The 72,089-nt window shown below is 33.8% G+C and overlaps 2 protein-coding genes across 6 annotated transcripts; both read left to right on the plus strand.

Annotated features, from left to right (window-relative positions):
- The first annotated feature begins 4,618 nt into the window (after nt 1-4,618).
- LOC134277889 (shematrin-like protein 2) lies at nt 4,619-5,038 on the plus strand. Its single transcript, XM_062760184.1, has one exon. The coding sequence runs from the start codon at nt 4,619-4,621 to the stop codon at nt 5,036-5,038; it is 420 nt and encodes a 139-aa protein (XP_062616168.1).
- Nucleotides 5,039-10,810: 5,772 nt separating this feature from the next.
- On the plus strand, nt 10,811-42,777 carry LOC134277932 (ras-related protein Rab-24-like). Of its 5 annotated transcripts, none has more exons than XM_062760243.1 (8): nt 10,811-10,993; nt 38,561-38,629; nt 38,763-38,909; nt 39,171-39,270; nt 40,328-40,378; nt 40,502-40,579; nt 42,278-42,356; nt 42,713-42,755. In XM_062760243.1, the coding sequence occupies exons 1-8, from the start codon at nt 10,865-10,867 to the stop codon at nt 42,714-42,716; spliced, it is 657 nt and encodes a 218-aa protein (XP_062616227.1). In that variant the 5' UTR covers nt 10,811-10,864; the 3' UTR covers nt 42,717-42,755. The 5 variants fall into 5 exon arrangements, with proteins under 5 accessions (XP_062616227.1, XP_062616245.1, XP_062616218.1 ...); XM_062760261.1 differs by lacking the exon at nt 10,811-10,993 and adding an exon at nt 14,606-14,735; XM_062760234.1 differs by lacking the exon at nt 10,811-10,993 and adding an exon at nt 16,512-16,677 and having other exon boundaries at nt 42,713-42,777.
- Nucleotides 42,778-72,089: the final 29,312 nt, after the last annotated feature.

Consider the following 72,089-nt stretch of genomic DNA (forward strand, 5'->3'; position numbering starts at 1 on the left):
TTAAAGTCCCATTGTGTAAAGACTTATTAATGAACATCCGTCCAAATATAAATAACGAAATGTTACCAAATATATATATTTCAATTGTTACTAATTAAAAATGATTATTTCAGAGAAAAAAATGTACTACTTTTAAGAAGTGTTAACATAGTTATTAAAAAGTGGTATTTTATACAGTTCTAGTTCCCTGTTTAAAGGACTTGTACACATATTTCTTTCAAATTGTATCTAATGTATTGGACCCAACTACTGGAGAATTTAAAATCCTTATCATGTACCATATAAACAAAATTAATGTCATTGAATATATACTTTACGTTATTTATCATGAGAAAAATATATAGGTATGGTGGTCCATATACGTCATGAATATAATCACATATCTACTGGCCTTTAAAAGTAATTAACTTGTTAATGTAATTTACAGATTTTATGTTCATTTTAGTTTGTGTTCAGTTTATGTATAATCACTGTTTTTAAAAAAGTTCATATCATCAATTATTGAAAAATACACATCTATTTTTTAGGTATTATATTTTTATTTAATGCATTGTGTGAGTGCATGTATTGACTACTATGACTCAATCATAATTAATTTTTAATGCACCTTTGAGGTTCATTAATTGCATATGATCTAGAAACTGTGATAAATATTGTAAAATATAGTTAATATTTCAGATTTTTATGTTTGTGTGTTATGTATATTTTTTTTAATTTTTCCCTCTCTGTTTACACAACAGTAGAATATATGTTACAGCTATGATTTTTAAGATAATTCTTTGTTCTTATCAAAGTTGACATATTTTTTCACATTGTGCAGTTCTCCAGTCTGTTTTTAAATTGTTGAAAAAAAAATCAGGTTTAAAAGTTTATGCTACAAAAGGATAATGTTGCAATACTATTAATATGCAGATCTAAATATTTATGTGAAGATGGAGACAATTTACTTATTTTTCTCTTTTTCTCCCTTTTATCTTATGAATAATTTTTATTTGTACTGGTCAGAGATAAAAATATTATATATACATTTAAAAAAGATTATGTGCATATATCCATGTTGATTTACTGTATTTCACATGATCTGACCCCTGTTTGTTCTGCATTGTTACACAGTATCAATTTATTAAAATAAAGTTTTTTTCCCAATAACAATTAAAAAACTTTGTTCTTATATCTCTTATTCTGTAACCATAGTTTACATAGGGTGTAAAACGTGCTGCATATTTAAGAATTAGACCATGACCAATTTTTAGAAATCCATTTGCAAAGATTAAATCACAATACAAACCAAAAACTATAATCTATACAGGATTGCTACATGTATGAAAGGGTTATAATAGGGCCAGGGATGAGCAAACTGACCGGCATTATTGAAGATACATTTACATCTATCGCTATGAAAAGCAACATCCTTCAAAAAGGGAAGGTGCAGATGTGGAACTTCAATGAACGAGGATTTTGTGGTCTTTACTAGCCCCTCCCCTTTTTTTTTCCCTCTTTTGGACAGTTTATTTGGTTAACGGAGGAAATATCAGTCATGTTACATGTATTCTATAATTTTAAATAGATGTAAGCAAGAAGTTAATGAAACCTTTTGGGTTTTTGTCATGATGTTTTCATAATATTCAAACTTGTGAAGAATGCTAATTGGATTTTTATTAAACAATATAAAAGTTCATGCATTTAATATCACTGCAAAAGTCTGGTATTAACCTTTAATACTACATGTAATCACTGTATTAATGATTGTAACACCATGGGAAATTAAAGATATGTGTCTAAATTATAAATGGATGTCCTCTTGCTGTATTCGAACCATCAAGTTTTCTCCAAGATTCTACCAGATTTACAAGTAATTACAAAAGGATTATTAATTCCATGCTCAATGAATTTTGGAAACATATAAGATAAATAAACTATAAAAGTTTAATCGTAAATTTCTCATCCAAGCTCAAACTTACGCTTCTGGAGACCCAAGATGGAAAATGTTTTGTTAAGGATATCCGATCCTCAGCCAGGAAGGATAACTCCAAAAATTAATATTTAATTTGAAGTGCATCAAAATGAAGCTTGAAAATGAAATTTTTTCATGCAACAATTTTCATCTTATTCATCTTTAAAAGATTCAAGGTTTTTGGAGTCTTAGAAAAGGTCTTATAAAAGTTGACAATTGTACCCTATAAAAGGAAAAAAAAATAATACAGTTTTAGAGAAATAAGATTTTCTTGAATCCAGCGTTAGATACCAATGCTTATCAGCATGATATGAAATAAGCAGTGATTTGAAGTGTCTTGCAATGATAGCAAAAGCCTTTACACTATGTATTATAGAATACATGATGGAAATTTAAGACAAAAAATACCAAATAAGTATAAAAATCATGACAATTTCTCTGAATGCCTGGATACCTACAGTGTATCCTTTTTTAACCTTAAATATATTTGTTGATCAATTTGCAATTATAAAATGCATTGCTGAGATTCCAATTCGCTTTTTCTGCAAAAATATTGGAGATTTGACAATTTTCCCTATATAATATGATTAACTTTGATCTTTAATTTTAAAGAAATACTGTGGATAAATTTACATAACTCTGTGGATTCAGAGATACTTTTATGAGTATTTTTGATTACTTAACTGCTAATTTTATAAACCTGAGGATCGGACTACCTTAATCTAAGGTTTTGGTGCAAACAATATCTCCAATAGATAAAATTTGATATTGGGTATAAAAGTTTATTCATCAAGATCAGCAGACAATAAACTCTTTTCTCTTATGAAAATTACACATTCTGAGAGAAATATGTATATACAAAATTACATGTATGTTTCTACAAAATGAATTTATGTTTGTAAATTTGCAACCACATGTTATTGATAACTGTGACTTAATTAAATCTTTGATATACAATGGCATATGTGTGGCAAAGGTTTTTTAATTAGAACAATAGCCAACTAGAAAAAAATGTTTAAACAAATAGTTTTATTAAGGAAGGTCCACACTTTTACGGATCCGGTTTTAATTTTACACACCAATATAAAATTCTAATTATCAATTATCTGTTGAAAAAATCTTTTTGGATGATTGAAAATAATTTAGCAAGTATGTATTTGTTTATTATGATGTCATTGAGCAATTTATGGAAATTTTAACACTTTGCACTCTGTCCATAGGAATTATTTATCATTTATTACATACCCAGACACAAAATTCTTTATTGCTTTATGGGCCTAATGCTTTTTAACTTTTTTAAACAAACTAACTTGAGATCTATTTTGAATTCTTTTAAAGCCTATATCATCTTTATGAATTTTACTTTTCTAAAAATTTTGCAAAGAATGATTGAAAATTGATATTTCAAATATGGGGGTATACGTGTTCAAAATTTATCTGGTTAAGCATAATAAACTATGTGTTTTTGTTAACCTGAGATATAATTCTTAATATTTTTAAAGAAAAAATGGCACATAAACAGTTTCGATTTTGAGAAATATTATTAAAAATAAAGAATTTTTGAGATTTTTTTCTGAAAGACGTGGGCAAATTCAACATTAATTTGTTAATGTTTTCCGATAAAGATTTCAAATATTCTTTTGGCAAATGAATATTTTTGATTTTCCTAAGTTAAAACATAAATTTAATGTGATTTGGTGCCTAGCTAAATGAAATATGATGTCTCACTTTTTTAGGATCAAATTTGGCTGTGGAAGTTTTAGAGGTTTGTACTCTGAGACGTGTTGTATGAAAGCTAACCTGCAAATATATGTCTTTTATGGGTGTTTTAGTTAGTTTATGATTTATTTAAGGTATTCAAATTAAAAAATTATTGGTTTGACAGAAAATTTTGAAAGTACGGACCTACCTTAAGAAAGTTTCGTAGAAAATGGTAAAATCATCTACTTTAAAAACTCAGTGCGTGTAAATTACAAAGATTAAATTCAATAGAAAAAGATATCAGTCATGTTAACTTAAAAAAAGGAAATGGTCGGGTGGATTGCATACTCTGCTGTACATGCACGTTACATAAGAAACACGACCCCGGGGCACGTTCAACCTGGCGTCTCCTTGTCCATTGAGAAATCTTAGCGAAATTTAACATCATATTGCATGGATGAATGCAAATTATTTGCAGTGTTTATGCATATCTCAGCAATAGGCTCCAGAGTTCTTAAAACAGAGTTGTTTAATTACACTTTTGACCTAGGTGACAAAAGGTCAGGATTTCCTTGTTGGAATTACGTATTGGCTGTTAGTATATAAACCGGTAGGGTAAGTGGCTATCTCTGCAGAACGCCTTTAATTGCAAAGGTAAGTACATCTGGTTGGACAAATAAGTTTTTCTTGCATAGTACACATTTTAGCATAGAAAAGCTCTAAATCCCCATTTCTATTTACATTACTAAAAAAAATTAAAAATTAAAAAAAAACATCTAAATAAAAAAAAAATCAAGAAATTTGAGTTGTTTCCAAGAGTTTAATTGTTATGTTTAGAAACGCCGATCATTAAAATATAAATAAAGGTCGTCATCTTCTTCTAGCAGATAGTTAAGCCCCAATCCCACTACCAAAGTTAACCTATATACTGGATATTATGTTCACTTAAAATAATGATTTCAGATGAGATCCATGTATTCCGTCATCGCTCTGGTTCTGGCTATGGGTGTGGCCACCACCCTGGCCGGAGGATACGGATCCTCAGGATACTCCTCCTATGGTGGCGGATATGGAATGTACGGAGGAGGATATGGATCCGGATACGGAAGTTACGGAGGTGGATATGGCTCCGGATACGGAAGTTACGGAGGTGGATACGGAGGATACGGAAAGTCCGGAAAGCACCACACTAGCACTGCTGTGTACATCCCATACGCTGTTCCCGTCCCAGTTGAACAGCCAGTTGCTCCCGCCCCTGCCATTAACCCTCTTTTGTTAGCTGGTATTAATAACAACGACCAAAACGATGGAATCCTTGGCAGTGGAGTCGGTCTTCTCGGTATGCATTCCCTTTTCTTTAAGTCTGAACAATTTCTTTTCTAAAATAAATTAAGAAATGAAATTCAAATTAATATCCCTTTAAAAAAGAATTGTTTCACTAGCTTGAGCAGATGTTATATTCGTTTTAATTTTACATGTACCTCTATATTGTTTTAAGCTTTTAAATGAAAATAATTTTTTTTTCAGCCTTGTTGTTCCTCATTCCTCTGTTGTTCAACAACAACAACACTACCGGTTAAATAACTGAAGGATAACTTAAGGGATAACAAAAATACGTAAGTTGCCTTTTTAAAAAAAAGTTCTATGCCTTTTCTCTTTGTAAGCAGTTTGGAGAGTCAATTTGTATAAATAGTTTCTCGTTTACTTCAGCAGCGAGTAATTACATGTATTTACATCAAATGAAAATACTATTATCTTTTCAAAATTCTGAATATTGTTTGTAATATTTCACATTTTATTTCCTATTTATACCTTTAATGTATTTTTCCAGGAACTTCATTGGCTGTACATAACTTATACCTAAAAGAGCACACCCTGTCTGGTCACTTACCCCTGTCAATCACTGTCCCTTCCTGTCACGTGATGAGGATTGCCCACGCCCTACGTGATCTCGAACGTTTGATCTACGAAAAGATCATGGAGTTGTACATATAATCAATAAATTATGATTATGACAAAACACGACTCAGTTGCTTATATATTAAAAAATGATGTATGTTTTGCAAGTTTTTAGTGGATTCTTGATGTCTTAAAAATTTTGCAATAAGGACATGTGACAGTTAAATGCAAGACTGGGGTTTTCATTCTAGTCACAACAAAATGGAACAGAATTAAAAAAAAATCTTTCACAAAAAAATTTGGTTGGGATTTTTTATCAGCTCCATTTATTTCTCTTGTAAAAGTATTGAATGCCACTTGGTGCAATATGAATGTTTCTTATATTTCAACTATCGATTTAAAGGTGCTTGGGCACAGATGTAAAGGTACTTGGGCACAGATTTGAAGTCAATATTTTCTCTATAGTATTACGACTTATATATTTTAATAGCATTTCACACAAAAATTAATTAAGGTCTTCCGTTTCCAACGGAAGACCTTCTACTGATTCTGTTGGTAAAGATTATTATTCTTTTTTTTTCTTCTACTTCCTAGACGCCAACTTTGAAGCCTCATATTTCACTCATTTCTCAATTGATTTCGCTCAAATTTTCAGAGGTTCTAGAGGTTACTAAACTCTATCAGAATGTTGTCTAAAATTTCAAAAAATCACTTCCGGTTTTGAGTTATTTCCCTTTAAACGAAAATTTATAGGCTTTCGTTTCCAGACAAAGGCTCAGAGACGGCTAAAGCTGGAGCAGAAATTGAACTGATTTTAGATAATAGAAGGATTGAAGTTGTGCAGATCAGTTTTTGTTTTTCGATTTCTTTATTCAAAATGGCGCCATACAGGGGTCAAAAATTAGAACGCCTAAAAGAGCGAAAATTTACACATATTTTGCTTTTTATCTTCTAAACTAAAAATATTTTGTTAAAATATATAGAACAAAATTTGTGCAGAATTAAAAGATCTTTCAAATGATATCTCGAAAAAAGGGCTGATCCCTAAATTAAGGGATCTAGAGGGACCAAAAGTTTTTTCCAAATATCTCGTAAAGTATTGAGAATTTGTAATACGTCTAAGAAGCAAAGTTGTTCAAAATGTCAAGCTTAATCTATTGAAGTCGTCAAAATTTGTCCGGAGACGTCACTTCCGGTCAAACCGGAAGTCGTAAAAAAATGCATATATTTGCCGTTCTTGACAAGTTTTTGGGTAACATATGTCACAGAAAGCATAAAACTTAATTTTCCGTCCGTCAACTTCACTTCCAAACCGGAAGTAGCCAAAAATAGCTTATTTTTAAGGTTTTGATGCAAAATTGAAATTATAAAGTGACTGGAGACGACTTAGCTCATTGCTTTCTTTTGTTGACGTCACTTCCGGTCAAAACAGGACGGAAGACCTACTCGTTGCTTTGCATCGAGCTTTGCTCTAGTTAAAAATCTTATTTCATTTAAAAGTCATTTAAACTTTAATTTTTTTGGCGGGTTTGATTGACACACCCTTGCACTTTCACAAATTTTAACCTTGTTCTTAATCCTTAGGAAAAGTGGCAATCTTGATGTGTATTAATGAGAAATATTTAAATTTTTATCCAGAAAAATAATTTTATTCCGAGTAGAGATGTTAGAAAGCAAAACTCCTTCACAAGTATCGTCATTCCGAACTAAGAGTTGCGTACAGAGTTTAGCAAATCGAGCACACTCGTGTTATGTACACAGTTTTTGTAAACAGAGCACGAGTTCTGTTAATGTTGATGTTTACAATTCACCGGGTGCGTTCAATAGTCACAGTCTGCTTACCACAACTGCACGGACACGAACTGACAATATATTGTGTGTTTGTTTTGCTTTCGAACATGTCTATTCTGAATTTTCTGGATTGTAGTATTAATATTTTTCATTTATACACAACGAGATTGCCACTTTTCCTAGGGATTAAGAATAAAATTAATTTGTGAATGTGCAAGGATGTGTCAATCAAACCCGCCAAAAAATTGAAATTTTAATTTCTTTTACATGAAATAAGATTTTTAATTAATTTTTGTGTGAAATGCTATTAAAATGTGTAAGTCGTAATATTATAGAGAAAATAAATAACTTCAAATCTGTGTCCAAGTACCTTTAAAGTTAATATTTTCTCAGGTTTTCTGTATAATATTATATAAATAGAGCCCTTTGATGAGGTCGATATGCTTTTCTGTGAAGTCGATATATCTATGGATTGACCGAATTAAAGGGCTACATTTGTTATATTATTTTTTTACATAGGTTGACAAAACACAATTAGAAAATAATGGGAACAAGGCAACAAGTTTCCTCTCTTTAACACTTACAGACTAGATATCAAAATACTATATGTAAAAGAAGCAGTTTTATGTAATTGTGTTTCCTTAATCGATGGAGTTATTTAGATGATTTACTTATTCAAAATACTACATTTATTTGATTATGTTTTGTATCAATTTTTTACAATATGTTCAAACATAAAGTAGATCCTAATTCAAGGCATTGTTATGTCTCATCAATTACAGAACATTAAAAAATATTAATACAAGATTAAGTATATTTTTTCAGAAACATTTAGTCATACACTGTTTTAGATGAAATCAGTACTTTTTTTTGTTTTACAGAAAATTATCTTCATTTTAAGAAACATCAAGTCGATATGCTTTTCAGATTCTATAAATAGAAACTCAAGTCTTTATGCTGTTATATACTTAATCATGTGATCAAGTGTGAGCCAATCAGAGAGCTTGGAATAAATGATAAAAATAATATAACGACTTATATCTTTATATAGCATTTCACACCAAAATATAATAAAAAGATCTTATTTTATCTGGAAATTATTGAAACTACGAATCTCAGGACGCGTTTGATTGATACACATGTGCACGCTCACAAAGTAAACTTTAACCCAAATACTTAAGAAAAGTAGAATTATTGTTGTGTATTAATGAAAAATATTTAATTTAATCCAGAAAATACAGGGTAAAAATGTGAGAAAGCAAACCTAACTCACCAGTTTTGTCAGTCCGTGCTCAATGATGTATGCAGGGTTAAGTAATTTAAATTGAACACACCCGTGGTCCATGTACCCTTGCATTTCGTTATTGGGAATAATGAAGTGCAAGGAATCATAGGACAAGACTAGTAACACTTCAAAAATGATTTAGAGTTTCAGAATGTTAACATACATGTATAGACAATTTCGCCACATATGATCCACATATGCATTGCCTTTCATATGAGGATTATATGTGAATTATACGTGAATCATATGATTTGCTTGATATGATTCACATACATGTATGATGCTCTCTTTTATGATTCTCACATGAAACTAACCAAATGATTCACATATGATACACATTATGTGGATCATATGTGGCGAAGTTGCCTGTGTATTAGTTAAAATTTCTACAAAAACTCAAACTGATTTGGTTTATTGAAATTTAATATTTTAGTTCACAAATTTAATTTAATCTAAATTTCAAATTTCCAAACAGTATTTAAAAGTTCAGTATTTTAGATTTGTACCTTAAATATTCAAAATTGAAATTTCCAAAAATGATTTTGGTATTTTAAACTTTTGTTAACGGTCTAAAGTTCAGCACCATTTTACGTCTTTTGTTTGTTTAGAATTTACTTCAAACTTCTAAATTTCAACTTTCATTAGGTTTTAGATTTATTGAAATATTAAATTTTGATTTAAACTTTGAATTTGAATATTTCAGGCCTTTCACCTTTCTAAGTTAGGAAGTATCGTTAAATTATACAGTTATTGACTGGGTATGAGGGCAACATATGATTTGTTGGACCTGAAGGTGAAAATGTTGCCCGAGGCCGCAGGCCAAGGGCAACATTTTAATCTTGATATTTGCCCGAAAGTCTATAACTGTTTTGTTATACCCTTCACTGCTCACTTAAGATTGATCAATTTTATTACACGCTATACTATCAATTATTTTATATGGAAAATTATGACTTCTTCAGTAAATATAAAACATCAAGCTGAGAAAGAACAAAATCAATTATAAATCTATTACATCACAAAAATTATTTATCACAAAACATACTCTTCCCTTCTACCTTACATTTGTACCTTGCTGTTAGCAACAACTCTTTTAGTTCTTAACTTCGGCTATTTTCGCGTCGCCGATATTGAACGATGATTATTAATTGTGACGTAACAGACAAGTGACGTTGCGGTCTAACAATTCTTATGTAAGACCGGTCAATAGTGAAATTGTTAGACCGACATAATAAACATTTCTTTTGTTGGACTTTTTATTAGTAATAAATATATAGAAGGATATTTATAAGGGTATAACAATAGCTTTTGTTTCAATGCTGAATCTCATTTGATTTTAAAAACTTTCATTATATTTAATTTTGTCGAAAAATATTTGTAATGTGATTGAAGTGTTCTGATCTTTCATTTGCAAATTTTGACTATGTTCCTGGAGTTTCCTGAATTCTTCTGTAATAAAGCTAAATGCAGTTCTAAGCGAAATGATACAGCTACAGAATTAGGGCTGTGTATTGAGCAAAAAATTTCTATACGATACGATACAATACTTTTTTAAGCGATATGCGATATATTGGATACTAAAACAAGTCTATCAAAAGAGGCTTTTAAACCATTTAATGCATGGATTTCATTAAAAAAAAATTAAGTGTTTTATTACCCATTTCAAAGTTTTATCCCATTGTCATTACAAATAACACTTCAAATTAAAACTTTTAATGACTGTAAAATCAACATGTTAAAACAAAATTGTTGACCGGCATATATTTTGTAATAACTATAAAAACTGTGTTATTTCAATCGTAAAACATAGAATTATAGATCAGTTTTAATTCATAAAAGTGAAATAAAATCTTTGGTGATTAAAATTCCCATCATTTTAAAAGAATTTGAAGAAATATTGCCTGTCCGATACGTATTGGAAGTTATTTTTCGATACGATATTATTCTTGTATATCGACACGTATCGATATATCGTATAGATACAGCCCTATACAGAATTAGGAACAGGCAGAGGACGAGCGGAAAGAAGCGCATAAATATTCACGCTTTAATGAAAAGCGGACAATAATTAGACATTTCCTGTTTTGCTACACTTAGGCCTAATTAACTTACTAAAGAGATGTCATCAATATCCGGGAATTTTATCTCTGACTATCTTGGTTTCATTATTAGTGACTATTATTTACTTTCGGTTTTTCCTACGGTGATGAAACGGGGGCAGAAAAGTTGATGTTATGGCATCCAGTGGTAATAAAGATGGACAGTTACAGCTTAAAGTCGTTCTTTTAGGAAAGGCCTATGTCGGGAAAACTTGTCTCGTCTCCAGATACGTGCACGAAAGATTTAGTTCCAATTATCAAAACGTAAGTCCACTGACTGATTGATTTTTTTTCTTTAGAAAATGTAAGTTACACCGTTATCTCTAAAAATATTTTTAGCACAAGTGTCGTAATGTTTACTTTCAAACGATATCTCATACTCAAAGGTATGTTTGATATTGTCTCAAATATACATGTATAAGTATCATGAACTTGATTAATATGATGTGTTTTGCTGTAATCAGGTAATATTTCCATTTCTGTTTGTTTTTTTCTGTGATCTCTCTGAAAGTTTGTTGAGTTGATTTCTTGATCATTCTTTCAGAATGTAATTTTGTCAAACGATTGGTCAGGTGCTAAGAAGGCCTCATATGCATGTAAATCTCATGCAGATTCCTTTGTGTTTGACATCAATGGACAGGACTATTGAAATTGACATTGGGAGGCCTCCTCTAATTTAAATCTATTAGTCTACACTTTTAAAATCCAAATTTACACATGTTACAATTTTATTTAACAATGAATATATTGAATCACTGTCTAATTAAATAGTTTATTTGTAAAAGAGTGTAAGATATGGTAACCATTGTTTACTAGTGCCATTACCATCGAGTCCCACCGGTAACAAATTGTTACTGTTTGTATGTTACAAAATTACCAGTGGTAGAACCTGAAACGCACCTATTATTTCATACATGTTAACTCTACCGATTTAGGTGGGAGTTTACCGCTTTTCACTCCATCTCCCGCCTACCACTTTTATTCACCAATCTACCGCTTTTCGTCAAGTTTTGTCAAAAGTATTTTTGTTTCGCCTTGGGTATCCATTTTGAAGCCACTAATGTCATAAAATCTTGTTTTAGATATCGTGTGGTTTAACCTGGAAGCAAACAAACGCTTTTTTTGTACAGATATGTACTTAGATTTCAAGCACTTATTTGACAATGACAACACCACAAAACTCAGTGATTTATTGGTTTTAATAAATTTCGTCCACATCACTGCCAAGAAAAAGGAGATTTAGCATTCTTGTTTGGGGTGGGAGGTGTCCTTCATAATTTATTTCGTAGTAATTAATTTATTCAATTTTTTGTGTGGTGTGTGATAAAATTAATAATAGGAAATAAAATGACACATATTTCTTACTTTTATCCCCCCCCCCAATGCAATTTTCCATTATTTCTTTCAATATAATGTCTAATTAGAAATTTCTAATTGTGTAAAATGTTGATGATTAATGTTGAATCTAACAAATGTTTCCCAGAAACTTAAACAAAACCTCATATGTTTATAAAACTTTGCAAAAATTCTATTGAACTGAAAGTTCCATTTTTCACCAATATATATATGCATGCATTTGCATTGATGCCTAAATATTAGGGACCATATTTTACTCCAACCTTGAAAAATGTCTTCACTCAGTATGATGCAACATTTCAATTCCGAATGTTGTGTCATGACCCCCCCCCCCCCCCCCCCCGCAGCATCAGTTTAGATTGACAGGTATATAATTTAAGAAATAAATCATGTCTTCTGTTAAAATTACAAACACTTTACAATAACCTTGGAACTTAAATATAGAAACATAGAAATATGAGAAACTGAAAATAACTGTTAGACCATACCAATTTCTAATATAGTTCGTCGGATTCGCCGCTTCTATTTATTACAAATGCAAATTATAATATTAAAAAAAAAATGTCCGCGCGCGCATCCAAAAAAATCTGACTATAATTTTTCTCTCGACTTTTTACACCAATCACACAAGACTTTGAAACTTGTATGACAGATGCGCGGGCTTTATATAGTGAGATTGAAGCAGTTTGTTAAGTTTTGCACGATGCCTGTTTAACTGTTCATATATTCCAGGGGTGTGCAATTAGCGTCCACTGACGCCCGGGGCTACCATTTTTGGGGGTCGGGCTAGTGGTTTAATTTCTACAAGGAGGTAGCCCGTCGGGCATGTTTGAAACAATAACTACACACGTAATACATGAAAAGCTCAACCGGTATTTTCACTTGTTTTTGGCTATAAAATTCCCAACCAGTTTAAATTTTCCAGACAACATACTGATGATACTCCTACTGTAAATCTCCATAATCTTATCCGTTTTGCAGAGCTACCTGACTTATTTACTTCCAAAAACGATCGTTTTTTCCTAATCCGAATTTCCTCTATTCCTCCGTTTATGGTAAACATGGTAAATAGCTACATCTTTAAATTATTTACAATCACTCAATCAGCTGAAAGATAAGTGTTTTGTGACTCACATAAAATATGTTTCTTTTGTATTGAATGATTTAAGATGAAAACAAAATGAAATTAATTTCATTTTAAATGAGCTAGTGCAGTGATCATAAAAAGGGAAGATAATTTATTGAAATTCATTTTAATTTTATTTCATAATAATTTAAACATGACTGAATTTGATATTAAGAATTAAACTTTGACTTTAAAGAGAATGACCTCAGTACCCTGACTTTTATCAGCCATTAATTTCATTTTCAACATTAGTTTTATTTTAATTTTTGCCCCTGTATTTGGGCTAGTAACTTTGCAGCTGCCACTAGCCTGTGGGCTAGTACTTGATTTTTTTAATTGCACAACCCTGTGTACTAAAGTTAAAACAATGGGTACAGAGTTGTTTCATACACAATAATAGAGATGAAAGCAGAGGAGATGTTTGAAAACATTACATTTATGAAAGTAAAGTCTTTGAAATTTGACACATTTTTTCTTCTTAAAAAAATCCCAAAAAAGTCAAAAATAATAAGTTCATGTAGTATGCAAATGATATCTATCTTTATTTTTTAGTTCCATGCTCTTTGAAATCACATTTTATTAAAAAATGTATATACGTATTAATTATATTCGCTCGCCTCATAATTTTGAAGCCCAAAATAAAAAATAATATTTATAAAAAATTATCGCTCGCTCGCCTCACTTTTTAGTTTTGAAAATCCGAAGAACTATTTTACAAATTGGTATGGCCTTAACATTTTTTTATTTTGGAAATTTGAATATAAAGAAAGTGAATAAAAATTACAATAGAACAGTGTGTGGTTTGCCAATGATATTATGATTATTATAGCTGTGATAGGGGTCAGGTTTTATAAAGAATTGTATAACAGCAAGGAAATAATAACATTTGGTTGAAATAGTATGTTCAGTAATCAGTATTAGTATATGAATAACTTTCTCCAGAGATTAAAGGGAAGAGAAGGGGGGTAGGGGGCATAGGTAATTAATGTACCTTGTTTTTTGTATAAATCCTATTAAAATTTGTTATAAATATTTTTATGCATACCCATTTAATAATTTCTGTAACAGTGGTGTACAAATATAAGTATAAAATATAATCATTGGAAAATTATTTAGACATTTGATGCTGATTCATCAAAGAATTTATATAGCATGTATATGTAAGAAATAGCATTCTTTTGATAATAAATTTTAAAAAATTAAATATAACCCATGCTTTTAAACATTGGGAAGCTCCTTATCCACACCTAAAACAATTTCCTTTTAATACATAGCCAACCATGCAAGTAGGTGTTTGGATAGGATACACATATATACACTACTTACATGGTACAATAAGCACTGATCAGGAAGCGAAATGTATGACCAAAAGCACTTAGAACAAACTATTTACTCTGTATTCCTAAAATGCAATCAGGATGGCCAGTGTTAGTTAAGGTGGTAGTTCTGGGAGATGCAGCTGCTGGAAAAACTAGTCTCATTACACAGTATTCTGAGGGAATTTTTATTGAGGGAAACAGGCCTGTAAGTTTATACATAATGTGTATTTTTTTTTAATTTAAGTACATTGTTCAGAGGATTTACCTTAAGATTTCATATTTAAGTATATATCATATATATAGCAGCTTTTGAGAAATTATTCTAATATCTGCTTAAAAAAACCCCTCTGTTTTAGCCTATAGTATCAAATATGATTTTAATTTTTAAAAAAGTATGAATTTCATTGATACAGAAAGTTGTTTTAATTTGAATCTTTATATTATACTGCTTTAATACTATATATGTCTTCTTGTTTCCCTACACGTTTGTTGAAATCTTAAATATTTCAAGCTTTTCTATTTAGAGGGATAAATTTCTGCAGGAGTAACTTTTAAATTGTAAGAACTACCGTTAAAGTTAATATTTAATTTCTTTTCCTGAAAGCTTACAATTGTATCTTATTCTCAGGCTCCTACTGATAGGAACATGGGACCAATATTTTTGCTAGTATATATTTTAGAACTGAAATTAATAAGCAAAGAATTGTGGTTCCCTGCTTTCGGTGTGTTATTGGATGGGCATCTTCGCTAGCCAAGGGTTTCTGATACGCTACTCTCCTCATGTACCCTTGGCATACGCTGATATCGTGAAGTCAAAAGACGATTGTTTTCGTCACGTGATCTCGATTCTATCAGGTACGCACAGATTGCGTCATCGACAGAAATAAACACGCGTGTTTAAAACAATTAAATCAGAGTTTGTTTTTTTTTCAAGAATAATTGAGAAGCAATAATTGAGTTATGTTTATTTATCATTTATACATGTATTACAAATCGGAAGCTTCAATATAGATTCTTAATCACATATTTATAAGATATTGGATGACACCATAGCTATTCATAGAATTGCATGTTATCTTACGGATTGTTGTTTACTTTGCGTTTTTCATTTCCGAGATTAAAGAGTCAAGAAGTATACCGAACGCAACGGTGTACCGAATCCCAATCAGAAATCGAGAAAAAAAACAACTTCTGTCAACACCGTATGCCAAGGGATTATGAGGAGAGTAGCGTATCAGAAACCCTTGGCTAGCGAAGATGTTGGATGGGATGCCATTATTTATGGTAAATTGTGTCAAATATGAACGCCCTAGTATATGTCATTCAAGAGTTATCACAAGAGTTAAAGTTTTTGAAATTAGGTCAGGGTCAAGAGGTAAATGATAGCATGCTCGCAAACATCTTGTCAAGGTCACAGGGCTAAAAGTCATGGATATTTGAAAGGTTACAGGTAATGTGATGTGAAATTGGAAAACACTTTGAAATTCTCTTTTCCTTCAAAAGTTATGACCGATGTGACAGACTGGCAGACGGACACGTTGACAGAAAATGGGATTTAGTGTCTCATGCTGTCTTGAAAGCATGGTTCAATGAATGCCAGTTTACAGTTGTGTTTTATCAGTACATATCTACAATAGAGAACATATAATGGTTTAAGATTGTGGCTCTCTCATAGGTTTATTTCTTTACCTGCATTTATTAAAAGAAATGGTAATTTCTTATTGGGGAAAAAAATCATCCACTTTCTAAAATAAACCCTGCCCCGAGTTCTTCATCATTAATCTTCAAATTCCTTCAAAATGTAGCATATGTTTGGTAGTGGCAGTATTTTTTTAACACTAGCTTATTATATCTTTGAGTATGTTTTTATTTGGCGGAAGTATGTCTTGCATTTGTTTCTATGACATTTCCTGGTTTTGAGTATCCAAAGCTTCGTAACCAAGGAAATATGATAGGAAATCGCGATGCACGCATTATTATCAAAGATACAGAGAGAGAGTAAATATTACGTATTTCACAATACAATGGCGACATCGGGGACGTTAAGCTGTTCCTTCAAGGTTGTAACATTAGGAAAGTGTGCTGCAGGAAAGACTTGCCTTGTCACTAGGTTCGCTTGTGGACAATACGCCGAACAAAGTGAAAGTGTAAGTAGAGGTTAATTCCGATCACGGGTAGTAATAACTAAATAAAATAAATATGTATAAAGAACAAGTCACAAGGACTTGAGACTTGATGCACTGTACATATCTGAATGTTATCATAGTTCTGACAACCCCGCCACTTGATATTGTAATTCTCTAGCAAGATATTGTATAAGAGACTATGCTAAATACATGTATATTCGAAAAAAGATTGATCAGAAACCACTCGAAAAGTTGAATGTAATTTATCAATATTGGAATGTAGATGGGTGACAGCTTAAAGGGAAATACACAAGTACTTGTACCGATTTCAAGCACAGATGAACACAGATGAGCATATTGCTACATTCCTTCCTTAAGACCGAGGTCATAATTTACGTACTGTAGTTGCTATTTGGACCGTTTTCAACTCGAAGCGTACGCCTATTTCATTCGACTCTTCAAGAGCTATTTTAGTTCCTGTGTTTTGTGATATAAACTTAAGGTACTATTTATTCCATGTATCAGCGCACGGTTATTGCAAGAATCTGATTTAACCAATGATGGCCCGATAATGTTGACATATTTTTAGCTCACCTCAACGAAGTTGGGGGGGGGGGGGAGGCGAGCTTATGTGATACCCTCGGCGTACAATTAAGGTAACTTGTAACTTTGAGCTCTATGTTGAACAAACTTGCATGGATGATACATCTTAGGATGCACACTAATGGACTTGCTTCGGATGCTGAATTCGACATACATTTTCCAGATAATAGACCTCGTAAAAGGTATGGGTTCAGGTCTATCACCAAGAAACTATAAGGCTTATATAAACCAAAGTTGCACAAATGATGCATCAAGGGATGAAAACTCTCAATCTTGCTTCAGATGCTGGATTTTAATTACATTTTCATGATGAAGAACTAGTTTTAAGTTTTTATACAGACCCTGAGACGTGCTACTACCCCAAAAAAGCGTGTGGCTTTCGTGCGCTTTCCGTTTCGTGCAAACCGTGTAGCGTTTCGTGCAAACCGTGTAGCGTTTCGTGTAAACCGTGCAGCGTTTCGTGTAAGCTCCAAAGCGTTTCGTGCAAACCGTGTAGCGAGCGTGCGAAAAGCGTGTGAGAAACGTGCGACTTTCGTGTAAGAACCGTGTGAGAAACATGCGACTTTCGTGCAAGAATCGTGTAAGATTCATTCGGAAGTCATTTGGCTATCGATGGGTCAGGATGTAAAATTCTATTAGTATTTTATAATTGAATTAGTTATGCTTGTGATATTATAGGAGTAAAAACAAAAAAAAACAAGAAGTGTTTCTGAAACACTATGCGCCCGGCGGCAACAAAATTCAAAAAATCTATTTTTAGCATATTAATCACATTCAAGGTCACAAGGTCATTGACCATGGTGTCATTTGAAAGAACTTAATCGGTGGAGTATGTATCCCAAATATGAAGTCCCTGTCTCCTATGGTTTAAAAGTTATGGCTAAAAGTGTAAAAAGCTAATAATAGTATTTTTAGCATATAGGTCACAGTCAAGGTCACAAGATCATTGACCCTGTCGTCTGAAAGGACTTTATTAGTGGATTATGCATACCAAATATGAAGTCCATATCTCCTATGGTTAAAAAGTTATGACAAAAAGTGGAAAAATCTATTTTAGCATAAAGGTCACAGTCAAGGTCATAAGATCATTGACCTTGATGTCATTTGAAATGACTTTATTAGTGGAGTATGCATACCAAATATGGAGTCCCTATCTCTTATTGTTCAAAAGTTATGGCGAAGGTTAAAGTTGACAACAGACAGAAAAACAAACAGACAAACAGACAGGACAAAAACAATATACGCCCGGGATCTATCGATCCGGGCGCATAAAAATGGAACAACAAAATGAAATTAAACGGTAATGTATGATTTATATTTGTTTGATTTCTTTTCCTTCTATAGAAAATGTGTTCAAATAAATCAGCTATGTACAACAATTTTAAGGGCATTGTATTCAATATACTACATGTATCAACGCGATCGTGGCTTCTTAAATATTTTTTCTCAAAGAAAGAAAGAAATACCGGTAATATATTTTTTTAATTTAAATCAAAAATATATCAGGACTCCGCTCTTGTCTTTACATTTTAAACGAAGTGTCATTTCATATCTTTTAATACATAAAACTTGTTGCTCATTATTGTCAAAAAAATGGATTTTATAATTTTAATTCACATGCACTGACGACCATATCTTTATAAACGAGGGGGTGGGTGGGGTGTTAAATTAAATTACTAGTACAGTCTTTCATTTTTTGTTGTAGCTTTCAATCTAATGTTAGTTTAATTAAATGCTTAATTTTCTATTCTTGTTTAAATTCGTTGTTAAATGTATGCGCAGATACACCCCTTAAAATGTATTGGAATCTTCTTTCCGCCTTTCAACTGTGATCAAGGTCATTTACAACAGCGATCACGGGCTCCGAGTGCATTGCAACTGAAAACCTGTTTTGCTATATGTACATGTTGAGTTCACGGCTTAATGACACCTGAAAATTACGACTGGATTTTATTTTTTTTTTTTAAATAAAATGGTTCTATAAATATTTGATGGGTACAACTTATAAATCAGCGGATTTCATCTTTTATTTGTAAATCCGAGTTTCTAGCCGTAAACAGTAAAAAATAAACAGAACTGATTTGGTAGTCTTTTTATGAATATCATGTAAGAAAAGCTTAGGAGTAAATCATGAATAATTGTATATTATTTGTTTTATAACTCACGTACTTTTTATTTCATCTAAGATATTTCAGTTTTCTTGTAATATACCTGAATGCCGGTGTTAAGATCGATCTATATTGTATGTACAATGTATAGTCAAATGCCGCGACTATCAATAAATGTACACATATAAACATACGTTTAGTCCTGTTTTGAAATGAAGGATTTTACAGTATGATGGGAATACTGATGTTATTTGATAAGCTTCATGTAAAAAGAGAAAGAGAATAGAATAGATTAATAGATCACATTACCCTCCCCCCCTTTACCGGTTTCCCTCCTATTGATAATGCTTGCGTAAAAAAAATCTTTTAAAATGTATCAATAATCGTTAGTAGAGTATATAGGCAAATTTAATTTATAATTTAAAATCAAAATCACAAAAAATAATCCGCCTACGGAAATCAAACACAATATAATCAATATTATTAAAAATCATTGAGTTTATATTCCTGCGGTGAGAAATCGAATTTGTGTTCAATTTATTAGATCAATTTATCGAAGTATACTCGTAAAAATATTACATTGAAATGAATACCTAATACCTGTATATAAAAATTGTATTTTATTAAACAGTCATTCACGATATCGGCATTTCGTTTTTAAACAGTTGGATAAGTAAATAAATAAATTCGAACTGACAATTATTTATCAATTAATTACAACTGTCAGAGTATTAAATATTTCTATCGGTTTTTATAATACAAGTGTACTAAATTTAATTTAAACAGCTGCTTAATGTGGCTTTTTGAGCGATTTTCATTGAATTAATAAATTGGATAAAGCGGTAAAAATGCCCGAGATATTCCGAGTAGAAAAATCCAAACCGAGGCCAAACCGTGCGAGAATCGTGCACAAAGCGTGTGAGAAACGTGTACAAAGCGTTTCGTGCAGCCTTTCGTGTAAACCGTGCAGCCTTTCGTGCAAAGCGTTTCGTGTAAACCGTGTAGCGTTTCGTGCAAACCGTGTAGCGTTTCGTGTAAACCGTGCAGCGTTTCGTGCAAACCGTGTAGCGTTCGTGTACCGTTCGTGCAGCGAGAGTGTGGGGTAGTAGCACGTCTCAGGGTCTGTATAGGTCTATTCCAAAGTATCAAAATTGCATAAATTTTGCATTTTTGAATGTACACTTTTTGTTGGTTAATTGTGTGACTTAATTTGCCTTACTTAAAGACAACATTCGTTGAGGTGAGCTCTGTAATCTCTGATTACCTATGTTTATTTCCTGTTTTTGCATCCATTTATGATTATTTAAAAAATGGATAAATTTTAGAATGGTTGACATTCCTTCATGTAAATGATATTGTTTGTACTTCATTTATTTGTTGGTACATCAATGGCACAATACTTTTATTAATGACTTGCAAGGTGACCACTATCTCTAGATCGTATATACAGTGGATTTTATATACTGTAGTAAGTGGCACTTCAAGCGGTCAATACTGCTATTCAAAGGCCTCTTAAAATTAGAAGTCGAAGTCAATCTTACAAATACTTCAAAGTTGAACTGTCATGCAGAAGTTTTGAAGAAAAATGACTCTTTTTCTAATTGTCAGTCTTAATTTAAAGAAGTATAAATGAACTTTGAAGATATCGGACAAATCAATTAAAACAAAACAAATTGGAAGCAGAGGAAATTTGGACTCCTACAACATCAGAGGTGGGATCAGGTGCCTTCAAATTTTCTATCGTTAATTTCCCTTACATATGGAGCAATTTATCCTAGTAACGTTACGGTTATCATCAGCTTAGGGCGTTTACGTTTGGAAGTTGATTCATGTGCAAGAACTTGTTCTACATACGAAAAAAAAGCGAGTCAAGTTATTGACAAATAAGTTGATGCTACAGTGTCGCTTAAAGTCACACTCTACAAATTGAATGAATAGTGAACAATTAAAATTTATCGTCAAGTCAAATGTTTAACGACGTTTTTCATACAAATTATTAAGCATTCCCAATTACGTCATAACAAGAATAACATGACGTGACGGGGATACTGAGTAGTATCTTATACAGCCTCTGATGGGGTTCGATATTCGTGCATTTCTGTTTTCAGTTAAAAAATTTCTATGGACTTTTGAGCTTGATTACTGTTCGTTATACATGTATTCAAATTTCATATCGGGGTTTTCCCATATACTGTAACATTTAAAATGTATGATATTCACGTATCAATACATTGCCCTTTGTTTACAATTTAATCTTATTTACATTTTAGAATTCTATTAATCTAAAATTACACAGGTATATTTTCCGTGTTCCTTTTACTTAAAACTGACTTTTAGATACATGTACTTAAATAAAATTTAAAAAAAAAACACACCGAGCTTCCGCTTTTTGCACTTAGTAATATAAGATAAACGTGAAAGTCATCGACTTCCACCAGTCACAGTAAAGGTATTAAATGTTTCGGTTTCTTATGTACTTCCTGCATATCCTTTTCCTTTCAGATAACTCCGCTACTGTCTGAATGTGTTAGAGGTTTCAAACACTTAAGTGTAAAGCTTGTAGCATTCTAACTCTAAGTAAAATCTTGTACATGTATTCTGTTTTCCTTCTAATCCCTTACTGACACTTATAAAGGTGTTATATCTTGCATTATCAAGATGTTTTGTTCCTTTTTTTTAAATAAAGGAAAATAATAATTGTATTTTCCATATTGTTAGTATAGAAAAAAAAAGAGATTTCTGTTTTACACATTGTTCCGTATTTTGCATGAACTGGAGGAAATGTTCACCTGCTCTGATGTTTTTGTGTATTTTTAAATGGAAACATCTAATTGCATTGATATATCCCCCAAGGTGTTGGTGCTGGGATATGACGCTGTTGGAAAAACTTGTCTTTTATACAGGTTAACTAAGAACAAATTTTTAAGTCGTGCACAACAAGTAAGTTTTCTTTTTAAAATTGATAAATAATAATAAATGTCCTTTTGTTTAAGCAAGGAGCTTTAAATAAGACAGATTGATAAACATGTGCCTGATTGAATGTAATAAAATCTAATAACTATGAGTGTTCTAACTAACCAATTCCATGCAAGACTGAATTCGAATGGTTAAATAGCAAATGGAAATGTAAAAAATAAAATGAAATGTACGAAGTTGACATTAGAGTTTGTTTTCTTTCTTATTGATTATATTTTACTGACTCTTGCACAACCCTAATTTATCTTGGGAAATGGTTATATAGAGTACTAAAAATCATACGTATTGAAGTAAATTATTAATTTTTTTGGTTAACTTATAAAATATCTTTTTCTGTGCATTGTGATAAGCAAGTGCATTCATGGTTATAATGACAATAACCCCTTTGCCAAAATTGTATAATTCATGACCTCCGAAGCAGGGTTCTGCCTCTAGCATTTTAAATTTTCTGAAAGTTCCTTGGAGTTTGAGTGTATCAAAATCTGATTAACACCTTATCTCAAATAGGCATAGTACTCATGAGGTATCTACTTCATTGCTGTTAATATTTTAGTAAGAACTATTGAAAGAGACTTTGTAGTACATTTCTTGGAACTCACTGTGTATTTTTGTTTGTTTAGATGTTTACCGTATGTTGTTTTTGAATTCAATATGATAATTCAATTGTTGGAAATATTTTACATTTGAAAAAGGCTTTGAAGAATTTCCTCCTTAGAAAGGGAACAATGAGTTTAATTTGACTAAACACTTCCAGAGTTAAATCCGAGTTCCTCTACAGTACATTTAAAATAATGAGCCTCGCAAACAAACGTTAAGAAAATCTTATTTCCTGTTTTTGCAACAGGTACCAGTACATATTGATTGTATAGTAATTTTCCTTTCTTTTTTTATTTAACCCCCTCTTCGTTTTTTAAAGGTCGTGGTTTCGAAACCTTGCCGCGACTGACTTTAGTCGAGAAAAGGAGATACATTTTTGCAAAGCGCTGAGTACTTTGAGGTGAAAGTTACGGTTTTTTCGGATAAGACCATAAAAACCGAGGACCTGTGGTAAGGAATATGGTGACACGGTAAAGATCCCTCGTTTTTTAATGGTATAAGTGCCGAGAAATGGTCTAAATTTGAAGCCCTTTATCGATATATGTTGACATTTCTATTGATGAGTAAAAAAAATCTCGAATGTTACGTAAAACAACAACCAATCAATACTTTTTAATAACAGAACCATTATCAATTTTATTTTTAAAAAATATTGTCCTATAATATGCTTATATCGGTATAATTTAAGCTCTTGTACTCTAGAGAGGTATCTGTAAATAACCAATCCAATTATGTATTTAATAGTAATTTTCGTTACAATATGAATTTAAATTATCATGGATGCATAAAACCAGACATGTCTCAGAACCTGGATTTTACCAACATTTTTAATGAGTGACAAGATAAGCCATAAAAGGAACCACAACTGCAAAGATGATGCATCCAGATATTGTTCCAATTGTGGATGTGACCTAAATTTTCCAGATGAGTATTGGAAAAAAGTCCCATTCCCCCCAAATAACCTTAGCTCAATGGCGACCAGACTTGTATGGTTGATGCATCTAAGGATGCAGACAACCAACCATTTTTTTCTTCAAAAATTTGTATATATTTTCTGCTTGATTGACCAGATTCTTTTAGTAAGCCCATCAAACGCATTTGGGAACCAAACTTGCTTTTGGGATGCATATAAAGGTGAAAAATGTCAACATACTTCGGATGCTGAAACTGACTTGTGAAGGATTGCAGGCACGTAGCATCGTTTTTGAAAGTGGGGGGGGGGACCAGAGAAAAAAAATTTTTGATTACCTGTAAAAGCTGACAAGCAAAAAAAAAAAAAAAAGGGAAAGTGCCCAAACTCGAAAATCCTATTTCGTGGGGAGGGGGGGGGGGGGGGGGTTAGTGGCCAACTTTTTTTCAAGGCCAACTTCCTTTCACCTCCAATTTTTTGGCATACAATACTACATTTCCTTAATATCACTATACTGTGGTAAGAAGTTGGGGGGGGGGGGCAACCAACCTTTCAATGGTCATTTTCAATAGTAAAGGTAATGTTGGGAAAAAAGGGGGACAGCCCCCCCCCCCCCCCCCCCCCCCCACTGTTGCTACGTCCCTGGATTGATCTGGATAAATTTTAAAACACTTTCATTCTATAAAAAAAAATTGACGCCCTATTGTTATCAAACTTGCATGATGATGTATCTCTCTAGAGGGGCACACTACGAGACTTGTTTTGATGCTAGGTTTGACCTGCTGAATGTCTGAATGATGATGAAGGGAAACAGAACCGTGAAATGCATCTTTCAAGTCTAGAATCTGTCCTTGGGATAAGATCACCTTTTGAAGAGATCTATATCTGTATATATCCTAAGAATCTTCCTATTTACTGAGAAACATGGATTCAAGTGGTTTATCTTAAAATATTTAAAAATAAAGTTGTCAAAGAAATGTATTTTAAGTCTATAAATCTTTTGTCAGAGTCCATGAAAAAATAACTTGAAAATGCATTTGTATATTAAATTTAAATGCGTATCTCTATGAAAAGTTTGCATTTCGACCAATAGAGTTGTTCAACCTTTGAATTGGGTTTCATACTCAAGCGACACTGAAGGCACTTATACACGTCTTGTATGTGCCATGTGTTGTTTGAATACATTGCTCGGTTCAAACGAATTTTATTCAGCAGAGCAAGACTTATGAATTTCAAAGTCCTAGCCTCTAAGGGTGGAGGAATGCTGCAAAATCATAAAAATTCAAACAATGGATTTTCGTATGTCCTTTACTGTATTCGCAGTCGTCTAACAGTTAGCTATTACCCAGAAATGCGAAATTTATCGGTTCCATAAAAGGGGATAAATAGGTCATATTTAATGAAAGTACATATTTTTAAAACCAGTTGACGAGTTTTGGCCAAGCTATTCTATATAATAATATAATGAATCTCTTTTACCTTGCAAACAAAGCAAGGGTACTTGGTTTCAAGATGTAGGTCTAGTATGAAATCACTTTATCGTTGTAAAGGCTCATATGCCACTTGTTAATATGAAATGTGTAGTCGCTTGTTCATAAACATTGAAATATGACGACAACTACCAGCCTTTTAGCTCAAAAATCCATTTGTAAAATTCAAATCAGGAACGGAGAAAACAAGGACCTCCAAAAACAAGATTGGATCAGGTGCCTAGGAAGAGTAGGCATGGACTGGTCCCAACCGCCGTGTGCTCCTTGTCATGATAGGGAAACGGAGAAATCCGTTGAAAATTCAATGTGGAAATAATGGTCTACCGATTCGTTAGAAAAATTGGCTCAAGTTCAATATAAGACGAAAATAGTTCCAATTTTTTTTTTCTCGTAAGAATATTATTTTTTGCATATTCATCAATATTCATAAATGTACAAAATAAAATAAATTAGCATATTTTGCATATGAATCAAATGTGAATATTAATGAATATTTGGGGCCATTATTGGTAAATTAGTTATATAAACCAATTGCATTCTATATTGTCAACCAATTATTTTATAAAATGGATCATAAAGTACGAAACAAGATATGTATCTTACAAATGATTTTATGTAAGTATCAATAAATTTTAATGTGCACTTAGTAGTCATAAATGAACATTTGTTCATAAGCATGCTACTATGTCTGGTCGACAGGCAGACGGGTTGACATTATTATAAATGCTACTAAGGTTGACATTAGTGTAAATATATATTTCCAAGTCATAAAATATCATTTGTTCAAAAAAATCCTTATATGTCTGCTTAACAGGTCGACAGGTTGACAGGTCGACAGGTTGACAGGTGGACAGGTCGACAGGTTGACAGGTCGATGGGTCGACAGGTTGACAGGTCGACAGGTAGACAGGTCGACAGGTAGACAGGTTGACGGGTCAACAGGTCGACAGGTTGACATCAATAATACTGTGAAGTTTGAAAGTAAATTTGTTAATAAATGTGCTTTTATATCTGGTTGACAGGTTGACAACATTATTCAAATGTATTTTGAATTGACAATAAGACCTGTTGACAATTTATATATTCAGCTCACTTATAGTAAAATGAGTCAGCATAACACACATTGTTGAAGTAATTTGGTTTCTGTGTCAAATGGAGATGTATATACATCTAACTGTTATCAGACATTGCTCATATATAATGAGAATAAAATTTAGACTTTCAGGCATTCAATATACATGTATCTTATGATATAACCTGTCAACCTGTCGACCTGTCAAACCTGTCAAATTTTTGTTCTTCATTTAAACTGTTGACCTGTCGACCTGTCAAACCTGTCAAATTGTTGTTCTTAATTTAAACTGTTAACCTGTCTACCTGTCGACCTGTCAGCCTGTCGACCTGTCAACCTGTCGACCTTTCAAATTATTGTTCTGAAAACAATTTCATTTGTTTAATATTCATTAAAAAGTAATTTGCATTTAATGTTTTGTTCATATATTTATATCAGAATATAATTGATATAATTATACATGAATATTTATGATCTTACAAAAATATTATAATAACAAAACCGATTTACTGCAGATAATGTGGATAGGACTATTTTCGTCTTATTTTGTACTTGACCCGATCAGGGCTGATCAGTCATTATTCGACTTAACGATATAAATCGTATTTAAAATGACACAGGTTTATTTCCCCGTAATAACGAAGTGTAAAAAAAAAAAAAAAAAGAAAAAAAAGAGAAAATGTTAATTGCATCTGATAATCAGTATACTGCCTTGCGTTTATCTACGATAGACAAAAATTGAAAGGGAATTCATGATATGTGTGTAACTGGCCTGGACATGTTGCAATCAACTAATTTCTTCCTAGAAATTAAACCTTAATATAAAAGGTATGTACATGTACTTCAGTTAGGAACGTATATGTTTGTAAATGCCATCTCCAATTCTTCTTCTTCATCCTTTTGCCTGGATTCGTTTTATTAGTACTCTGAGTCATCGATAGTTTAGTAGTACATAGACACTGGTAAAATGAACCGTCATAAAAGGGTAGGATAAGAGAAAAACAACTTCCTCGATATTATTAAACTTCCTTTTGCGGTTTATATTATCATTTGCAATTTAGCGGTTTGTCCAAAATTGTCACGTTTATCTACGTATGATTTTGTGTGTGATTTTGTTGTCTGATTGCTGTATCTCAAACAATGCTTCATGATGTGCCTTTACATATAAAAGTATTTCAATTCCGCGTTGGGATTTCCTAGTTATCTTATAAATAAAACTGTCGATATGATGTGAATACAATTATTATTTGTTTATATTATTTCAGAAAATCTTTTATTACTTCCCTCAAGTAGAAACTTGAGGGAAGTTGTCATCTACTTGATCTGATTAATAAAAACCAAAAAAAAGTGTTCATGAGATCAGTTGTTTTGTTGTACTCATTTATGTTAGACGTGTTTATGAGACATATATAGATATATTTATGGGAAAATCTGATGAAAACGAAATACCCGTAAAGATTGTGTTGCTAGGCTATACCTTTGCTGGGAAAACTTGCCTTGTGGCCAGATTTACTCATAACAGATTTTACAATGCAGAAGCTGTAAGTCTAACATTTATAAACTGTTCAAATTGTTTTAAAAACATAATTCATTGATGAAAAAAAAGTTGGCTGATCTAAAGAAAATAAATATCAAGGTTTATATACTGCATTTACAGCCAAGGAATGATCATATTAATGTTAATGGGACAGGTTAAAGTTATTGAAGCAATTTCTTTATATGTAACGTCAAACCCTGTCTTACCAAAGTGACTTGGAATCCAGAAATTCATCGTTAGACTTGCTTTTGATGTTGGATTTAACCTACATAATTTGGATGAGTGACAATGCCCGAGTTTTTGGAGCAGGCTTATTCCTGTGTAACTAGATCTAGCATGCATGGATTTTTCATCCCCCAATGCACACTATCAAACTTGCCATAGATGCTGGATTTGGTCGACGTTTTACTGAAGATATAGCAGGTAAGCTTTTGGAACAGGTTCATTCTAGTGTAACCTCAAGCCTTATTTAAGACCCACTTAACATGGATACATGTAATGCTTCATCCACACAGCTAGCTTTGCTTAGGGTGAAGGATTTGCTTAGCTTTTTATGATGAAGTGACCAAGTAAGCAATTTTTCAATTTCAAACCTTTCATAGAACAAACTTGCATTGATGCATGCTAGTTGACTCAATGTGGATGATGGATCTCCCCCATTTTTAATGCTAGTAAGTGGCTAGTTTATAGTTTTTGATATTAGTTATTTCAAGAGAAACTGCAAGCCCTGCATAGACCGAAACTGCATAAATGTTTCATCCATGGATGCACATTACTAATTTATTAGTTTAGCGTGGGGCCTCCTGTCTTACTAAAAGCTCTGTAATCTTTGATTATGTATGATTAGCGATAAAAAGACACACGTGTTAATATCATTTAAGTGTCTGCCGATTGTACTATCTTTTCTTGGTACATTTTAAACTTGATCATCTCATATTTAACCAAAGTTAACTTTGTTGAAATTAGAAATTAAAAATCATAAACAGGACGATCAAACTAGTTTATCTGAAATAAGAAGTCCACTCTGTTTTTCTTCTTTGTTTTTAGTGTTCTTCACTTTGTACATTTTATTGCTTTAAACTGCCAATAGTACAACGAAATCATATTGAGACAAAATTTTGATAGTATTTCAGCAAATATGACAATATTTTACAAGTGACGGATAATGACTCTTAACATTTCAGGAAATGAAGCTTTAAAACACTACTTGATTAAAGTACATCATCCCAATTTTAGAACTTTGAATAAGAAGTCTTACCTTCCTTTGAGTTCACATGTTGTTAGACATGTTCCAAAATTATAAGAAAAGAGGAAAAAAGTTTTTTTTTGCGTTTAATTTGTTTTGGTAACAGATATATACATATACATCCCATTTCTGCTAGGCGTTACTTCCTGTGTTCAAAATACTTCATTGTGAATGATCAAAATTTGATTAAAAAGTGTTCTGTGTTCATATAAAATAAAGACCTTTTTGTTGAAAAGTGGTTTATCTGTACAACATTGAAGGGTATTATCAATAAATTTCAAGTCCTATATAAAATTGTAATTAAATTAAAAATCAAGAGTATTTGCTTCAAGAGAACGTAATTTTGAGGTTATTTGAATTTTGTTGACTTTTTTTTCCCGTTCTTGATTGATCCGTCGTTTGATAAGTCAGTAAATGTCTGAAAAGTATATCGATATGCTTCTAAGAGAGATATCACTTTATGGGATATATAAATGTCCTTTTCGGTTATATATTATAATTAAAGTGTCCTTTTTTCGGTTTTATCCAATTTTAAATCATAGAATAGTCTTAAATTATTAGCTCTTTACCTTTGTAATAGTTTACTTTTGAATTTCGAAATTTTTAAAAGCATTTAAGCTACATTTATATGATATGAACAGATAGATTATAAACCTTAACAGCATGTAAGATAACATATTTTGTGATCAAACAAAATGCATATACGTATTTTTTTTTTAAAGAATTGTACTGGCGTTAAAAGGCAGAAGATAAATGTATTTTGTAAATGAATTTTCATCTTCGCATACTACGGGCTTTCGGTCCAGCCAGCCCCCATAGGACCGAAAATCCTTGGCTAGCGAAGGTGGGTAGAGGAGATTTTTGGATGTGTTTTCTTTAGGACTTTACTTTTGAAAATAACATATCATATACTACAACTAGAGGCCAAATCTGTTATTAGCAGTGTTTCAGTTTTGAGGTAAAGGTTAAGTATAGGAAGTTGAACACCATCTTAATTTTCTAAGTTTATCATGATTATAACCCTTTTCTTCTCCCTTATATCCACCGTGTGTCTGTCTATTTGTTCGCAAAAAACCCCATTAATCTTATCCATAACTTCTGATTCATTTTAGCTATTACATATTTTTCAAGTGTATATTTTTATTACAAGGCCTTTCTCAAGACATTCCAACATATTTGACCACTTAAACTTTTATCTCTACCTTGACCTAAATTGACCTTCCCTAAATACTTTACCACACTTTAACCTTGACCAGATAAGACTTTTTTGGGTAGAAATAATTTTGGCCATGATCTTAGAGTTTGACCTTCTTTTGAAATTCTTTAAATTTGGTTATATTTTTTGAATATTTAGTGCAAGGGCTTTCTAGTTTTACAGGTGTATTTTTTTTTGTGGCATGTTTTTCCTTTGAAACCAAAAACGAACCCCATTGACATTGATCTTGAACTTTTTTTTAAAAGAGCCTTTAAATTATTTCATAACTTTGGAATGGTTGATGTCAGCGTCAGGGCTTTCTTATTACACGAGTATAAAACATGGAGATAACGAACAGTTTTCAAGGTCAAAAGAATATAAACAATACAAAATAGGAACAGAGCAAACACGGACCTGCAAAACATCAGAGGTGAGATCAGGTGCCATGGAGAAGTGAGCATCCCCTGCCGACCAGTCACACCCGCCGTGTGCTCCTTGTCATGATAAATGGGAAACAACGGGAAAAATCCGTCGTCAATTCAGTGTATAAATAATGGACTAACAATTTGTATGAAAAAAGCCAGTCAGCATTTGCCTTAATGATCAATTGTGTTTGCTGACAAGGTCGTTGTATCGACCATAGAACTTAAGAGATGATGACTTCAAACGAGACCGCTGAAATTCTTGTTTCACCAACTTGTTTTTCGATAATTTACCTCGTTTTAGAAATTGTTCATACGTATTTGTATTCCACCTATTTTGATCATCTAAAATTTGCCCATGAATTTCACCAACTTTTGAAAACTTGAACCTTGGCAATAACTTTTGAACTGTTATTGGTAGGGATTTCATTTTTCAGAAATATATTCATCGTGTTATTCACTGTATCCTTGGATACCGACTTCTTTCATCTCTTTACCTTAAATTTTGAGTTTGACTTGCATTTTTGAATCTTAACCTTTTAACCACGAGGTTTTTTTAAAGAAGGGCATCAGTGTTTCACAAACAAACAAATCTTGTTTCATCATGATTTTTAAGGTCAGATTGTGATTATATAGTATGTTAACATAACAATTGAATGGTGATAATTTTGCACTGATAAAAAAATGGATTTGGTGCGGTATACGCACACCAGTGTTTTGCTATATATTTAGATACGTGTGTACTTTCGTTTTACAATCAATTCAAAACAATTCACGATGAGTTTTCCCCAAAACAATGAGTGCGATTTCGTTTTCAAAGTCGTAATTATAGGTGCAACTAATGTCGGTAAAACATGCTTGGTGAGACAATTTATTCACAAAACGTTTGTTGACAAGACAGCGCAGGTAAGCTTATGATTCTGTTGATGATAAACTAATCTTCACAACAACAAAAAAAAAACATTCTAGAACAGGTCTGGACGATTTCCAAATAAGAAAGTCAAGAACGATAACCGTGAATTGCTATTAATGCACAGAATAAACAAGGCGCTAGTCCTTCTGACCAATCAGATAACAACATTTAGACAAACCCATGAGAAAATAAATAAAACACGTGGTTATTAAGTTTTTTGCTCAAAAGATTTTTTTTAAAACAAACTTCTGGTAAACTTTAAGCGCATTTGGGAATAATATAATATTTATGACAATTCTACCGTGAACAAACACGACTTGAAAGCTTAGAATACGTTTTAAGTGGGATAAAAAATCTGTAATTAGGAGGTAGCAATCCTAAAAGTTTAACTTACGTTAAAAATTTGATATACGAGGGTTGTCCCAAAATTTCGTAGACTGACCTCATATTTTTTAAAGAAATTAATGTATCTTCATAAAATTTTCAGGGTGGATAAAGCGTGTTCTTGGCAGATAAATTACGAAATTTTATCATGTTTACTTGAAATCTTTTCGAGTAATAACATTTGAAGTGATATCGTTCTCTAACACCCGGAGCAATCTGCAACGTCAAAAAATACAAACGTCAACAGTTCAAATTAATTATCAGAATCATATTGTTAAATGAAACGAAACTGTTATAGTTATAAATGTGAAATATCTTAGTTACTATGATATTATCAAACATTAAATATGTAAACAAAGTATATGCATGTACAGTGTACAGGTATGAAATAATAATAATTTGAAAACGGTATATTTCTACGGGCTGGTCGTCTGTTTTCTCTAATGGAACTGCACAGTGAAACTCTCGCCCAGTTCTTAGCCTTGTCTTTTATTTTAGTTACTGTTATCCACATACACAGAGAAACCGTTTTAGTCATGTAAAATACTGAGGACGAGATAAAGTTTCCTAGTCTACCAAACATTTATTACTGGTACATTTCAGAGTAAATTCAGGATCGAAACACTTGATCGTAGTCCAGTGCGCCGCCTGTGCCAACGCAGCCGCCATTTTTCAAAAAGTCGGATTTCAACCCCATGTATATAAAAAGTTATAAAAATTCATATTTATCAAAGCATAAACACAAAAATTTGAGGAAATATAGTTAATAAAATAGTATTAAAATTTTTCGTTTCCATTCAAAAAATACAGGGTAGTAATTACTTTTCCGTAGGATTTTAAATATAATATACCAAAATTTAATTGCAACTTTTGGGTATTGCGCCGCCTTCCTACACCAGACAATGAAATGTGTCTTTTAAATTGGAATGTTTATGTAGTTATTCCATATTTGTCTATAGTGTTGGTTAAATCTATGTACGAAGTTTCATTAAAGTTTGACATTGGGTTCCTACAAAACAACGCTTGTCTACGGAATTTTGGGACAACCCTCGCAAATACGGAAAATTTTCAGTTTTTATAGCCTGACATAAAAATCTTATCGAATAGATATCAGTCTTTATTATTTTTTGAGTGTTTTTTTTTTTTAACAAAATAGTCCATGCAGTTTCTGATATGTGAGGTAAGATATTGGGATAAAACGCATTCATGTACAATCACAGGATTCTCTTTTCTCCACTTTATACGCCTTTCCTTATACCCATTTAAAGTCTGCATAGTTAGAATAATCTAACTGTGTCTCGGTACAAGCCCTCACCACAGTTAGAATACGTCCCATATACTTGCAATGTAGCAAATCGGAGCGGATCCGCTCCGAAACGATTTTGAAGAATATGAAATGATTTGCACTGGGAATAACTCCCAAAATAATTAAAACAACCCTTTTTGAGATTGCTTATGCCTTTTATCCCAAAAAATAATCCATATAAATACGAAAATCCAATTCATTTTCTCAACGTTTTTCTCTCGATTCAAATTACCTCCATGTTTACATTCGGAACTCTCTAGATTGTTCCTAGTAAATGCACTATGCGAGTTATCGCCCGTGTTTCTTTTTGCTACATTACGAATACACGGAACGAATTCTATCGTTAAACTGGGTCCGTAGGACAATATCATTTTAACGATAGAACATTCTATCTAAAGTCTGCATAGCTTAGTATTCGGCGCTCATGAAACCCGTGATAATTCAAAACTATAAATGTATAGTCCATACGATAAACACTTGTGTGAGTTGATCTATACACATGGAATTTAAGCATTATCGATGAAAATCGGACGGATAAGCAAAATTATATTTACCAACATATAATATATTCTAGTAGAATTTATAATTGAACTTATAGGAACTTGCTAGTGCGATCTATAACTCCATAGTTTAAATGATTACATTCTATCATGCATTATTTTTTCTTTACCGAGATAAAAATGTCAATGTTGTTCACGGTAAATATGTGGGGAATACCTTATTCTTCAAAAGTTTTCACCTTACTTCTACAGATTTTTTGTTGAAAAAATCTTTTTGAGGAAAAAACAAAAGCAAGTGTTATCTTTTTGTTCTTTTAAAATATGTTTTGGGGTGTGTAAAAATGCTCTTATCTGATTGATCGGAAAAATAATTACGTTTACTTGATGTCCATTTATAGCAACTTTCGGTTCTTGACTTCCATATTTGGAAATCGTCCAGACCTGTAGAAGAATGTGTATTTTGTTTGCTATTACATAGTTGTAAGAATGAAATGGTTAATGTAAATCGAATGTTACTATTTTTTTCAAAATACATAGAAAGACAATATTTTTTTATATTGTCAATTTGAAAAGAGTTTACGGTTCTAATTTGAATCGTTGTTTTCAAAATGATATATATGTAGACTAACACACAATATACCATCCTAAAACCGAGCCCCTTGAAGAAAAATGTAACATTATTTTCTAACCATTACACTTTGTACTTAAATTGTTAGATTTTGTAAAGAGGTTACTAGTAACAACATGAAATGCATATAGCATGAAAGGTTATTTAGTGCGTACATGTACCTTTTCATTAAAGTAACCGTAACATTTTTTTGAAAGAAGAGGAATTACATTTTTGACCTCTAAACAACACAATGTTTTAAGTCCGTTATTTCTTTATTACTTGGGTTTATATAATGAGAGACATATTCAAAGTAGTATTACATGTGAAAAAAATATCCAGCTTTACTATTGCATACAAATTATAATTAAGTATAACACATTTTGCACATGATAATAAATGTAATCGCTCAATGTGAATTTATTCTAACTCCAATTCCCGAAAAACGCATTTCAAACTAAAGAATGGCCGCACATAAGGATTCTTATTATAACTTTAAATTCAGAGACGCATTCAAACGTGTAAAAATAAATCATTGTGGATTGCAATCTTTTGCACAAAGTCTTTATTAGGTAATTGTGTCTTATCGTTATGCCAGACAATCATATCATGGAAAGCCTTTCATGGAAACCAACATTATCAACATCCTGACCCTGGAATTGACCTACTCTGGTCATGGTTTTTCAGTGGTTAGTTCTAGGACTTTCATAATTCAATGTCTTTATATTCATAATTTAATATCTTGTGACAAAACCATCATTGGGATACCAATGATTACTACCTTGGGGTTAAAACAACTTTTGAATGGTTTGCTTTATAATTTAGGAGTCTATTTCTTGTGACAAGAGCAGTCTTTGAACACCAACATTAATATTTACCTCGTGAATTTAGCCTTTGAGTTTGTCTTCCTTTCCAAAATTTTAACATTCGTCATAAAGTGTGAAAGGATGGTGATAGAGTTAATTATATTTTACATTATTGTGTCATGTGAGAAGACAATTTCTAGAATGCCAGTGTTTGTGACCTCTTGGCTCTGGTATTTGACCATTTTTTTCCCAAAACGTGTAAGACCCATGTTATTTGAATGGTTGTCCAAGGGCATCCCTATTTGTTGTAACAGGGCCTTTCTTTCTTATCCATACCAAAAAACGTCCTCCAAAAATCGATTTTTATTATAAAAAAGAATATCCTATTGATAGCTTAATTAAGTATACTTTTTAACATTTATTTCAATTATTCAGTTGACTAACATACACTTATTACAGTATTTTAAGGGAAAAAAATAGGTTTTAATTCTATAAACTATTGATTTTTATTAAATCAAGTTTTCCTGATTGTTCACAAGTAGTTGAAGTTCTCTTGTCGTACCTCTACTGTTGTCGGTATAAGACCTTTACAAATAAGAGAAGTGTTGCAACACAAAAATAACTAACAAAAAACACAAAAAAGACACCGTCAATAGACTTTGTCGGTAATTCCTCAGTTTTAGAAGAAGACTGAGAACTTTGACTCTTGGTATTGTTTTCCTGTTTGATATCATTTGGAGGTAGCTTCATTTCTGCAGCACTTATCTCTCGATGCTTGATTTTCCATATATTGGCCCATCCTTTCATTATCTTTTTGAAATACTTCATATCAGGATTTTTTCTGGCATGATGGCTGTTGATACTATACACGGTGGCAACAGTTATCAAGGTGCTGTAAATAAGCATGAACATCAGATACATGCAGAAAATGGAAGATGTATTGCTGGTTTGCGGCATTCTGTCAGTTATCAAAGTCATGTAGACAGCAAAGCTCAGAAGAACAGTCATTGCAAAAGACATACGTTCTCCACTTTCCACAGGAAGTTTGAAAACAATCGCGTTTACCAGGCCTAGAAAGACAACAGGTAATACAACACTTATCATGTGAAATACCATTCGCCTTTCCAAATCGAAAATAATTACGACGCGTTCAACATTTTTCGTCGGTATGAATTCTACTTCGGAATTGATATTGCTAAGAATCCATTCTCCGTTACTCTCGAAATTTGCAGTATCTATCTCAGCTAACCCCATTTGCAATTTTGAGGCGGACATTAATGTGGAAAGATAAATTTTACAGCGATGGATATCATTGGGATAGAAAGTAATATCTGACGTGCATGTTGTGGTCAAGACTTCCATGAAGAACAACCGAGCTTGTCCACTGCTAGAAATTTGGACATCTTTCGTTTCTGGGTCACCTTTGTTGATAAGAAATTTCTCAGCACAGTTCAAAAGATAGAGATTTGGAGACCAGATGCGTGACAGTGGAAAACTCAATCCATGGATGTTTTTGTTCGACTGTGGATCCCAAGATAACATTTCGTCCTCCCACATTAAATCCATTGCTATTACCATAGTTATTTGTCCATCCACGACATTAAATCTATTGAGTGCTTTGAGAGTTATGTCCATTTCTATCTTGATTTTTTCGCTTTGGTTTCTCTTTGGAATGATATATCTTGAATAGCCGTCAAGTAATGTATTCGTCACATTTAGAACATCGTTATAGTCTTGACAAAAAATCCCAGTCAAAATACTGACCAGTACATACGTTTCTAATCTCGCCGCTCCGAAAATCTCCATCTTTACGACTAAGGATCAATTAAAGAGTGAATGTTGGGGAATTCACTGAGATCTATTACGTACATGTACTACCACTGTTCAATTACGAAATTATTTAGATGTTAGAATATCAAAGCATCATTATTAAGATACCAATGGCTTAATTTATTGATATATTTGATTTGTATTTAATTGCTGCCCATTGTGTGTAATTGGTAAGTTATGATATCAATAACTATGGAACTCTGTGGACTTGTAAATGTAATTAAATTCGTTCACTGATAAGAAGATATGATTAATAGATGTTTGTAATACAAGTGTAGTGGAATCTGTTTCGTTGTACTCTCGAGAAAGCAAATGAACAAAAGATGAAACTGAAGTTATCATTGAGTCATTATTTTATTTGTGTTGAAGTTTGAATGCAGCTTTAATTATTCATTAATGAGGTTTATAGTTCGTATTGATTTATTAATAAAGTGATTAAATTATGTCGAATTAGATGTAAATGTCCTATAAGTGTTGATGGATAGATGTTATGAATCATTGTTATTAAACCGTGCCCCAAATCAGTGTTATTTAGTCGAATATTTTATCTTTTGAAACATATCGTTATTTACATATAATTATTGTTACTGATTTGGAATTCAGAACATAAAAAGAGATATTATTTATTAATGGTAGAATAATCAAATGATCCTGAATTTAAAACAGGTATTGTTGCTTTTGTTAGTATTGCTACCACATCCAAATGTAATTTTTATTAGTAAAAGTACGTTTATAAGTATAGAATTAAGCAGTATGGAGTGTGCTTTATTGTGGTGTATCTTATGAAACATAACGATCTTTCTTGGACAAAGTTTGAGTTATTGTTTTTGTCCTGCCTGTCTGTTTGTTTCTCTGTCTGTTGTTAACTTTAACCTAGCCCATAACTATGGAGTGGGTGAAGCTATGATTTTCATATTTCACAGGTGTATTCCTTGTGACAAGACCTTCCCATGGGTACCAACTCTTATTTTGATTTGACTTTTTAATTTGACCTCTTAACCTTGATCTTGGAGTGACCCCCCCCTTTTTTTTTAAACAAGTTTTTACTTTTACAAAAAATATACCACACTTTAACCTTGGCAATGAATTTTGAACAGCTAGGGCTTTCAGCCTTCACATGTGTATCCACTGTAACAAGACCTTTCAGCTGGTGTAAATATTTTTGACCTTGACCTAAGAGTTTGGCCCACTTTTTAAAAACTTTACCCGTGACCATAACTTTTGAACAGTTAAAACTAGGGCTTTCATATTTCACAGGTTTATTCCTTGTAACAAGACCTTCCTTTGGATACCAACACTTTTGACCTTGACCTTGGAGTTTGAAATGCATGTAAGAGAATTCAATCCTTGCCCTAAGCTGCCATACAGTGTTTCACAAACAAATCTTGTTTGTATTTTGTAGACAATTGGTGCAGCATTTGTCTCAAAAAAGATACAAGCTCTTGGAAAGAGGGTAACGCTAAATATATGGGTAAGTCATGCGATCTGCTCAGTTTCGTGCTCCTTCTGAGGAACAACGCCCAACTTTCAGTTTATGATGTGCCAAAAATGTTTTTTAAAACCAGTGTTTGTTTTAAATGATTGAAGTATTTAATATAATGCAGGACACAGCCGGTAGTGAAAGATATCAGTCCATGACTAAGATGTACTACAGAGGTGCCCGTGCCGCCATTTTATGTTACGATCTGACTGATAAATCCAGTTTTGATAAAATTAGATACTGGGTTGGCGAGTTACAAGAGAATGAGCAGGTAGAACATAGAATTTTGCAATGTTAAATGAGTATCATTAATAATCTTTTAAGTGTAAGATATTTACTTTGTAAATTGATATGCGCCAAAAGTTTCATTGACAAATTTGAGACAGTTAATAAACAAATACTTACCAGGTACTTTCTGAAAGATATTCTTTTTGTTTATTCTTATGTGTTGTATCTAGAATTTTTTGTTATTTTGCATTTTTGTAATTTATATCAATAATATAGTATGAAATTGTTTTTGTTTACATCACAGTATTGCCGAATGTATATATGTGGAACAAAGAAAGATTTGATTGACAATGATTCAAAGACGCGGGCGGTATCTGTCAATGAGGCACAAGTTATAGCACAAGGTATTCTGGCTAATTTCTTTCTATGGCGTTTAAAAATGAGTTAAGCCACCTGATCCCACCTCTTGAAATTCTGGGCGTCTTGTTTATGTACACTTCAGTGTATTGTTTGTATCTTTTATCAGATCGATCTCATTCTCATCTTAACCTTTTCCATTTATTCTGCTGCTTGAACAAATTAAATCCATTTATATTGGTACAGGTGGTGGAACAAATGTAAACTTGACGCTTTGATAAAATGGCTTTGAGAAAGTATATTTATTTATTACATACTTAGAAAATAAATACAGGATTTTTGCATATGTGATATGCCTGACATCACAATAGCCGTATCAGCCCTGCAGGGCTGATATGGGTTTGCAGGACTGATAAGGATCAATATCACAACCCTTGTAAATTCAACCTAAAAACAGTACTTGTTATAATATAAATATTTTTTATATAATCATTCTCATAATTTTAACCTTTTGATTGTAAGGATCACCTACTGGTATTTGACGAAAGATCGTTTCAAACTATGGATAGGGCACATTTGAAAATGAAGTAAAACATACCCAATCCGCTTGAGACAATAAGCTAGTATGTACCTGTCAGAAGTACCTGTGCATGATTATTTTTTCTCAAGTTGATGTGTACTCTATTTTATTACTATTAAAGTATGTAATAAACATAATAAATATACCCTTTTCCATATCACATCCTGTATCAGCCCTCGAACAATATCAGCCCTCAGGCCTTCGGCCCTCTTGCTGATATTGGTGTCTCGGGCTGATACAGGATGTGATATGGAAAAGGGTATATATTATTCTCTATGTATTATATATTAACCATATTTGAAAACGGAGTTATATCCCAGGTAATCTACAGATGTATTTTAAGTACAAAGAATTCAATGTATAAACCAAATCACTAGGTAGCGAGGTGCATCAGATTTCTAAAGAATTTGCTTAATGTTTGTTGACATCAGAATAAATCAATCTTCTTCCTAGCTCATTTCATTAAAGAACGCGTCACAACTTAATAATTTTTCAACCAAGTTTTATTTCTACGGTCATTTCAGACTTACAAACGGATTGTTTTGAAACCTCGAGTTTAACAGGAGAGAATGTAGGTAAGTTTAAAATAATGCAAGTACATTTGTGTAATTCATGTTAAACGTACTTGATATATCCTTTATATTGTATGCTTGTGTCAAGTTACTGAATGATTAAAATGACTTTTTGCTATTCAAAAGATGCTGTATTTCAACGTATAGGAGAGGATTATATAAGAAACATGCATAACTATCCAGAAAACCAGCCCAAAACACAAGGTATTGTATCCTGCTTACTTTCAGTTTCCATTTATTTTCTAAAAAAATATTATTAAAAAGTAAAAACCACCGAATAAAGATGCATAAACTTGTTACGTTTCACAAAGAAAAACCCCCCGCTAGAAAAGCGAGCGGATATATAGTGATGGGGGTGTCGGAACGTCCTTTTATACCACTGAATGAAATTTAATGAGACTTTCACAGAATTATTGTTACATTATAACATTGTGCACCTCTTTTCTTACTTTTTGATCGGACACATATATGGGGTTCCCAGAGCAAAACATGGGCACGACTATTACATTGAAGGGTACCCATCTCTTATCAACAGCTCCTCCTATATCACTGAATAAAATTTGATGATACTTTCCCAAATTCTTTATTACATAATACCATTGTGACCTATTTTACATTTTGATTTGACACTTCTTTCGGGTCTCCCAGTGTAAAGCATGGACTGCCATTGTAACATATGGGAGGCGGGGGTTTCATTAAGTGATCTCATTGCTCACAGTACCTGTAGTTTGAATAAAAATATATGAATGAAAAATATGGAGATAAGGAACATTAAATTGTATTTGCTGACATAATCATTGTATCGACCGTAGAACTTTCGAAATGATGACTTTAAGGAGGCTACTAATATTCTTGTTTCATCAACTTGTTTGTCAATAACTTACCTCATTTTAGAAATTGTACATATGTAGAACATGCTCTTGTGTTTCGAAATGAACTAAGAGATATAAACCCTGTCTGCAGGTGAAGATTTATTGTTCCATAAGTAGGGGAAGTTGACGATTGAAAAGTTAGTGTCATCAAGTTAATCATAATAAAATTATTTTGTATAATGTTGGGTTTTTTCATAAAAGAAATATATATTAATATATCAATATATTACTATAGTTATAAAAAAAATGTTTAATTCTGGTTTGACCATTTGATATTACATCTAAACTTTTTTGCTTTGTAGGTTTTGAAAATAAACATTCCCATTTTATTCTTCACATACATCTCGTGTATTTCTGTTTGTACAGAACGCATATCGCACTCTGAGAAAACAAATATCATTAGCCATGATAATAACAACAATTTTGACTAAATCTGTAAATAAAGTTTGAGTATATGATTTATATTTAAATCAAAGCGTGAATTTGAACAACTGAAGCTGAATCTATTAGAGCAAAACAAAACACAGATATGACTCGTTGTTTAAACAGTCATTTACAAATTTTAATCTTCTTTTTTTCATATATAACGCTTTTTATTTACTCCTTTACGAACTTGTCATTAAGAAATGTAAACAAACTAAATTGGTATTTATTTTTTTCATTGTAGAAATAAAGCAGGAGTTATAATTACTCTGTTAGAGATCATTGACTTAGATTTAAAATCAAGTCGCGGTGTCAAAGCAATTGTGAGCTATACGCTAACATAGGAGATCAATATATGAATGGATATTCCTTAATAAAATGCAATCAACATTTTTGAAATAAAACTATCAAAATATTTATTTTTCCTTTAAAAAGTACTGAAATTCAGATTTCTTGAAAGTATAATGAAAACAATAAACAAATTTTATATAATAAATAACATTTTCTAAATACTAGTATTGCAATAAATCTGGGAGATGAAATCTGTATCTTTATGTTTGTACCTTAAGATGAATTTTCCTGCATTCTCTTTGTAAATTTATTACAGATAACGGCCAGGATTCATTTCATGTACATCAGAAAGAGAATACACCGCCCTCTTCGTCATGTATGTCGTGTTTTAAAAGGTGAGAAAACTTAATGTCTTTATAGATTTCTAATCAATGGATAAAATCAATAAATAAAACTAGAATCTTAGAATAAATATAATTTATTTTAAAACTGCTATATCTTGATATTCCGTAGAAAAATGAATTGGTCCTTTGGACATTACTGCATGTTTGTAACGTTGCTCTTAGGTCTTATATTTGATAACAACTTCTCAAATTTTCTATAAGACACTGGATGCCAAATTTCTTACGATTTCTTCCGCTCTTAATCAAGAATTTATATCTAAAAAATTGTACTTAAATTGATGCAGATTTTCAAACTATTGAAATCCGTACTTATTCATTTAGCTTTGCGATGTTTTTTTTTTTCACAGGTGAAAGTAGAGGATGGAACTTTAAATGTTTTATTTATGGAAAAATGAAAGATGTGAAAGAGGATGTATTTTTTAAAAGTATTGTATGAGAATGACCATAATCATTATTATTGTATTGAGTTCGTTATATTCTCTTGTGGAAAAAACTAAAATACTTCAAGAACAATTTGCAATATATTTGAATTGCTTTGCATCTAAGTTGCATAAAGTATAGTGTCATCTGGTATCTCGGAAAAAATAACAAAGAAGCAATGCTTCTCTTGGTCAGTGTTTTGTTTTTATTTTATGTTTTAATTAAGTAAATGAACAAAATGTATAAGCAGCCTGTGATCATAAACTGTGGTTGGACAAAACATGTAATAAAAATTTCAAAGGTTTGTTTGTTATGTTTAAGCTTATTGTAGTTGATCTGTAATATATGAATAAAAAGTTAAATTAAAATTTGTGCGAAAAATTCTTTCTATAATTATTTCAACGGATTCAAAGATGTGTAAAAAAAAAAAAATAGAGTAACGGCTGTAAATAGTTCAGTGGTTAGAAAGCTTTCAAGGTACCAGAGATCAAAGGATCAAACTTGATATTCAATTACTTGTGACATACTGCATCCAACTAAACACACACTATTTTCTAGGAACATGTACAGAATTTTTTTTAACTTAAAACAAAATGATGGTTAACCTTGCTGTCAATTGACTGAAGCTTTTGTATAGTTGTTGCTTAAAAATTATGAATAGTGCAGTGAAACAACTTTCATTTCCTTTAAAGAAAAACTTTCCTTTGAGAGTCCAACTATTGAAAAAAGACAAGCTTTGTGAATTTGCAATGTACATTAATTTTGATGAAAATGTGTATTTTTGAGTATCTTCATAAAGGCTTAAAGTTTTTTATCTATATATGAACCCACTCCTATTAGAATTATATTTCATTAAATAATCTTTTGAGGTGAAATATATGGTGGTATAACGAACAGTATTCAAGCTCAGAGTCCATTTAACACCCCTTTAACAATACAAAATTGGAGCAGAGCAAACACAGACTCTCAAAAAATCAGAAATAGGATAAGGTGCTATGGTGGAGTTGGTATCCCTGTCGACGGTAAAGTCCGGCGTGTGCTCCTTTTCACGATCGGGAAATAACCTTTAAACAATTCTGTGTTTATAATGTCCTAACAATTGGTATGAAAAACGTACGTCAGCATTTGACTCAATGATAAATTGTATTTGCTGACATAATCATTATATCGGCAATAGAACTTTCGAAATTATGACTTTAAATGAGACTGCCGATATTCTTGTTTCATCAATTTGTTTTTCAATAATTTACCTCGTTTTAGAAATTATTCATACATAGAGTATTCTCTTGCGTATCGAATCAACTGAAAGATATCAACCCCGTATGCAAGAGATGAAGGTATATTGCTGCATAAGAAAGGGAAGTTGACGATTGAAAAGTTAAAGTCTTGTATTTTTAGCTCACCTGAGCCGAAGGCTCAAGTGAGCTTTTCTGATCAAAATTTGTCCATCGTCTGTCGTTGTCGTTGGCGTTGTTGGCGTTGTCGTTGTCGTAAACTTTTCACATTTTCATCTTCTTCTCAAGAACCACTGGGCCAATTTCAACCAAACTTGGCACAAAGTATCCTTGGGTGAAGGGGATTCAAGATTTTACAAATGAAGGGCCACGCCCTCTTCCAAGGGGAGATAATTATGATTTAGTGAAAAATTGATAGCATTTTAAAAAAATCTTCTTCTCAAGAACCACTGGGCCAGGAAAGATGAAACTCATGTGGAATCATTCTCAGGTAGTGTAGATTCAAGTTTGTTCAAATCATGACCCCCGGGGCTAGGGCGGGGCCAAAATGGCCGACCCAAGTTTTACATAGGAATATATAGGAAAAATCTTTAAAAATCTTCTTCTTAAGAACCACTGGGCCAGGAAAGATGAAACTCATGTGGAATCATCCTCAGGTAGTGTAGATTCAAGTTTGTTCAAATCATGACCCCCGGGGCTAGGGCGGGGCCAAAATGGCCGACCAAAGTTTTACATAGGAATATATAGGAAAAATCTTTAAAAATCTTCTTCTTAAGAACCACTGGGCCAGGAAAGATGAAACTCATGTGGAATCATCTTCAGGTAGTGTAGATTCAAGTTTGTTCAAATCATGACCCCCGGGGCTAGGGCGGGGCCAAAATGGCCGACCAAAGTTTTACATAGGAATATATAGGAAAAATCTTTAAAAATCTTCTTCTTAAGAACCACTGGGCCAGGAAAGATGAAACTCATGTGGAATCATCCTCAGGTAGTGTGGATTCAAGTTTGTTCAAATCATGACCCCCGGGGCTAGGGTGGGGCCAAAATGGCCGACCAAAGTTTTATATAGGAATATATAGGAAAAATCTTTAAAAATCTTCTTCTTAAGAACCACTGGGTCAGGAAAGATGAAACTCATGTGGAATCATCCTCAGGTAGTGTAGATTCAAGTTTGTTCAAATCATGACCCCTGGGGCTAGGGTGGGGCCAAAATGGCCGACCAAAGTTTTATATAGGAATATATAGGAAAAATCTTTAAAAATCTTCTTAAGAACCACTGGGTCAGGAAAGATGAAACTCATGTGGAATCATCCTCAGGTAGTGTAGATTCAAGTTTGTTCAAATCATGACCCCTGGGGCTAGGGTGGGGCCAAAATGGCCGACCAAAGTTTTACATAGGAATATATAGGAAAAACTTTAAAAATCTTCTTCTCAAGAACCTTTGGGCCAGGAAAGACGAAACTTATGTGGAATCATCCTCAGTTAGTGAAGATTCAAGCTTGTTCAAATCATGACCTCTGGGGCTAGTTTTGGGCCCAAAATGTCTGACCAAAGTTGTACATAAGGATATATAGGGAAACCTTTTAAAAACTTCTTTTCATGTACTTCAAAGCCATAATTAGTGATATTTTTCTATTTATATGGAATCATCCTCAAATAGTGTAGATTGTACATTGTTCAAATCATGACACCCAGGAGGGTTAAAATTCAAGCCCCCCCCCCCCCCCCCCCCGGTAAACTTTCAGTTTTGATCTGATATGTGCTTTTTCCTAGTAGATGTGCTCAGGTGAGCGATGTGGCCCTTGGGCCTCTTGTTTACTTTTCAGATGAGAGATTTGGATATGCAAAATATTGAAAAATAACTTGTAAAGTATGGGTATTTTTAGAGAACATAAGGATTTGAAAAGAATGACGATATCACAACATTATAATACAGGAACGAAAAAGAAAACTACGTCATTTTCAATAGATATGCAGTCACAATCAAAGTGAAATTATATATGCAACTAAAACTTAGCAGGTTAAAAAAAAACACAAGGTTAAAAAACTTTATAATTTAATTCTATTTAAATTTTCATTTGAAATCTAGCAATAAATTGACTTTTAAATCTTTATTTCGAAGGAAAACATTTTTATTTCTGTAAAATAATATCTTTAATCTAAAAATGATTGCCAATTCTTCCGATCACATTGACAACAAATTCAATGTCGAATAAATAACAATATCGATTCATTATTGACTAGAAAATCAAAAAAAAAAATTATTCTACTTTTATCCATGATTCAGAGAACATGCAGCGTAATCACTAAAACTAGAGATGTTACCATTGATTAATTAAAAAGAAACAAAAACACCTCTGTCTGAAGTTGATATTTCAGATTGTATTTTGAAGAATAAGCTAGGTGTCAAGGGACACTTATAATTCCATGTCTGCAGACATTGAGCGTTGATATAAAGTCTTCTGATTATTGGTAATCCTTTGATGATTCGGATCTAAAAGCTTTTCATCAGTTTATGTAAAGTCACTCACGGTTCAATGTGTTCTAATATTCTTTAATTGAAGTTATGATAGGGACCTATTCAACAAACCATCACCAAAGTTAAACAACGTCGAATCAATAATAAGTGTTTGTTTCCTTTTTAGGTATGTCCGTAAACGCAATTAATGGATGGACATTTTCATCACTAGAAGTAAACACTTTTGTGGATTTTTTTTTATTTTTGACAAGGAACATTACGTCAAATTTTCCCTATTTTAATGATCAACATATGCACATATGAGTTATTTCGTAGGGGAAAATATTTAAGAAATATATAATATAAAGAAACCTTGTTCTGAATTGATGCAGATTTTCAAACTATTGAATCCGTACTTATTCATTCATGAATGAATTACACCATAAAACATATTTAATTCTCGCCTCGTAACAACATATTTATAATCAAAAGATTCTTTTCACTGGTAATATCGGAAATTATAATGAAAAAAAATCATAGGCGACCAACGGAACAACTCACAAATATCAATTTTGAATAAAAAAAATCCTGCGAAAATTTCAGTCTGGTATCTTCCACCTTTATCGGACCAAAATTTGGACAAATAAAATTAAAGTTGCAATGATAAAATACATCAAGAAAAATACGAACAATATTTTATCAAATCTTTTCGTTTTGTGTATATTGTCGACGTCCGAAAATTCTGTATTATCATTTTGGGGTAGGTTCATTTCTTCCACTGATATTCCCTTCATTTTCTTCTGTTTATTCTTGCGAATAGTCGTCAAAAGGCTTGGTATTTTTTCTAGATATTTCATCAAAGGATCCTTTTTGATATGATGGCTATGGATACTTAATGTGGTGGCTAGCGTTATTAGAGTACTGTATATGAGCATTGCCATGAGGTACAGGCAAAAAACCGAAGTCGTGTTGCTCGTTTGAGGCATTTTATCGGCAATCAAAGTCATGTAGACAGCGAAGCTCAGAAGAACAGTCATTGCAAAAGACATCCGTTCTCCACTATCCACAGGAAGCTTGAAAACAATCACGTTAACAAACCCCAGAAAAACAACCGGGGCGACGACATTTATCATGTGAAACAACATCCTTCTTTCCAAAGCGATTGTTATCACAACACGTTCTATATTTTGCGTTTCCAAGAACTCAACCTCAGACCTAATATTACCGAGTTTCCATTCTCCATTAGTTTCAAAATTTACAATATCTACCTCAGCTAATCCCATTCGCAGCTTAAAAGCAGATGTTAAGGTGGATAAATATATTTTACAGTGATGGATATCATTTGGATAGTAAGTAATGTCTGAGGTACACGTTGTGGTCAAAACTTCCATGAAAAACAAACGAGCTTGTCCACTGCTGGAAAATTCAACTTCTTTGGTGTCGGGATCACCCTTGTAGATGAGAAATTCCTGAGCACAGTTTAGTAGGTAAAGATTTGGTGACCAGACTTTGGCGAGTGGAAAACTTAATTCATTAATGTCCTTGTTGTATTTAGGATCCCATGACAACAATTGGTCCTTCCACTTTAAAGCCATTGCTGTAACCATGGTCATCTGGCCATCCACGACGTCAAATTTGTTGAGAGCTTTAAGACTTATGTCCATTTCTAACTTGATCGTTTCGCTTTGATTTCTCTTTGGAATGATAGATCTGGAATAGTTTTGTAGCAACTTACTTGACAAATTCATTACATCCATATAATCTTCACAAGAAATTCTAGAAAGAACGATGAATAAAGCTACCCATCTAAGATCTCGTCTTAGTAAATTACCCATCGCTATTGATTGGGCAGGAGAAATAGAATGACGACCGAATACCTGGACGGAGCAATTTATTTGGAAATACTGCTGATCGATCTATGGCTATAACTGATATCACCAGAGAAATGCAAAGAAAAAATCTTTTTCATGGCATTTTTACATAAAGTGATATCGGGAATTCATTAAGCAAACTCATTTGTTTTTTAAATAAATGTTCTTTAAAATATTTGGAAAAATGGATACCCTGTATTACAAAGTAATAAACAAAATGTTTTAAGATATACGTACCCGAAGAAAAGGTGTTAAAGGTCTTTTATTTGACAATATAATGCTTGTGTCTTTCGAATGACGACCTTTTTTTATTCTTATAGAACTTTTAATAATATTAAAATTATTTTCTGCTTTCGTACAGTAAGTATACCTTATCACCTTTATTTGACACTTGTTTGGAGATATTTTCCAATTTTTTAATTCAAAACTATTTATTAAAAATAGCACTGTCTATGCATGGTTCTATAAAAAATTAGTAATTTCTTTAAATTCCACTGTTGACTTGATGACATGAATTCAAATGTCAGTTTCAAAAAAAACACGAACGAAATATTATGGGGAAGTGAGAACAAAAAATATTCTGACATAATGCAGACAGAGAAAACTTCTATTTTTACGTCAAAGTTAAAATATTAGACATGATGCAATTTCAATAATTTCATTTGTAATAATTTGGCAAAAAAATCTTTTCATGACATTTTTTTTCACTTTTCATATATATGTCCTTTGTTTGACGTCCCATTTTAGAATATTTTACCTTTTTACTCATGAGGAATGCAACACATGCCAGTTAAGTGGTTGTTACCACTACTTCAACCTCGGTTTAAAGATCTCATTCAAAACACTTGTCTCCACGTCCTCAGTGGAATTTGATCCAGCAAGGCTCAGCTTCGCGACTCGAGAGCAAAATTTCTAAGCAGTGCAAAATTTCTAAGCAGTGCAATTTAAAAAAAAAAACGTACATGCAAGAATGGCTAGTCTCATAAATCGACGGGCCGCAAACGTGGGGCATCAGTTAAACCCTCTTTTTTAACTATTATGTAAACCGATTTACTATGTTGAAGATTTTGCTAGCAAGAAAACGATAAATCATTGCTCAATGACATTTTCGACAGGTTTAAAATTGCACATTTCCACTGTCATGTAGTGGCCTCTCACTAGTACTGAAATATTCTCTACGGAACTTTAAACAAACACACATAAAAAGACATGATAATTGTAAACAAAAAAGCGGGCCAATGGGAAATCCGGATGTGCGATCGGGTGCCTTGTAGGAGAAAACATCCCCTTTCGACCTGTAACACGTCGTAGGTTCTCCGTGTTTTTTTTTAATTTTTTAAATAGGCACAGAATTCTAAAGTTTCTCTAACGCAGTATTTAATAACTTAGCAAGGCGTAGAGAGGCGTTTATTTTTTTTTTACTGGACCTAGCAATATCCCAGTAAAGAAACTAATCTAAAAAAGTGTCTTGAATTTACCTTCTTTGACTGCTTTGTTTAAGTATTTAGAATTTTATCCATTGGAAGGGACCTACATATGATTTAGACGAACGCATGTAGAATTGAACGCAATGAAACACAATATGTTATTACATGTACAAATAATGTCAGCTGTAACTGAACATGTTGTTTTTGTACGTTTTCTAAAATAATAACTACCAGATGACTAATTACAAAATGAGAAAGATGGATGGCATACACTTTTTTAAAAAGTTAAATTACCGGGTATGTGATTTTAAAAAAAATATTTTCCCAAGACTTTGATGAAGATGGGTACATAATTATGTATTTACATGTATTAGGGGACGTATAGTTTCTCCCTTGCATAATTTCTAGTCCTCTACCACTGAAAAGATGGTCCCTCCGTCTATCTGTCCATCTACTAGCCTGTCTGTCTTTATTGTCTATCTGTCTGTTTACAGTTTTAACTGTCTGCATATTTAGCAGTATTTACGCCTGTATCCCTGTCTGTCAGTTTGTCTGTTCAACTTTATTTTCCTACATTTTCTTTCTTTTAAAATTCTTGCAAATATAATTGATATTTTGTAAATTGATACCCCAAACCTCATCTTCCCATTATATTCCGATTGCCAAAACAAACAGAAAGGAAATCATATTTGTCTATTGAATACATCAAGAATGCTTTATACCCGGTATTACAAAAGAGTAAATTTTTATACTATCCACTTAACTTCAATCTGACAAACTATTTGATATTGTTTAAACACTCAACAATTGAGTTATCTTTCTTCACTCGCTGCTGCGTTTATTTGAAAAGATGCACCATCTCTAACACTGTCTAAGTTAGATCTTGAACACTACTAATGTTAGTCAATTCTGATACATTCCAAAATTGTTTAATGTAATGCTAATATTTCAAAGGATTATATTTGGTAATGACCAAGATTTGCCCCCCTCCCGAATCAAACTTTGACGGAGAAATATATAATAATGTTCTAAAACAGGGGGATATCTGCAGACTTCAAAGAACTGAATATTTTCATAAACAATGATGTCCTATGTTGGATATGACGTCAGAAAAACTACGTAAATTTAAATTTTTTTATGATATCTGCAGAAAAATGTGTAAATTACGTCAATATTAGAGTAAAAGTCACCGAGCACAGGTCTGCTCGAGCTCAATATTTTGATATAATGTGTAGAATGATAATATCAATTGTTTTTATTTGAATATTATTTTGGAGCAGGCCTAAGTTCTATAATTTTTATAGAAAAAAATGAGCAAATTTGGCTTTCTGAAAAATAATACAAAATCCGAATATTTTGTGACGTCATAAAAACAAAAAAGTTGTCAATAACCTACTTTGAACCTATAATCTGCTTGTTAATTAAAATTTCTCATACAATATATACAATTCAGTACATTTAAAAAAAAAATTCAAAGTATGACTTTTGTTGGGCAAAAATATACAATATACAGCATAGAATCCTTTGAACCAAAGAGACAGATGCAGCCTTTTAATTTATTTGAATATTTTTTTTACAATAATCTGTCAGACATTTTAAAAAAATATATAAGAAAAGCATACTCTTGCGTATCGAATTAACTGAGAGATATGGGTATATTGCTGTACAAGTATCCAAAGTTGACGATAAAAAAATTGTCACCATGTTTATCACGATGCTCTATTCTTTGATTACCATTAACGTCTTTTTTCTTGTAAAATATCCACTAATGAAACAATTGTGTCAGACTCTGTGGTATCTCCACATGTGTTTTTTAACAGACTTTGTGGGTTCAGACATCGATAAAATGGTTTGCAATAGCAATTTAATAGGATGACCTTTATTTTGTTTCGAAATGACCACTTTAGGTTGAATTAGATGAAAGAGAAAACAAAAGGGTTTATTATGCAAAACTCATTGTATTTAGATAAATAAGACTTAGTTCGTTATAGTGCTGAAAATATAGAAAAAAAAATAAAAGAACTTAATTTAATACTTTTTTGTATGAGGTTAAAAATAAGAATGTTTCATGGTGATACCATGACTATCTAGATACAGTATTTACATTTAGCATTTTTATATACATATAATTATTTGTAAAATTATTTTAGGTATGATTTACATTTCATAACTGTTCACTTCCCTGAATCTTCTATATTGTGAATTTTTGTGAAACAAAATAACATCCCGATGAGTTGTTCAACGCAAGGGCATGAATTATGAAATATTTCAGTAGAGTAATACCCTGTGATACTGTGTGTTAATGGATGATACACTGTATCTTACCAAAGTAAAACGTCTCTGTTGACAGTAATGAATCTTGCGTATCTTAGATTTTTATAAAAGGTTTAAATTTATAGATTTATTTGTATATTTTAAAGTCCCTCTCGAGAATATTTCACTCATATGGAGACGCCACCACTTGCCGGTGGGACGCTGCAAATTTTGTTCAACACTCAGCACTTATGCCATTGGGCAGTGAGGGATCTTTTTCGTGTCAGCACCCACTGCGACTTGGGCAGAATCAACTGTGATCAGCCGACTGAAATAACAATAATGCAGATATTGAATTGTGACAGCCCTTGCAGACAAATAGAGAGGAGGACAGAGGAACAGATGATCAGGCGGCGAGACCATCTATGATCCCATCTGCTTTCATTGGAAATGATTTGCCGGCGTTGGACTGCGAATTTATACCTATACTCGACACTCTTGGCCATTAAGCAGTGAGAGATCTTTTTTGTGCCAACACCTACTGCGACATGATACCTCGGTTTACGGTCTCATATAAAGGACCGACCTCCATGTGATGCAGTGGATTCAATCTGTCGACTTACCCCTCGACTCTAGACCAGATTCTATAACCACTACGCCACGCTGGCGACGACTTTTAATGAATAGGATAAAATTTAAGCTGGTCTCTTCAGCTTTATGTAAAAGATACCAACTCCATTAAATTAATTTTAGCATCAATCAATTGTTCCCAGATCTGCATGGGAAAGAAAAAAATACATGTGTCTTAATATTTATACAATAAAGTTTTTGTTTGATTGTTCTTTTTTGTTATTTTATTTTTTCTATTATTTGTCTAAAATTTGTAGCAAAATAAAAAAATATTCTAAGATTAATTCGACAATTTTTCTAAATTAAATTTCCTAATTAACTTTAAAGATATCGTCCCGTGCGTCGATTTATCAAAAGAACCCAAAAGGAAAATATAAGGAACCCCAAGGACTTGGAATGAAGGTAGCAACTGGCTTTTCAATAAACATTTTAAATCATATAATAGGAAGTAAAACAATGGGCTTTGTTGGGATGGGGGAGTCTCCTCCACCAATACCATATGCCTAGAGAAAGTCATAGAATAAAACTTTTGTTTTAATAAAAGCAATATATATATCACATGTGGTACGTAAATAGAAGGAAAATACAATATTATTTTCAGCTAAACTAATAAAAAGCATATCTAACAAGATTTAGCTTTTGACACGTATTTAATTAAAAGAAATTATTTTATTTTTCAAACCACCACCACCCTCCCCCCCCCCCCCCCCCAAAAAAACAAACAAACAAACAAACAAACAAACAAAAAAATAAATAATGTTTTTGTCAATTTCTGAATAACATAAATAATATATAAAATATTATTTAAATCAAGTTATTCATTTTAACAATATCATAATACTATTATATTCCTTTTGTGTCCTTTTGGGTTCTTTTGGGTCCTCGAACACTCTCGAGTCCACGAAATCTGGCCCCCTTAATTAATTACTACTCTCCCGCAGTGTTTGCTTCTGTTTAAAACTTGCTGGTCCTAACGTGACAACATCTTCGTTATGTGATTCTTAATGTATATATCATTGCTGTGTAGGAAATTTACTTGTTTCGTATGGATAGTTTATATTGAAATTGAATCAACACTTTTATTTGGAATTCAACCGATAGGTCAACTAATGGGTTTAATTTACAAATCAGTTAACATAATGTTAAATGTGAGCTATTCGAACGATATACAATTATACCTTACCATCCTAGTGATCTTAAAATTAAAAATACCACAAAGTCTGACACATCTGTTTTTTATTTGGATATTTTTATTAGAAAAAGACGTTAATGGTAATCTAACAACAAAGCTTTGTGATAAACGTGATGACTTTTAATTAACATTTCAATCGTCAGCTTTCCTTACATATGCAGCAGTCTACCCTTATCATCTGCATACGAGGTTTAAGTCTCTCGGTTCATTTGATACGCAGTGATGCTATACGTATAAACAATGAAGTTTTACTGACAAAAAAGATAATGAAACAAGAATGAAAAAGTCTCGTTTAAAGTCATCATGTTGTAAGTTACATGGTCGACAAAGAATTCCCTTAGATAGAAACAAAAGAATATGTTTAATGTGTAACCAAAACAATAAAGAAGATGAATATCATTTTCTTACTGAATGCCCACTATATACTGAGGAGAGAGATAAATTTTTTCGTGATATCTCATTACTTAACAAAAATTTCATATTATCTTGGACAGACGCAATAAAACAAAGACAACTTTTATTTATGGTTTTTTTTATTTATTTGGCGCTTTTGGGCACGGCTGAATAAAATAACAATATATTATTTCGGGCCTCCAAAGCAACGGGTAGGCCCAGCAACAACAACAACATTTCAGTTCAACAACAACATTTCAGTTCAACAACAACATTTCATTTCAACAACAACATTTCAGTACAACATCAACATATCTGGTGACCTTGACCCTGGGAGATGCAGAGGCCAAGGTCAACAAACATTTCAGTACATCAACATATCAGGTGACCTTGACCCCTGGAGATACAGAGGTCAAGGTCAAATAATAAAAACTTGCAATGCAAGAATAATATTCACACATCCATGACTCTGGGAGGTGCAGAAGTCCAGGAAGAAAATAAAATAGTTTTGTTTACACTGTCACAAAATTTACATGGTATTCAACTTTGACCCTGTGTGGTGCAGCGGTCCAATAATGAACCCATATTACATCATAGTTCAAGAGATGTATGCCGCTCAGTTCGCCACAAGACCCCAGTCGTATATTCTTGAACAAAGCATATACGAATGGGGGCGCCGCCACTTTATTAGTGGGGGTCCTGAGCGGCCAGAAACAGCCGTGACCCTTCCTCTCCAGATATCAGTCATTACTGTGATGGATAAAACTTACATCCACGACTAATAATTGGCTTTATATCCCCTGATTTTTTTTTTCCCTTAACTTGGATAAAGGTCCCCATCCCTTTCAAATAATATTGGCATGGTTTTTTGATGTCAGGATAGTGGATTACAGAATCCCCCAACTTCACAAACTTTGTTAAAGTAAAATGCATTAAACCCCTTACTAGTATTCTCCATGGCCACATTATATAAAGAACAATGCCAATTAATACGAGCAGAATATGAGACCATATTAAGTGCACAAGAGGAAATTGAATCTCCTTAATAAATTTCAAGTATTTAAACCTGACATTCTTTAATTTTGTCACTGTAATTTTCCCTCTATGGATAATTTGAGATGAAATCCCCAATTCCATACTTGCCCCAATACGAAAGAAGTGGGATTTGTAGTCCCAAGACTCGAGGTTTAAGACTTAAGGTTTGGCTAAATTCAAAGTAAAATGGTACTTAGTGAAAGGAGATCCGGAAAAATTGACAAAATAATTGACCCCTTGGGTAGGTCTAATTTCTAAAAACCTTTGAAGATTAGTGCAGGGGCAAGTTAAATCCTCTGTGTCATGTATCTGCAAAGTTGTTACCCTTCCATATTGGACCGTCTTAAACTCTTTTTTTTTATTTTTTTCTTCTTTAATTAATTAATTAATGATGTGTCGCCAAATTGAATTTCTGTATTGGCAACAACTCCATCTGAGGATTCGTCGGAGACTGCATATTTTTTTTTTTTTTTTTTTTAAAGAAAGTTTTAGTATACACTAGAAAATGCAGCTGAAAACAATTAATGATACCTCATATGAATTTGTACATACGCAGGGTAAAATTTTAAGAATCTGCTTTAATATGGACCTTTTCAAGGGCAACCTACTGTCAATGCTGTGAGCTGTGCTTTTTTAACGCCTGTAACAACTTTTAAGTATGAACTCTTCTGTTAGGTCTATGTGACCTTGAAGTTTGCAATTATAAGAAACGGAATCTAAGTTAGGACGAAATGTCGAAAACACAAGGCCTTAAATTGACCAGTGTGCAACAAATCTAACAATCAAATAACAAGGGGGAGCCAAATAGTATTTAATCCTTGTTGCAAACAGCAGCTGAAGTATGCTCTTACGCCTAATTAATAAGCCTTGCTAGTGTTTTCAGAAAATGCTGCCCCTAACAACTTGTTTAATTTATGCTAGATACGAGGTTCTGGAATTCGATTGGTACAGGTTGTGGTGATGTATGTGGTGCAGTTTGCAAGAAAGGTGCCACTGCTGACGAGAAATGGAATCGGCACTACTGTTATAATTAGTACGGAAGTGAACAGCACGAAAAATTATATTGTTTAAAAGCAGTCTAACACAAATGATCGAATTAATCTCATCACTCTACTGGATTTTGAGGGCTGTATGTTCAAAACCGTAACTAATGCCTCATTATCAATATAAAACCGTATTTTGAGGACTGTATGTTCAAAACCGTAACCAATGCCTCATTATCAATATAAAACCGTATTCTCCTATTTGCAAGTTGACTACCACCTAAACTGACAGCCAAAACTACTAGGATAAGATCTAGTGTTGTCATGTCATGCAATATATCTGAAGAACTGTAGTCACCCATTCACGTAGCTAAGGGAAATAGCACCATTGCCCTAAAAAGTATGCTCTACAACCCAGATGTGAAGAAACGGCACTGTCTGTATACAGATCTAAAATTTAATTTGACGACCAATCAGTTTCTTGGAAATAATCTTGACCATTAAACTGTTCTGGGCATATATCTTGCTTCATTTCATTGTTTAACATAGTATGATGATGAGGCTTAGATACCCCCGGGTTGAATCGTACAATCTCCTCACAAACTTGTAAGAGAAATTGAGCTTCCGCAACAATGACTATAACTGCCGTAGAACTATTAATTAATGTTCCTACAGTATGATACATTTTTCAAGAGGCATTCTGTCAATTCTGATCAGCATCTGCATTGTTTCATTTTCTAAACCTACAAGACAGTGAGTGGGATAAACCGTTTTGTCATCAGTTAAGGGGAACCCACAGTTGAATACAAACCCCTTGCGATGTTTGCATTAATTTAAGAATGACTCGCTTTCTTTATCTGCAAATATGAAATCATCTATGTAAATAATGATCTTTTTTTTTTTAATCCAGTGCAAGAATATTTGAAATTCTTAAAAGCTTTGTGTGAGAGAGGGAGATGCCTTGAAGACATTTATCAAAGTAATATATAGACCCTCTACTTTGAATCGTAAAAGGTCAAAATCCCCAGGGAACGTATGTAGAAACCTAAAGCTACTTTCACAAATTATGCACCTTCACCAACCTTGGCCAACATTTTTATTACTATTAAAGGATGTATAATAACTGTGAACTTACTATGGTTTATGTAGTGATTTTCACTGCTGTCTGCGGGATATGAAAGGTGCCTTATCAATCGCCACCCAGAGTTATCCCTCTTTGGTACCACCCCCACTGGAGATACTCTGAGATTACATATGGGTAACCCCCCCCCCCCCCTCTTAATTCATCTTCTTTGTTATTATTTTATCATTATTCCTGCTTTGTACTGATAAGCTGAAATTAAATTGATATTTTTTATATGTAACATTGGACTTGAGATATAATGTCTGAACCCCCGAGAAAAACCCATGCACTCAACAATTTGTTGCTACAGGTTTGTTTGTATAACGATTAGTGTCGGATCATATTTAATATAGGAATTTTAATTGGTATGTTTCCTACGGTCAAATATTTTTAGCCATTTTCCTTGTATTTTTGGATGTGGGACTGAAATTTTTGTTAGGAGTTTGGTGGAGCTTGATGTCTTGTATATGGATTTCTATATTGTAAACTAATTGTGGTTGCATGGGCTTGGTTCGACCGAATGAGCTCCTAGTATTTTATTTACCTGGGCTCTTCAAAAATTGCATTGTATGACTGTGTCACTGTGCATGCCAACACCACTTGTACAAGTGCGCATGTACTGACACAGATTTGACTGCAGGACCCCTTAAAATTGAAATCAACGCACATTTTGTTTGAGAGCGTTGAGTCTGGAGAAATTCCAGTCAATAACTAGGATTCATGTACAACAACAGTTCTAAATCAACTAAGGCCCAAGAAATAAGGGATCTGTAGATTTCCGAAGACGATACTGCGTGAAATATTCAAACCCCAAGCGAACTGTATGGACAAACTTAGGATATCTATTGCTTTATCTGGATGGGCAGATATGTAAACAGATGCAAACATGAGCATGACATCCGTCAGTTTTTCAATTGGAAATATTTTTTGAGACAATTTTCTTTGTTACAATTTCTCCTGTGCACTTAGGGTTAGTTTTCATAGTTTGTTTTTTTTTTTTTTTGTTTTGTTTTTTTTTTGTTTTTTTGTTTTTTTTTGTCAAAAGGAGACAAATTTTTCTGGTTAATGTCTAATGAAGACAATTTAATTATTACAAATTGTCTTCATTACAAAGCTAAGTGAATATCTTGTCAAAGCCTTCAAAATAAGGCATAATGCCATGAGTCTTCATAAATGATGTTATATACACATATTTATCTGTATAATGGTATATATGTATATTGATAATATTGATTTTGATCGCATGTTAATTAGCGATTTGATAACCCCAACTGCTGCATCTACATGTACAGTTACTTGTATATATTGTAAGCTACCCCAGGGGTGGCTAGTATTTCTGAATCCTCAGCGTCTATATAGGCCATAGTTTATCTTCTAAATAAATCATCTTTTGTCAAGATGTACCAGTAATTAAATTTGTTCTTATGTAAATTAAACAACCAGGCACCACTGTGTGTAGATTCTTTGTTGAATGATACTCAAGATGGTTGATCAGTTATACTCAGCATTTATTGTATGTGCAGCATCTCATAATCATAACAATACAATATGTAAACATCAATATAAAACAGCTGATTCTTCAGAAACACAAGTTTAGGTCGTCCAGTGTGGTAGGAGATTTCTAACTAGGTTAAATATACGTAAATAACATTATAAGTATCTCACCGTTTTGGTTTTCTTTCTTTTAACTTTCAAATATAGCCGCCATACAACTAGCTGAAATCTGTCGTAACGTAGTACGCGCTTGCTTATATAACCTCCTATTCCCTGTCACATGACTCGAATTATCCAATAAAATTATGCCGTACGAACTATTAACCAATCAAAAGCTTGTACGGGAGGCTGAGTTCCCACACAAGTTCCCACACAGAACTACTTCTGCCACACAAGCTACCGTACAACATCGTAACTAGTTAAACTATGTAAAATTGACAAGTGGAAATATAACACATATAATAAGCTTGACTAGACGAATTAATAAATTCCTTCAATGTTTATAAAACATCCGGAGACTGTACAATATATGCAGAACAATGTAGCGTATGAATATCGTAACTACCGACACTAGCATACATAAATGTAGTCCCGATAAAGCTGACTGATTATAAAGTGAATGCTAACAATAAATAACAACTTGTAGCTTCAAATCACAAAACAACTCAAATAAAAAGTAGAATACGATCCCATATTCATAACTTCAATAGAACAATGCATTACTAGTAAAAACATATAGGTCACCAAACCGGAAATGACGATCCGAGTAAAGTATGATGGCTTCCAAAACATGAAAAGTAAAATCCACCCTCTATTCCCCGATATTATAACTCCTACGATATTACATGAAGCGACAACAGGTAAATTATGATGATAATAGCTATTACTAAAATCGTATCTAGATAAGCTGACATATTATTTCCAATAAAATCATAAACGAACAACTTTCCTGGCAGGCACATGTTGAACATAGATTTAACAAGAATGAGAACTGGACGACCGCATAATATTACGTTTACAAATCAAGTGATATATTACACTCCCCACAACTTAATTACAAAATTCTCCTGAATTTAACATGTACAGAATATAGCTCTTTACAGTCTTTAACACTTTCACAATCTAATAGGAATGTCCTTAGAGTCAATGGTGGAGAGGAAGTCATCAGTGGAACGGTCTCTGAGGGCACATGATCTCTCCAGCATCCTTATCCAGGTGGGATCTCCGTTGTCTTCACTTACAATGGTCTTGAGCTGTTCGTAGATGTAATACCGAGCCTTGCGAACAATGTGCGCTTCCTTCTTCCCCTGTTTCTCTACTGTGCCTGGAAGTGCCAAGAAGTTGAACTTGTCTAGAAGATCTATTCGTTCGATGGTGGAACTTTTTGTCGGGTCCATCCTCTGTTGTAGCATCATTGATGCGTATTCCCACGATAAGAGTTTCCTGTCTGCGGACATGGCCTGCCAATCTGTAGGGGGCCATGTGATGCTAACATCCTTGTATTTAAGCGTTATTTGTGTGGAACTCCAATCCCTTCTGGCAGGGGGGAATAGTGGGAGGCATCCTCGCTTTAATAGGTTGAGGGCCCTCTCCGACATACTAGCCCTGGGTTTTTCATTAGGTTCTTTCTGTGAGGCCAGCTCAAACAAAACTTCCTCTGTGGGTGGTGCAGGGAGAGCAGGGGTGGGGCTCAGCCTTATCTTCTTAGTTGGAGGACTGGTAGGACTGGCCTCTGTCTCTTGGGAGGAGTAAATCTGGTCCAGATGAGTACGTTCAACTCCGACAAATTTAATCAACCTGTTCTGTATGGTTGGAGAGGCTACCTGTCTCATTTTCTGTAGATTGGACTGAGGAGCTTCAACCCTCTTCTGGACAGACATTTTCCTCGACAGGCTGGCAATACCCTTGGCATCTGATAAAATTGCTTCCTTCAAGATGATCTTGTACACTTGTCTGCCCTGGCCCACAAACACACATATGTTCCCCAAGACGAGGGAGACATACAAAATCTCGAGCTCTTCTACCTCTGGGGCGGTGGGGGTGTAGCATACTGTATTCAGCTCCTCCTCATAGTCGGGCTGGAAGAGTGATTCTGGGGTTGGCGCCCATGCTTTGCCGTTCTTCTTGAGCTGGTCCCAGCCTCTCTGCCAGTCGTCCTTCTTTCTTGACATTCTCCTTGCTGTTGACAACCACTCCAAAACTAGCACTCTTGCGTGGGTGGCAGACGTACTTCCCCAATCCGTCCCATTCACCAGGCGACTGTACCCTTCTGGATCGAGGCTAAACCACACTCCGTTGTTCTCCGAAATCAAATCTGACGGATATTTAGCAAGTTGAGTAGGGTGGGTGGTTTTAATATGGCTCCTGAGGTCGGTCACTCTCTTGTAAGTCCTTTCATCAGGGCACCAGGGGCAAATAACTCGCATGGTTCCGTGTGCTGGCATCATGTGATTCTTCAAGTCTCTACTGGAGGGAAACTTCAGGTGGCACACCCAACATTCCATATCCATAGTCTAAAATTAAATTAATTGGTTGTTAAAGGCGTTTATGGGTCATCTTATATCGTCTTAGCTTCTAAGAGAGTTTCTTTGTTGTTTAAACTAAATACGAAATCATAACATCTGTCATCTCATACTTCTACTTCTAAAGTTAGCTACTTCATGTACTAACATCTACATCTAAATCTCTAAGAGACTGGTTAGAACAAGACATCAAACATCTATTAGATTCAGTGCGTGATGTGTACCAGGTAGTAGGTCCACGTCTATAATACTGTCTTATAAACGACTTGTTAACCATCTCTATCAACATCTTTGGGAGAAGAATTCTGGGTGATCAGGCCAGCTCTATCCCAACCTCAGTGGTGCACCAATCTCACATCTATCGTCTACATAAACATCTAAGTATGACTTCTTAAACTAACATGAAACATAAGAATACAAAACAACATCTGAAGAAACTTCTATGGTTTATTCAAAATTTTCTTAAACCAGTTAGGGAGGGTTTTCCCTTTGTAAGACATCAATCTATCAACATGATAAACTTTTGCGGGTTTTCGGAATGTCCTTTGCACAAGGTAGTTCAAATCATCTATTCGCTTAGTGATGAGATAAGGACCTTTCCATTTAGAAGTTAGTTTTGGACACACTCCAACTTTCCTGGTATCGTCATACAGCCAGACAGGTTGACCTCTTTCAAACAATTGTTTCTTTGCTTTGAGATCATAGTGACGTTTATTGTATTCTGTGCTCTTTTTCAGGTGTTTCCTGGCCAGGGCATGAACATCTGTCAAAATTCTTTGCAGCTCATCAATATACTCATTTGGTTCTATGCCATCATCTGTCTGATTTGGAGGTTTGCCAACAACTGCTTCTAGGGGTAGAGTAACATTTCTGCCTAACATCATGAGATTTGGTGTTGTATTGATACTTGAATGTATGGAAGCTCGGTATGCCATCATGACTTGTGGGAGATACTTATCCCATGTTTTCTGGTTGTGCTCACAGTACATAGTCAACATAGTAGCTAGGGTGCGATTAAAGTGTTCGACACTGCCATTAGCTTGAGGATGCATACTACTTGTCCTAGTTTTGTCAATATGGAGGAGTTCACACATCTTTTTAAAGGCTTTTGACTCGAAGTTTCTTCCCTGATCTGAGTGGACTTGTAAAGGTGTACCAAAACGACAGACTACTTCATTGACAAATGTTGTTATGACAGTCTCAGCTTCTTGCTTCGGGATAGCTATAGCCTCGGTCCATTTCGTGAAGCAATCAATCATAACCAGTATGTATCTGTTACCTTTTGTAGACTCAGGAAGGGGTCCCAGAATGTCTAGAGCTATTCTTTCCATTGGCTCTCCAACTGTGTACTGCCCTAGTGGTGCTCTGTTCTGCTTTTGACTGGATTTACGAGCAGCACAGGAATCACATCTTTTACAATATCTAGCAATTTCTTTTGACATTGATGGCCAATAAAATGAATTTTTGATACGTGATGTGGTCTTCTCAGCACCAAGGTGACCTCCTGTGGGGACATCATGAAAGTAATGAATAACCTCTGACCTCTTCTGTTTTGGTACAACCAATTGTAATATGACCTTGTTTGTATCCCCCTCTTGGAACTCTCTGTATAACAGACCATTGATGACTTTCAGTCTATCCCATTGTCTCCATAAGGTTTTGAATGCTTCAGAATTGTGTGATATGACATCCCATTTTGGTCTATCAGAATCATCTGTCAAGGCTAGCAAAAGCATACCCATGGATTGGTCTTCCAGTTGCATCTGTCGAATTTCATCCACTTCCCATCCCTCTAGTATTACTTGGTTCCTGAATTGGCAATGAGCTGTTTCTTTACTTCTAGTTGTCACTCTGACTGTTTGCAGGGATTCCTGGTCTTCATTTTCATGAGATTTTTCAGTATCACTATCATCACTGTCATCTTTGTTTTGTTGTTGCCTTAGACAGGGTTTGCAAGGATTTCTCGACAAAGCGTCTGCATTTTGATGACTACGCCCTGGGCGGTGAGTAACAGTAAGGTCATAAGTCTCGATCTCTTGAAGCCATCGTACTGTTTGACCGGTGGGGTTTTTCAAGCTTCTGACCCAGCTGACAGCGGCATTATCAGTGCGAAGTATAACCTTCTGGCCATAAAGGTAGGGATGAAACTTCCGAAGGGCAGTGACAACAGCTAGCAACTCTTTACGTGTGACACAATAGGAATGCTCATGGCGATTCATTGTTTTACTCATATAGGCGATAACTCTTTCCTTGCCCTCTTGATTTTGTGACAAAACTGCGCCAACAGCTTTATCGCTGGCATCTGTATCTAGAGTAAATGGTAGTCCTGGTAATGGAAATCCAAGTATTGGTGAAGTTGTAAGAGCTGTTTTGAGGGTGTCAAATGCATTCTGACATTCAGGGGTCCATATGAACTTTGTCTTTTTCTTGTACAAATCATGGAGGGGCTTTGCTATCTCTGCAAAATTCTTCACAAATCTTCTGTAGTAAGAACAAAATCCAAGGAATGATCGAATTTGTCTTTCATTCTTGGGGATTGGCCAGTTTTTGACAGCAGATGTTTTCTCTGTATCTGTCTGGATACCTTGTGAAGAAACTACATGGCCTAGGAATTTGACCTGATTTTGGAAGAATATACATTTTGATGGCTTGAGCTTCAGATTTGCTTCTTGGAGTCTTGTGAAAATATTGGCTAAGCGCTGAAGGCCTTCATCAAAAGTTGAACTGTGGGAAATTATGTCATCCATATAGACTAAGCATTCAGTCCACTGTAGACCCTTTAGTACATTCTCCATCAGTCGCTCAAATGTAGACGGAGCATTAACCAGACCAAACGGCATGACTCGAAATTGGAAAAGTCCTAATGTTGTAACAAAGACAGTCTTCTCTTTGTCCTTTTCAGCCATCTCGATTTGCCAGAAGCCTGAATTTAGGTCCATTGTTGAAAACCATTTGGCAACAGAAAGTGAATCAAGGCACTCGTCAATACGAGGCAACGGATAGGCGTCTTTCACAGTTTTCGCATTCAACTGTCTGTAGTCGACACATGCTCTAGTGGCTCCATTCGGTTTAGCTACTAAAACTAGATTTGATGCCCAGGCACTGGTGGATGGTTCAATTACACCTTTTTCTATCATGTTCTGTACTTCACTTCTTTCAATATCTCTTTTTGCTATAGGCTATCTTCTTAGGGGCTGTCTCACAGGCTTTTCATTTTCTGTATCTATCCTGTGTTTTATTATACCAGTGCAGCCAAGATCATCTGGTGTCTTGGAAAATACATCTTTGTGCTGTAGGAGTAGTTTGAAGAAGGCATCTTTCTGTTCTCGGTCTAGATTTATCGAACTTCTTTCAAACATGTTCAGGAGATGTTCTGGTAAATCTTTTTCAGGAGTTGTATTTTCTTTGGTTCCCTGAAGAACTAAGACTCTCTGTGGTAATATACCGTGGTCCACTAAATATGTGTTCCTGCATTTACCAATTGTAGTTCTTGCTTGTAGTTTTACAGGTACTTCTCCAAAGTTTACAATGTTTACATGTATCTGATCAGACTGGGTATCTATCAAACCATCCAAAACTTGTATGTCATCGCTGAAGGTGTTAAGTTGCTCTAGGAACCCTATGTCTGTGAGGTCATCATTCTCGGTCAGAGCTACTGGAACCCAGATGCCACAATTTGCAGGTATGGAAACTGTTCTCTTGACCTCTACATTTGTACCCGTTTGATCATTGGCAATCCAGCATTGAACAGTTGTCATCTCAGTTTGTAATTTTTTTGTTTTGTAGTCGATGTGACGACAATACTGCAAGAGGAAGTCTTGTCCGAGTATAGCAGGAAGATCCATGTCAACCACCACCAAGTCAATTGCATGTGGAACATCTTCTAGATAAATGTAAAACTTTCCTATACCATGGACGGACAATGCGTGACCATTCAAATCTTGCACACATATGTTTGAGGGTTGAAGGACAGGACAGGACTCCTCTGGGATCTTCAGAAATTCAACATGTGACAAAAGTGATGCAGTAGAACCACTGTCTAATAAAAAATTATCATCCAACCCACCCAATGTTCCAGTAATATGGAAACCATTGTCTAAGAATTTTTTTCTCTTTATTTAAAACCACCCCCCTTGAGTCATCAGGACTAGGTCTTGGCTTATCCACCAGCTGTCGACCTACAAGGCTGATGGTCTCCCATTTCCCTGTTGGTAGTTTTGTCGCCTTTGTACATCTTGATTTCTTCTCTGCCCAGGTCTTCGTTTGTCCAAATAAGGACAGTCTTTGATGAAATGTTTAGGGGAGTTGCAATGGAAACAGAGCTGAGGGGAAAGCTTCTTGTTAGCTCTTTCCAAACGGTCCTATCTGTTACTGATTTCTTGTATAATTGTAGATGAATCAAGGGCGTTGCATCTAGATGCAGCAGGGGATGTTAACTTATTGGTCACCGGCACAGCTTGGGGAACATTGAATTCCTCATCAATTGTTTTCACAGCTCTAGCATGTTGTTTCTTTTTGTCGTAGTTTTCACCAAGGATGGCTTCATATCTGTCAATTATGTCTGCGGCTTCTGAAATACTCTGACAATCTTTATCAATACATCTGCACTTCATCTCGACACTTATCAGCTTGTAAAGGTGATTTAAGGCTAAAATTTCTTGAGCTTGCTCATCTAAATTGCAGTAAGCTTTCTGAACCATTTGTCGGATATCATCACCTAGAGCAGCAGCACTCTCGCCCTGTTGTCGTCTGCGTGATTCAAGCTTAGCTAACCATTTGTTCTGGTGTCTCGAATTTCCAAATCGCTGACTAAACTTGTTGGTAAGTGCATCAAAGGATCTTCTTTCAAGCAAGGATAAGCTCATGTAAAATGTCCTGGCTTGGCCTCTTAAGCTTGCAGCAAGGAACAGAACCTTATCTCTCTCTGTCCATAGGCTTAGCTCTGCACAGTCATTGAAATGTGAGATGTACTCTTCCCAGCTTACAGTACCATCATAGGACTCAGGCTTCATTGTGTAATTTACAGGTTGGATAGGGCTTGAAAATATCTGAGGAGCAGGTCTTCCAGAAAAACCACTGTAGGCACTAGGTGGACCATGATTGTCTTCATTTCCTCTGGGAGACGATCTTTCTAAAAGTACCTCATTGCTCGACTTCTGATGTTCGTCATACGTGTCACCTTGACCGCCATCGTCAAACATTACCGACTGAGGCACGCGTACTTCGACTTCATGATCGACCGACTCACCGGATTCTGACATCTTAATTTTCTTTATGTCGTCTTAAATAAGCAGTAATAATTCTAATGTTAAATCTATGTCATCTTATCTTCTAAGACTGTAATGTTGATGTTAAACTACCACACTGGACGGCTCATGGGCTCGTATCAGGACACTAAAATGATTTAGTATCCCACTTCTGACACCAGTTTGTAAGCTACCCCAGGGGTGGCTAGTATTTCTGAATCCTCAGCGTCTATATAGGCCATAGTTTATCTTCTAAATAAATCATCTTTTGTCAAGATGTACCAGTAATTATGTTCCCCAAACGAAGTTGGGGAACATATTGTTTTTACTCTGTTTCTTATTATTATTATTATGTTCCCCAAACGAAGTTGGGGAACATATTGTTTTTACTCTGTTTCTTATTATTATTATTATTATTTTTCTTCTTCTTCTTCCTGGGTACTTTTTTGTCCGGGAATGATCTTGTAAACTGTTCGTCCGAGGTAGGTAAAACCTTTTTAGGGTAAGTAGACATGTTATGCAGATTTGCGGAATCAAGGTCATTTTGCGCGCACGTGCTTGCAAGAGCGCGCACGTGCAACACTTGAAATAACCAATATAATAGATATAGTCGGAACTTTTCTATTTTTTGATAAAATGCTTTGAAACTCATAATGTAAGGATACATTAGTAGTATAGACAAGATGGCATGGTCAATATAGCAAGATCTCACGCGCATGCACGTGCGCTTTGCTCTGATTGGCTGAAACTAAAGTCTCAATATCTTTCTTGTTTCTTGTCATAATCTTTTGAAATTTTGAACATGGTCCTACATTATGAAGATCTACAGCACGATATATTAAAATTTTAATAAAAGCATGCGCATGCGCGCGTGCTGTAATCTGATTGGCTAAAACTTTAAATGGCTATATCTCGTTTGTTTTTTGACGAAATGCTTTGAAATTTAAAACATAGTCATGCATTACGATATCCTAACATATGATATAGAAAAATATTCATGAAATCACGCGCATGCACGTGTGCTGCAATCTGATTGGCTGAAACTTCAAATGGCTATAACTCTCTTGTTTTTCAACCAAACAGGATGGGATTTAGAACTTGGATAAATATAAGGGACTCCTACAAGAAGGTGTAGTCATTATGCACGTGCTTGCACGTGCGTGCACGTGAAATGAGTAAAATAAAAAAAAACACTCGAATGAGTGCATTTTTTAATACTTTTGGATTAAATGCTTTGATATTATTAAAATTTTAGATAGTGTAGACAAGATAATATGGTCGTTACGCACATGAACACGCGTGCAATGCCTATTTTTTTAAATATATTTTGTATTTTTTTTTGGAAGACCTTGATTAAGTCTAAATTCCATAAAGTGTTTCTTATTTAATACAGATAACAGGGAATATGGCACCAAAAGGGAGTTGGGGAGCGTTTGGGGAACATCTGTAACGGTCCCCGTTACAATTAGCACTAGTTATTATTATGTTCCCCAAACGAAGTTGGGGAACATATTGTTTTTACTCTGTTTCTTATTATTATTATTATTATTATTATTATTATTATTATTCTTTTTTCTTCTTATTTCTTCTCCGGTACTTTTTTTGTCCGGAAGTGTTCTCAGAAACTGTTCACCAAACTAAGTTAAAACCTTTTTAGGGTTAGTAGGCATGTTGTGTAGATGTGCCGAACGAAGGTCATTTTGCGCGCATTCGCATGCACGTGCGGGCGCGTGCAATGATTAAAATGACTGATATATTTAATATGGTTGTAACTTTTATATTTTTTGATAAAATGTTTTGAAACTCATTATATAAAGATATATAAGTTGTGTAGATAAGATGACATGGTCAAATTTGCATGAACTCACGCGCATGCACGTGCGCTTTGCTCTGATTGGCTGAAACAGAAATCTTAATATCTTTTTTGTTTTATGATGAAATGCTTTGAAATTTATAACATAAACATGTATTAGGATTTACTACAATATAATATATAAAATTTTTCATGAAATCACGCGCATGCACGTGCGCTGCAATCTGATTGGCTGAAACTTTAAATGACTATAACTCCCTTGGTTTTCAACCAAACAGCATGGGATTTAGAACATAGATAGACATAAAGGACTCCTACAAGATGGTATGGTCACCATTCACATGCATGCACGTGCGTGCACGTGCGCTTTGCTCTGATTGGCTGAAACAAAAATCTATATTTTTTCTGTTTTTTTTTTACAAAATGCTTTGAAATTTAAAACATAGGCATACTTTAAGATGTCCTACAATAAGATATATAATAATTGTCATGAAAGCACGCGCATGCACGTGCGCTGCAATCTGATTGGCTTAAACTTGAAATGGCTATAACTCCCTTGTTTTTCAACCAAACAGGTTGGGATTAAGAACATAGACAGACATAATGGACTCCTACAAGAAGGTATGGTCATCATGCACGTGCATGCACGTGCATATGAGTAAAATAGTGTAGACAAGATGATATCGTCATTACGCTTATGCAATCACATGCGCACGCCTGCATTGCTTAAATTTGAAATACTTGGTATACTTTTGGGAAAACGTTGTTTACGTCTTAAATGCATAGATTTTGCCTTCTTTATTGAAAATTACAGGGAATATGGCACGAGAAGGGAGTTTGGGAGCGTTTGGGGAACATCTGTAACGGTTCCCGTTACAATTAGCACTAGTTCTTATTATTTTTCTTCTTCCTGGGAAAATTTTGTCCACGAGTGATCTTGTAAACTACACATCCGACTTAGGTGAAACCTTTTTAGGGTCAGAAGGCATGTTATGTAGAGTTGCCGAACGAAGGTCATTTTGCGCGCACGTGCTTGCAAGAGCGCGCACGTGCAACACGTGAAATGACCAATATAATGGATATTGCCGTAACTTTTCTATTTTTTGATGAATTTTTTTGAAACTCATAATGTAAGGATACATTAGTAGTATAGACAAGGTAGCATGGTCAAAATAGCAAGATCTCATGCGCATGCACGTGCGCTTCGCTCTGATTGGCTGAAACTAAAGTCTCAATATTTTTCTTGTTTCTTGTCATAATCCTTTGAAATTTTGAACATAGTCCTACATTTTGAAGATCTACCGCATGATATATAAGAATTTTCATGAAAGCTTGCGCATGTGCGCGTGCTGCAAGCTGATTGGCTGAAACTTTAAATGGCAATATCTCCTTTGTTTTTTGATGTAATTCTTTGAAAATTAAAATATAGTCATGCATTAGGATATCCTACAAAATGATATAGAAAAAAAATCATGAAATCACGCGCATGCACGTGTGCTGCAATCTGATTGGCTGAAACTTTAAATGGTTATTTCTCCTTTGTTTTTTGACGGAATTCTTTGAAATTAAAAATATAGTCATGCATTAGGATATCCTACAAAATGATATAAAAAAATCATGAAATCACGTGCATGCATGTGTGCTGCAATCTGATTGGCTGAAACTTTAAATGGCTATAACTCCTTTGTTTTTCAACTAAACAGGATGGGATTTAGAACATAGATAGATGTAAGGGACTCCTACAAGAAGGTATGATCATCATGCACGTGCACGCACGTGCGTGCATTTGAAACGAGTATAATTAAAAATACACTTCAATGAGTGATTTTTATTACTTTTGGACTGAATCCTTTAATATATAGTATATTAAAATATATAAATACTGTAGACAAGATGATATGGTCATAACGCACATGCATTCACATGCGCTTGGGTGCAATGCTAAAAATTGAATGTAATTGGTATCCGTCTGGGAAAACGTTAAAGTCAAAAATGCACAGAGTTTGTCTTATTTAATGAAGCTTACAGGGAATATGGCACCGAAAAGGAGTTGGGGAGCGTTTGGGGAACATCTGTAACGGTTCCCGTTACAATTAGCACTAGTTATTATGTTCCCCAAACGAAGTTGGGGAACATATTGTTTTTACTCTGTTTCTTATTATTATTATTTTTCTTCTTGGGAAAATTTTGTCCGCGAATGATCTTGTAAAGTACACATCCGATTAAGGGGAAACCTTTTTAGGATAAGTAGGCATGTTATGTAGATTTGCGGAACGAGGGTCATTTTGCGCGCACGTGCTTGCAAGAGCGCGCACGTGCAACACGTGAAATGACCAATATACTTAAAGTTGCCGTAACTTTTACATTTTTTGATGTAATGCTTTGATATTTAGAATATATAGACATATTATAAATGTAGATGATATGACATTGTCAACATGCCATTTTGCGCGCACGTGCTTGCAAGAGCGAGCACGTGCAACACGTGAAATGACCAATATAATGGATATAGCCGTAACTTTTCTATTTTTTGATGAAATCTTTTGAAATTTATAATGTAAGGATATATTAGTAGTGTAGACAAGATGACATGATCAAAAAAGCAAGATCTCACGCGCATGCACGTGCGCTTCGCTCTGATTGGCTGAAACTAAAGTCTGAAGATCTTTCTTGTTTTTTGACGAAATCCTTTGAAATTTTGAACATAGCCATGCATTAAGATGTCCTACAACATTATATATAGAAATTATCATGAAAACACGTGCATGCACGTGCGCTGCAATCTGATTGGCTGAAACTTTAAATAGCTATAACTCCCTTGGTTTTCAACCAAACAGGATGGGATTTGGAACATAGATATATAAAATGAACTTCTACAAGAAGGTTTGGTCACCATGCACATGCATACACGTGCGTGTACGTGAGCTGCAATCTGATTGGCTGAAACTTTAAACAGTTATAACTCCCTTGGTTTTCAACCAAACAAGATTGGATTTGGAACATAGATATATATATAATTGACTTCTACAAGAAGGTATGGTCACTATGCTCATGTATGCACGTGCGTGCACACGAAAAGGGTAAAATCAAAAATACACTTGAATGGGCGAATTTTTTTAATACTCTTGGATTAAATATTTTAATATTTAGTATATTGAAATATATAGATTGTGTAGACAAGATGATATGGTCATTACGTACATGCATTCACATGCGCACACATGCAATGCTAAAATTTGAATGAGCATGGTACATTTCTGGGTAAACGTTGTTAAAGTCTCAAATCCATAGAGTTTGCGTTATTTAATGAAGCTTACAGGGAATATGGCACCGAAAGGGAGTTGGGGAGCGTTTGGGGAACATCTGTAACGGTTCCCGTTACAATTAGCACTAGTTATTATTATTATTCTTTTTTTTCTTCTTTGTTCTCCGGTACTTTTTTGTCCGCGAGTGTTCTCAGAAACTGTTCACCCAACTGAGTTAAAACCTTTTTAGGGTTAATGGGTGTGTAGTGTAGGTGTGCGGAACGAAGGTCATTTTGCGCGCATACGCATGCACGTGCGTGCGCGTGATATGAGTGAAATGACTGATATACTTTATATAGCCATAACTTTTACATTTTTTGATGA

Source organism: Saccostrea cucullata, unplaced genomic scaffold (genome assembly GCF_032062105.1).
Source record: "Saccostrea cucullata isolate Sc308-1 unplaced genomic scaffold, CSIRO_AGI_Scuc_v1 ctg611, whole genome shotgun sequence".
Classification (NCBI taxonomy): domain Eukaryota; kingdom Metazoa; phylum Mollusca; class Bivalvia; order Ostreida; family Ostreidae; genus Saccostrea; species Saccostrea cuccullata.

Bases quoted from the DNA above. Each gene is read 5' to 3' on its own strand.
- LOC134277932 (XM_062760243.1), top strand. From the start codon at position 10,865: ATGGCATCCAGTGGTAATAAAGATGGACAGTTACAGCTTAAAGTCGTT. The intron at 10,994-38,560 runs GTAAGTCCACTG...TGTATTTTGTAG, and splicing joins TTAGTTCCAATTATCAAAAC to ACAATTGGTGCAGCATTTGT. The intron at 38,630-38,762 runs GTAAGTCATGCG...AATATAATGCAG, and splicing joins GGGTAACGCTAAATATATGG to GACACAGCCGGTAGTGAAAG.
- LOC134277889 (XM_062760184.1), top strand. From the start codon at position 4,619: ATGAGATCCATGTATTCCGTCATCGCTCTGGTTCTGGCTATGGGTGTG.